The sequence below is a fragment of the Elaeis guineensis genome, chromosome 6 (assembly GCF_000442705.2).
Source record: "Elaeis guineensis isolate ETL-2024a chromosome 6, EG11, whole genome shotgun sequence".
Classification (NCBI taxonomy): domain Eukaryota; kingdom Viridiplantae; phylum Streptophyta; class Magnoliopsida; order Arecales; family Arecaceae; genus Elaeis; species Elaeis guineensis.
Window position 1 is genome coordinate 125678676 of NC_025998.2, and position 72089 is coordinate 125750764.

Below are 72089 nucleotides of genomic sequence, written 5' to 3' on the forward strand. Positions count from 1 at the left end.
AAAAGAAGACATACAAGATACCATTGAGATGCATGACCGAGACAACCATTCGAACGAAGTAGGATAGTGAAGGATCCGGAGAAACTGAGTCAGCTCCATCCCATCAAAATTTAAAATCATGCAATGTAGCGAGTGGTACCAGTAATAATAACATACTCAGGCAGCCCAAGGCCCGTTGGTTCGGTTCAAAGTTTTATAATAGCTCCTACTCCTCATTCAGCTATAGGCTACAAGATTCAAATTTCATGCAGGTACGGCCTTAAAAATTTAAGGCCTAAAAGTAGTTCGAGCTGGGTTTAAAATTAATCCAGAGTTGTCTGGAAGCCGAGCAGCTATGTAACAATTTTAAGATATATTAAGTTAATCGAAAACGTCAAACAATTTGAAGTGTAGACTCCCTTCCCTGATCAGTTTTTAATGCATTCTTTAGTTTCATCTTGCTCTGGTCTAAGAGAGATCAAAAACAAGAATTTATCTAACGCAAGAAGGGTGGGTTGTAACCATCAATTCCCTTCTAATTTTCCCCCTTATCTTTCTCTGTGTTCAGATTTGTGACGGACTGTTGGCTAGAGACAACAATCCATGCTTTAAAGCCATTTTGCTGAACTTTTGGCAGTCTCTACGTCTCAATCATTGCATGGTTTCGCTGTGTTTTGTTCAGTTGGGGAGATTTTATGGCTGTGTTGTTTAAGATCTTAGCTGCTTCATTGTAACTCTTCCAACATTGTAAATATTCTTTTTAATAAAGGGTGCTTTTTCCATTAAAAAAAAAAAAAATCTCTCGCTATTGAGCCATCAAAATTCGAGTGTAGAAATAATGATCATGGATTGGTGGCCACTATTTTTCGTCTTTTTTGATGACAACAACGGGCATCTTTCTTGATACGAGAATGAGGTAGAGGAGGGTGAGTCAGACGAAGGTTCTCGTTGGCAACTGAAGGGAATGGGTGGTGGGCAGTGGAAAAGAGAAAGAGGAAGCAATAGCGAATAAGACCCCAAACGTGACTGAAATTGGGGAAAGTTTGGTTATCCGATATATCATGGCGAACAAGAACGCATACGTGACTGAAATTAGTAAAAGTTGTTCATTAAATTGCAAAGGGATACTTCGGGTATGGGCCAATGGAATTATTTAGAAATAAAAATTCTTTTTTTTTTTTGTCTGGTCCACTCTCTGATTTGTTTATGATAAAAATAGGGATTACCTGGGCATTCAGCTCCAAAAGGGGACTGTTCTATAAAAATCCCAAAACTGTTTAAATATATTGTTTTAATGACGCGTTTGATTTGTGGGAAGAGAAATAGTGAAAGTATGGTCAACAGAAAAATAAAGAAATCTCTCTTTTTTGGCTAGATTTTAGAAAAAAGAAGTTGAAAAATGGTATTCTCATCGAAATAAAATTTCTATATTCCATAGAAAAGAAAAATCATATAGGACATGAGTTTCTTCCTTTTTCATGGACTGAAAATTGGACTATTTTTTTTAAAAAGTGTTCTTAAAACCATGAATAGAATGGGATAATGTCTTTTCTTTTATTAAGAATATAATAGATTATTTTACATAGTTTTTTTAAAAAATAGATATTTCATCAAATATAAAATATTCTGAAATGTATTATTTTCTGATGGTCAATCAAATATGAGAAAATTATTTTTTTAGATATTATATTTTTAGTAATTAATTTTTTTAAAAAAATATTCTAATAAGAAAAAATTTTCTCGTGAACCAAATGAGCCCACGTATATTGGGATGATGTTTGCCACATTGTTAACCAACTTGATCTCGATGCTTAGTTATGGTCTAGAAGTTAAGTCTTTTAATTATTTCTTTTTTTTTTTTTGATATAATTGAGTTAGTGAAAGCCTAACTCAAGTTATATTAGCTTATATGTATATATATATAAAGTTACAGTAGTGCGAAGGAGTTGGAGAATAATTTCATACAGGTGAGTGGAAGGATGGGTTTTATACTGTATCCCTGACTTTATACAGGTTTCAGCAAAGCATGTCAATCAATTTTCAGAAGAGTGTTATGGTCTGCTCATAGAGTTTGCAACTTGGTTGCCAAGTATTCTACTTATGGATTGTCTGACTGGCCTTATGGAATCAACATCTTCTCTTCGGGGGGCGTTCCGTCCATAACATATATAATCTTATAGTTTGCCGAACCACTGGATTTGTGGGGAAAGCATATACCGTACTATCCTGGAGAATGGACACTGAAGGAGCAAGTGGTTAGCAGTTTCTGAGGCAGCATCACATAGGGAACAGCTATTTTATTACTCTTTGTTAGGATTTTATCCTGGCAAGCAAAGTATATGAAGAACTTGATCCTCTCAGGGATCTTAATTTTCCAAATCACTGTGCTGATAAATGGTCCAACACCTTGATGGAATTTTTTTCGCTAAAAATCATCTCCATTCAATTGCGTCCGCGTGATTGGAAATTTGGATTGTTGATAGGTTGTGTCCAAGCTTTTGTGAATCTGGGTGCTCAATTAACGCCGGTGTGAGTGGCCAGTTCTCATTCATTTTATATGCATTATAAGCCTCTGCCACTAAAATTTCTTGGTTTTTTGAGAGAGTGTGAATTCAGGATTTGAGAGGGTGATCGAGCAACCATGAGTCGTTCCCATTCCGGATATATGAAACGCAAAAAAGCTCTTTGAGCTATTGAATATTTTTCCAAAAATGTGAAGTCCTCTGATGGCTAACCGGTTTCAGGGAAAACGTTTGGCCTCTGTAATATCCAACTTTCACCAAGATACTCCAGGGTTTAGGCGCTTCAATGAATAGCTTCCATCACCATTTGCAGATCAATACCTTATTTAGCAATCTGAGGTCAATCATTCCTAAACCACCAAACTCTTTGGGGCGAGAGGCTAGGAACTATTTCAGCAAGCTTCTCCCAGGTTTCCATTTGTCCTCACCACACTATAGAAATGCACGACGAAGCTTGTTGATTCGTCTGATAACACCCGATGGCATCAGTAAGCTGGACATCCAGAAGAATACGATTGGCGAGATTACAGCATTAATCTATGTTACATGTTGCAGCTAACTCTCCATCGTCTGTCATCGGGAATGAATACCTGCAAAATAGTATCCACGCAGACCGGATTTGTGTCCGGCGAAGATCCTCCGATACCTAAGTCAGAGAGAGAAGTTGGTAAACAGGAGTTGAATATAAGCAATAGCAGAGTTTTGACCCAGAATTGGCTTACCAACCCTATTTCTCTTACCTCTTTTTATAAATGAGATTTTCGTAGCCGTCGGACGTGGTCTCGTATTTTATGGTGCTAAATCATCGGGCCATAATCACGTAGTGAATCGTTAATTTCTACTGATCGCACCGTGATATACGGCCGGTAACCATTCATAACGGTTATGGTATATTTGAGTTGACTGGCTGACCATATTTCGGTAGAACTGGCCATATGTCGATAGAATCCATGAGTGACCGTCGGCTAGTAGTTTTGTTATGCCGATAGTCTAAGTCATCAGCTATCGATCGGTAGTAGTTGAATCATTAGTCGGGCCGGTCATAGATCAGTGCGGTTCGCTCAGTTGGTCGATGAAGAGTCGGAATTGTATATTCAGCTGATGTAGAGTCAGAATTGTATGTTCGGTCGGTCGACTGTTGTTGAGTCGAAGTCGGTAGTCAGTTGACCTGAGTCGGAGGTTGATTGACTTATCCCAATAGTTGCTCTCCACTCTCAAGTCCAAGGTGAGTCGACGTGTATATTACCACATAGTTTGTCACGTTGGATGAAGGAAGTTATTTTTTGTCACATTGAATTTTGATTTTGATGTCGTTTTCTTCGAGATACGGGTGATCAACTATTTTGTCGTGTTGGCAGGTACAATCATCTGTCACACTGATCGGATGATTCGGTATCAGTTATCAGTGTCAGACGTCGTTTCGGAAAGTCGATTCGGCATCTGATGATATGATTCAGATAAGTAGATTTGTTTCACGTGTCCGAATATTATTGGGTCATAATTGTTCACGTGGATAGAGGTGACATGGCTCAATCTGGGACAGATGCATCGAACCATCCAATCAATGATCGATCCAGATATTGCCACGTGTCATTATCTGGTAGATCTTCGATTTGACCGTCTTCATCTTGACCGTTGAGGGATCCTATATATAGGGTCACTCTCAGTCAAATTTTTACTTTTCACTATTTTTGGTGCTAGGACTCTGCCGGATTGTTGCCCCAATGCTCAAAGTTATCGTTCCCAACTTTCAGGTCAACTTCGACTTTCTTTCGAGTCCTTTTCTCTAAAATCTCTGTCGTCTTCAGAGTTGTTCTCATGGCTAAGGCTTCTCCTTCTCGAGAAGATCGGTCGGAGAATCCGACTGATGAATCTCAATCGAGTCCGAATGTGGTCCTCTTCACTTTCAAAACCGAACGTTGAATGGCTCCGGGAGCAGTTTTGTATCCTGGAGTAGTTTCAACTTTTCGCCCCTTGGGCTGATGGTCGAGTCAATAACCCACCTTTGGACCAGGTGGCCTTCTACATCGAAGATCTTCGGGCGGATCTTCGATTTTCGATTCTGAAATATTTTGGACTATTACAGACTTTGCCCGGCTCAGCTGGCATCAAACTCGGTCTGGCTGATAATTAGCTTTGCTTTGCTGTATCGGATGTTGCCGACCATGCCCCACCCTTCTCTTTTTCGGGCTTTCTTCATCCTCCGACCTCATCTGAGAAATAATATTGATAGTCTCACCACTTGAGGAGGTTCGGGCCGAGGCAAGAGAGTCCGAACAATCTGCGGCTGCACCAGTTGCTCCTTTAGTTGGGGTGTAGTCAAGCTCAAGCTTCCCCTCGCTTTCAAACATGGGGCCGCCGACCAAGGAAAAGCTCCGATGGCGTCGGTGGATGATGCAACATCGGAGGGCCATGTGGTGCACTTCGACCTCCAAGTGTCCGTCGATGAATCGGCCCTGATTAATTCTGTATTGGCCAAGCGACTGTGCCAGGTGACTCTTCTTCCGACTGATCAGGAGTGTCGGAGGAAACGGTCGGTGGTCGAAATGTTTTTGTTCTTTTATCCGACAATCATCGAGGTAAGTCTTTTTGGTAAATTTTTTTTTAACTCGACTTATCCTCTGTCTGTAGTTGATCCACGATATGTCTGACCTGGAGATCAGCTACACGAAGTTCGCCAACATCCGTAGTGCATGAAAAAATAAGGTGGCAGCCATCGATGCTAAGAAAGCGGCTGCACTTGAACAACTTAAGTCGGCGATAGAGCGGGAAGCCAAACTTCAGGAGGAGGTTTTCCGACTAACTGATGACTTGGCATCCTCGGGGGCCGAACTTAAGTCAGCTCACGGGGCTATTTCGGCTCTTGAGTCACAGGTTAAGAGCAAGAAGCATTCTATTCATTGACTTTGATGAGAGCGAGATGAATGCATCGAAGAACTCGAAGCCAAACGTGGACGTCATCGGGCCAGCCTGAAAAGGTTGGCACTGGTCGAAGAAGAATTGTCCTCTGCTCGAGCCGATGCTGATTTGGCCAAGGAAGAAGCAAAGTCAGCAAGAGAAGTGCCAGGTCGGGCAGTCGAGGATTTTTGAGGTTCGAAAGAATATAGGGAAGAGATTCTCGAAAATGGCTTCGCTTCGTACTGTGTTGGGTATGAAGACGGCCGAGATACGGTCCGAAAATTATTCCCGAGCCTCGACTTGAACAGCATCATCCCTCCAAGATCGAAAGATGAAGTTGCTGAAGAAGAAGCTGTTCCGACTCAAGAAGAAGCACCGACTGGACCCGAAATTGTTCCAGTCGATGATGCTACACCCAAGCAAAGGGACATGAACGATGACGAAGCTTAGTCGGTGTTTTTTTTTTTTTATTTTTTTTTGTAATCTGATATTTGTAGTTGGACTTCGATTTAATTTTGTAACTCCTTTTTGATAGTGAATGAAATTATTCTCCTTCTAAGTTTAGGCTCTTGTTTTACTTGTTCACCATGCTTGTAATGTAGGATAACCATCGAACATTAATCGATGAGCCGATCATTCGGTAGAACTTGTAGAATGTCCATCAGTCATATAGTCATTTTGACGTACTTAATAGAAATTAGGATAACAATTGTAGGTCGAATATCTCGTGCCCAACATTTGGTCGGGCTTGTATGTCGAATTATCCGATAATCGATGGCAAGCCGAATATCCCTCGACTGACCGTAGCCTAGTCGGTATAATTTCAATCCGATCTTGGTCGTTTTGGCATTTTTTGTTCTGCTTAGTTGGGACTAAGTCGGCATATTAGTCTTTCGATGATAGTCAGCTTCTACAATGGAGAGCTAATATTGAGAATCGAAGTATAATCAGCGATTCGGCTTTTGCAGTCAAAGTCTGTGCAGTAGATGTCGATTAAGATTGCAATCAGTATTGTCAATTTTTGCATGAGAACCGAAATACAGTAGTCACTGAAGCAGTTGATTCTTTAATTTTTATAGTAGAGGCTGAGATAAACTTCGTGTCAAAATACAGTTGATAACTTGACTTTGACAATGGAAGCCGACATATAGTCAATAATTGATAAAACTTGCCAAAAATTTATGATTCTGAAATTTTGATTGTATTTTAAATAATGTACATATCGATAATTTTATTGATAATACATCTTCAGATTATCGGTATTCTATATTCGGAGAATCACCGACCCTTCAAGAGTTTTTAGCCGATATGCGCTCGGTCTAAGAGTTTCAGATATTTTATAAGGTCCTTCTCAGTTCGGAGATAATTTTTTTTGATCCAAAAATTTTGAGACTTCTGCTTTTCTTAAGACCAAGTCTTCTGGTCGAAAGACCTTCGGCTTGACTCTTTTGTTGTAATATCGAGCTATCCTTTGTCGCTATACAGCCATCCGAACTTGAGCTTGCTGTCGGAGTTCTGGAAGGAGATATAAGTCGGCTCTCCGACATTCGGAGTTGCTCGGCTCACTATATTGCTCCACTCTTGTTGATGGCAATTCAATCTCAAACAGTATCATTGCTTTTATCCCATAAGCTAAGTTGAAGGAGGATTCCTCAGTCGGTATGCGAAGAGTCGTTCGACATGCCCATAAGATCGGATATAATTCTTCTACCCAGAGATCTTTGGCTTCATTCAATCGAATTTTTAGCCCGTGTAGGATTGTCGGTTGGTTACTTCCACCTCGTCATTTAACTGTGGATGGCCGACCGATGTGAATTTGTGCGTAATATGAAACTTCACACAAAATTTTTTAAAATTTTGGTTGTCAAATTATCGATCATTGTCGATGATGATGGTGTGTGGCAAACTGAATCTGTAAATGATGAATTTTTGAATGAAGTCTTCCATCTTGCTTTTAGTGATTTGCACTAGAGGTTCGGCTTCTATTCATTTAGTAAAGTAGTCGATGGCGACCATTATGAATTTTCTCTGACCAGATATCGGAGGAAAAGGACCAAGTGTGTCAATCCCCCATTATACGAAGGGCCATGGTGCTACAATCGACGTCAGCTGACTAGTCGGTTGATGTTGTATATTTGCATACTTTTGACATGGTTCACACATTCGGACGAGTTCAGCTGCATCTTTTTTCATGGTGGGCTAATAATATTCTTGTCGCAAAACTTTATAAGCTAGAGACTTGCCCTCCAAGTGATTTTCGCAAATCCCTTCATGCACTTCTCTAAGTGCATAGTCGGTATTTGTAGGTCCTAAACACTTCAGCAAGGAGAGAGAGAATGACCTTTTGTAAAGATAATCATTCATTACTACATATTGAGAGGCCATCCATCGAAGTCGTTTAGCCTCTGAGGAGTCCGCAGGAAGGTTCCCATCAATCAGGTATTGAACGATCGGATCCATCCAGGTTGGTTCAATAGTGAGCTGCAATACCTCCTCGACTTTATCAATACTCGACTGTTCGAGGCATTCAACAAATATCCGACCCAGCGAGTTGAAAGCGGTAGTAGTCAGTCGTGAAAGTACGTCGGTCCGAGTATTTTTGATTTTGGGAATGTGAAAGATCTCGAAATATTTCAAGCTTGCTATAAAATCTTTCACCTTCTGAAGGTACTTCATCATAATGGGATCGCGGGCCTCAAATTCACCCTTGACCTGTCCAAGCAATCAATTGTGAGTCGGTGAAAATCTTCAAACTGTAAATCTCAACCTCCTTGGCTATCTTCAAGTCAGCCAAAAGTGCTTCATATTCGGCTTGATTATTTGAGGCTTTAAAGTTGAACCGAAATGCGTACTTGGTGACTACCCCTTCAAAATTCATTAGTATGAGGCCAGCTCCACTACCTTGTGCATTAGATGCTCCATCAATGTGTAGCACCCAGATCGACTTTAAGTCGAATTTGAAAGTCGTGGCTTCTTTTATTGTGTTGTCATCTGTATCTTCTGGCTTATTATCGAATACAGTACATTCGATGATAAAATCGGCTAACACTTGCACCTTCATGGACAGTCATGGGCGATATTGAATATCGAACTCATCAAGCTTCACTTTCCATTTTGCTATCTGACCTGACGTGTCAGGTCGATATAAGATTGCCTTCAGCGGTTGATCTGTCAGAACTACAATCGAATGGGTCTGGAAGTACGGACTAAGTCGTTGTGCCGATATGATTAGGGCATAGATCATTTTCTCCGCCCTTAAGTATCGGACTTCGACATTGTGAAGTACTTTGCTGGTGTAGTAGATTGGTTGATGGATTCGATTTTCATCCTCCTGGACAAGCACCGAGCTAACTACTTCTGTTGAAGTTGCCAAGTATAGATACAATGTCTCTCCGACCCTTGATTTTATGAGCAAAAGTGGAGAAGTCAAGTATTGTTTCAAGTCTTCGAAAGATTGTTGGCATTCATCCGATCATGAAAAATTCTTCGTCTGTCGTAAAGTTTTGAAGAATGGCAAGCATCTCTCGACCGGCCTAGAAATAAATCGATTGAGTACGGTAATTCTTCCGTTGAGTTGCTATATCTCTTTCTTTAAACTCGGGTGCTTCATGTTGATAATGACTTTGATTTTTTTGGGATTAGCCTCGATTCCTCGTTGTGAAGCAAGAAATCCGAAGAATTTCTCGGAGGTAATCCCAAATGCATACTTAATCATGTTTAATTTCATCTGATGCTGTCGGAGTGTGTCGAAAGCTTCCTTCAGATTTTGAACTATTGGAGCACGATCCCGGCTCCTCCCACAGACCTTGGGTGTAGCAGAACCAGCAACGAACAGATCTGGAGACTTCTGGACTCGATCTAAGGCCCTTGACGAAATCAGCCTGGTTGCTATCTTCTTCGTTAGCCTTTCGTTTCAGATAAAGAACGCCTCAATAAACACCTCTAAAAAATTCAAGATCTGGTACCCAACCAGATCAGACCTAGACCGAGGTCTTCTAATTTGTAGATCTCAAATTGGAGCATTCTAGATAGAGAAAAAGATAGATGGAGACAGACCTTGCAGATCTATCCTGCTGCAGCCTTTCTTGTAGATCTGTTGATGAAGATCTTACCCGCACCTCAAACGACCTCAGATCAACTCCAGATCTGAGAGAGACTTTTATCAACCTCTTCTCAAGAGATTTCAGGTCCTGAACCTGATGCTTGGGTGGCTGCAAGAGAGGGAGAAGAGAGAGAGTCGGCGGCTGCAAGGGGGAAGGGGCTAGCGCCTCTTTGCTTTTCTTTCCTTTTATGGACCTGGCGGCAAGAAACCCTATGGTTTCTTGCTCCTGGGGCATGGAGAATGGCTGGAGAGAAAGGAAGAAGAGAGAGAGAGAGACTTGGGAGAAAGAGTTCTGTATTTCCTTTGGCTTGATCAAACCTATACAAGTACATGTATATATAAACATAGGGTCAAGTGACCCAAACCCAAAACTCCCTTGACCAACTCTATGGGAGATTAGATTAACCCAAGCCCATGTACACCCATGACTCGACCTAATCTCACCTATCCTAGGCCCAGACCTGGCCCATAAAGAGTTGGTCCCTTGAGGCCCACATAATCTAGATCTCAAGAACCCGAAAGGCCCACAGCCTTTCAACCTAGGGCCCAACTAGCCCTAGAGCCTCCATGAAGCCCTCATGAATGATAGACCTTGGCCTTAGCCTTGGTCCTCTGGGCCTTGGGCACACCACCTGGATCACAACAATCTCCACCTTGGTGTCCCAAGGCCTCAACCAGCTCCACTCTGTCCATCAGTCGAATCAGCTCAACACATCTCTGAAAGCTGTCCCGTGAAAGTACCTTCGTAAGTGCATCAGCTGGGTTCTCCTTGGTGTGTACCTTTACCAGCTCCACCTCGCCATCCTCCACAAGCTCCCTGATCCGATGATATCGAATGTTGATGTGCTTTGTCCTTGCATGATAGACTGAGTTCTGTGCTAGTAGAAGTGCACTCTGGCTGTCACAGTGCACTCTAATGGCCTCCTGAGTAAGGCCCATCTCCGTCAACAAATCTTTCAGCCAAAGTGCCTCCTTAGCTGCTTCTGTCAGCCCGATGTACTCCTACTCTGTAGTGAATAGGGCTGTGATAGGCTGCAGACTCGATCTCCAAGAAATAGGATCTCCATACAGGCTAAAGATGAAGCCTGTCGTAGACTTCCAGGTATCCACATCTCCACCGAAGTCTGCATCTACATAACCGCCAATCAGCCCCTGAGCCTCCCTGGACATGTCAGAGTATCCCACTGCACCTCCTCACTATCCGTAGCAGATGCCAACTCCAACTGAACCCGCCAGGTATCTGAATATCCACTTCAGAGCTCTCCAGTACTCCCTGCCAGGCTGTGCCATGAACCTGCTAACCTGACTCACTGCATGAGTGATGTCTGGCCTACAACAGACCATCGCATACATCAAGCTCCTAACTCCTGAAGCATAAGGAACCGTCTCCATCTCCTGAGCCTCCACCTCAGTCTATGGCGCCATGGTCTTCAAGAGTCTGAAGTGACCGACAAGTGGCAGCTCCGTCGGCTTTGCTCCCTTCATCCCGAATCTCTCTAAGACCTTCTGTATGTAGCCCCCCTGAGATAGATGCAGCACCCTCCGGGCTCGATCTCTGAAAATCTCCATGCCTAGGATCTTCCTTGCAGGGCCTAAATCCTTCATCTCAAACTCCCGAGATAAGGATGCATTCAGATCCTGCACAACCTTCCTACTCTTGCATGCTATAAGCATGTCATCCACATACAAGAGTAGGAACAGCCTAGAACCATCCTCAAGAGACTGAACATAAACACAGGGATCAAACTCGTACCTGAAAAGTCCAATGCTGCGCACATAGGAGTCGAACCGCTTGTACCATTGCCTCGACGACTGCTTCAGCCCGTACAGCGACTTCTGCAACAAACAAACCTTTCCCTCTGATCCTGGATCCCTGAAATCGGGTGGCTGCTCCATGTAAATCCTCTCCTCCAAATGCCCATGGAGAAATGCCGTCTTGATATCCATCTGCTCCAGCTCTAAATCCTGAGCTGCTACAATGCTCAGCAATACTCTGATAGAAGTATGTCTGACGACGGGAGAGAAGACCTCGCTGAAGTCGATGCCTTCCTTCTGGGAGTATCCCTTGGCCACTAACCTCGCCTTGAATCTGATACCTCCCTGCTCTGAAGGCCCTTCCTTGCGACTGTAGACCCATTTGCAGCCAATGGGCCTCTTCTCCTGTGGCAACTGCACCAATTGCCACGTCTGATTCTGGTGGAGAGACTGCATCTCCTCGGACATCGTCTGGACCCACCGCTCTCTGTCTTGACTCTCAATAGCCTCCTGATACGTATATGGATCTCCATTCGCTGTCACCAGGGCATATGACAGCATCTCCTCGAAGCCATATCGGTCCGGTTGCCTAATAGTCCTCTTGGGCTTGTGTAGGGCAACACCGATATCAGTCCTCGATCCAGCTCGCTCCTGCTGGACCTCTCTGCCTTGATCATCCATCCGAGTCCTCTCCACCTGTGGAGACACCTTAGGTAGGTGCTCCACCTGAATGTCATGTCCTCCAGTAGTACCTGCAAGAGGCAAAATCAAAGAGGTCAGCTGTCCTGCAGCGCCCTGCTGGACCTCCTCCTGCTCCTGCTGCTCCTCCATGCCTGCTCGCCTCCATAGGACTGACTCCTCATCAAAAGTCACATCCCGACTAATGATGACCTTCTTTTCCAAGGGATCCCACAGCCTATATCCCTTGACTCCTCGCAGATAGCCTAGAAACACCGCCTTGCGTGATCTGGCATCTAGCTTGCTCCGCTCACCAGCTCCAATATGCACATAGGCCGTGCACCCAAATACCCGTAGATGGTCCAGCCCAACTATCCTCCCAGACCATACCTCCTCTGGAAGCCTGCCATCCAACCTGGTGTGAGGTAACCAATTGATCAAGTAACCCGCTGCGTCTACTGTGTCAACCCAGAACTCCTTTGGAAGCCCTGCCTGCAGCCTCATGCATCGTGCCTTTTTCTGAAGTATTCTGTTCATCCTCTCGACCACCCCATTCTGCTGTGGAGTCCCCTTAACTGAGAAGTGTCTCCTGATCCCACACTCCTCATGGTAGTCCTGGAACTCTCTGCTGGTGTACTCCCCGCCATTGTCTGACCTCAGACACTTCACGCTCCTCTCTTGCTCCTTCTCCACCTCAGCTCTCCAGATCTTGAACTTGGTGAAAACCTCTGACTTCTCTCTCATGAAGTAAATCCAAAGTTTTCTTGAGAAATCATCAATCAGGGTCATGAAGTATCTGGCCCCATTCCTAGCTAAAACTGGGGCTGGTCCCCACACATCCGTATGTACTAACTCCAAAGGGGCTGCACTGCGGGCTGTACTAATGTTGAACTGAACTCTCCTCTGCTTTCCCATCTGGCAAGGCTCACAGATCTCTTTTGTAGCACCATCCTCCAGATCAGAGATGAGTCCTCTCCTACTCAACTCCCTCAGCCCCTTGTCACCCATGTGGCCTAGGCGGTAGTGCCACATCCTGTAAGCCCCCTGCTGGTCCTGTGCTGCAACTGCTGCATCAGACTCTCCGATCACCACAGATCTCTCCATGCGATAGAGATTATTGTCCAACCTCCTGCCTCTCATCACCACCATAGCTCCATTGGAGATGTTTAATACTCCACTTCTAGCCCTACTGCTGAAGCTGTATCCACTGCGCTCCAAGTAGCCTAGTGACATCAGATTCTTTTCTAGCTCCGGGATGTGCTTTACATTTGTCAATGTCCTCACAATCCCATCAAACATCCTCACCCTGACTGTCCCTATCCCAGCCACCTTGCAAGGATGATTGTCGCCTAGAGTCATTGATCCCTCATCTATCTTGGTGTATGTCGCAAACCAAGACCTGTATGGTGTGTAGTGATGTGAGCACGTAGAGTCTAGTGTCCACTCTTCTGTGTAATGCCTGTGACCATCTGATACTACAAATAGATCATCCTCCACCTGCTATCCAGCAACTGCACTCACTGATTCTAAGCCACTTTTTTCTCCCTTCTTGCTCTTCCATAGTGGACATTCTCGCTTGAAGTGCCCGAACTCGTTGCACTTGAAGCATTTCATCTCTTTCTTTTCCTTCCTGGACTTGGACCGCCCCCTGGACTTGCTTCTGCCTCTGCCTCTACCTGTCCTCTCCCCTACTGCCAAACCCTCCTGGGGAGTCCGATCTCTGGTCAACTTTTCTCTTTGCTCATTAGACCTCAGCACCGAGACCATGTCCTCATATTCCAGAGTCTCCTTGCCGTAGAGCAGTGTAGTCACCAAAGAATCATATGATCCTAGGAGCGAATGCAAAAGCAACAGGGACTTGTCCTCCTCATCCAGCTTCACCCCGATATTCATCAACTCCGTACACAACTGGTCGAACCTCAGAATGTGGCCAATCACATCAGATCCCTCCTGCATCCGAAGATTGTACAACATCTTCTTCAGCATCAGCTTGTTGCACATATTCTTTCCCATGTACATGGTGTGCAACTTCGACCAAAGGCCCTTCGGGGTCTTTTCTTCTAGCACCAAATACAACGCCGCATCCGTCAAACATCCTCTAATCACCGAGCATGCTTTCTTCTCCAACAATGCCCACTGTCTATCTGTCATTCTCTCAGGCTTCTCATCCAAAGCCTGATCCAGATCTGCTTGCACCAGAAAATCCTCCATCTGAATTTTTCACATGAAAAAATTTTTCTTGCCATCAAACTTCTCGAAATCGACCTTCATATTGCTGCCCATGAATGGATCCAAGCCAAACAAGCAATATAAAATCAAGAAGTGTAGAATATACCTTGATGGTACCTTGCTGAAAATTTTTAGCACTTGGGATCTTCAACTTCTCGTGCTTGGAACTGCTTCCTCACCATCGTGGCTCTGATACCAACTATTGGAGCATGATCCCGGCTCCTCCCACAGACCTTGGGTGCAGCGGAACCAGCAACGAACAGATCTGGAGACTTCTGGACTCGATCTAAGGCTCTTGACGAAATCAGCCTGGTTGTTGTCTTCTTCGTCAGCCTTTCGTTCCAGATGAAGAACGCCTCAACAAACACCTCTAAAAAATTCAAGATCTGGTACCCAACCAGATCAGGCCTGGACTAAAATTTTTCAATTCGTAGATCTCGAATCAAGGTATTTTAGATAGGAAAGAAGGTAGATGGAGACAGACCTTGCAGATCTGTCCTGCTGCAGCCTTTCTTGTAGATCTGTTGATGGAGATCTTACCCGCACCTCAAACGACCTCAGATCAACTCCAGATTTGAGAGGGACTTGTATCAACCTCTTCTCAAGAGATTTCAGATCCTGGACCTGATGCTTGGGTGGCTGCAAGAGAGGGAGAAGAGAGAGAGTCGGCGGCTGCAAGGGGGAAGGGGCTAGCGCCTCCTTGCTTTTCTTTCCTTTTATGGACCTGGCGGCAAGAAACCCTATGGTTTCTTGCTCCTGGGGCATGGAGAATGGCTGGAGAGAAAGGAAGAAGAGAGAGAGAGAGACTTGGGAGAAAGAGTTCTATATTTTTTTTAGCTTGATCAAACCTATACAAGTACATGTATATATAAACATAGGGTCAAGTGATCCAAACCCAAAACTCCCTTGACCAACTCTATGGGAGATTAGGTTAACCCAAGCTCATGTACACCCATGACTCGACCTAATCTCACCTATCCTGGGTCTAGACCTGGCCCATAAAGAGTTGGTCCCTTGAGGCCCACATAACCTAGACCTCAAGAACCCGAAAGGCCCACAGCCTTTCAACCTAGGGCCCAACTAGCCCTAGAGCCTCCATGAAGCCCTCATGAATGATGGACCTTGGCCTTAGCCTTGGTCCCTTGGGCCTTGGGCACACCACCTGAATCACAACATTCGAACATGATCTGAAGTTTGGAGACTCTTCACCAGCATGTTATCCACATATACTTCCATGTTCCGTCTGATTTGTGTCTTGAAGATTTTGTTAACAAGCCATTGATAGGTAGCACTGATATTTTTCAGACCGAAAGGTATTACTTTGTAGCAGTATATACCTTTGTCGGTCGCAAAAGTCGTGTGCTTTTCATCTTCTGTTGCCATACAGATTTAATTATATTCGACGAAGGCATCCATAAAATTCAGAAGTCGGTGGCCAGAAGTCGCATCAACCAATTGATCAATCTTTGATAATGAAAAGCTATCCTTCGGACAAGCTACATTCAGATCAATATAGTCGATGCAGATCCTTCATTTTTTATTGATTTTTTTTACCATTACCATATAGGCAAGCCAATCGGGATATGTAGTTTCTCTGATGAAACCTGCTGCGAGGAGTTTGTCGACTTCTTCATCAATAACTTTTTATCTTTCAGGAGCAAAAGGTCACTTCTTCTATCTCACTGACCTAACATTTGGGTTGATGTTAAGTCGGTGAATTATTATTTCTGAAGAAATCCCGGGCATGTCGGTGGTCGATCAAGTAAAAATATCGATATTAGCTCTGAGCAATTTTATTAGTTGTTGCCACTCTAAGTCGGATAATTGTGATCCAATTTAGACCATTTTCTCAAGATCTTCTTCTTTTAATGGGATGGAAACCAGTTGTTCAGCCGGTTCATCCCTTTCCTATTTTTTTCTTTGGTCCAATTTGTCAACAGGCAAAGAGTCTTCAGATTTATTATTTTGAGTGGAGACAAGGAAACAATGTCAGACGAGTTGTTGATCTCCATGCATCTCTCTGACTCCATATCTTTCGAGAATCGGACTAACAAATGGTATGTCAAAATCACTGCTCTCAGAGCATTAAGCTCAGGTCATCCGAGTATGGCGTTATAAGCCGAAGGTACTCGAACCATCGTGAACGTTATGAAAAAAGTGCTATATTGTGGTTCAGTCCCAGTGGTTAAGGGGAGAGAAATTTCTTCTTCTACTGTGACAGCATCTCCTGCGAAGCCGACCAGTGGCGTCGAGACTATTGTGAGTCGATCAGTCAGCAGTCACATTCGAAAGAAAGTCGAATAAAATAAAACATCAGTTAAACTTTTATTATCTATAATTATTTTTTTATATCATAGTATGTTATTATTGCCGAAACAACAACAGCATCATTATGGAGAGTCTAAATTCCTCAAACATCTTCTTCCAAAAAAGTTATTACATTGTCGAGTCGTCATCGCTTTGCCGACTCATCTTCGAAAGTTGCCCCCCTGTTCAGTCGTCCGGAGATCATGTTAATCACCTCTACAGTCGGTTGATTATTTACAGATTCTTCAGTTTGCAGTTGAGGTCGTCGATCAGCAGGAGGTTGAGTCGATAGATCTCTCCGATATTTTTTGAGGTAGCCTCGTCAAATCAGGGTTTCTATCTCATCCCTGAGCTAGATGCATTGTTCGGTATCATGATCGTGATCACGATGGAACCGACAATACTTCTTTCGACCATGGCTCCTCGGTAATTCTTTCATCGATGGGGGGTGTCATAGATATTTCGCTCCTTCGATCTCCATAAGGATCTGCGCACGAGGAGCAGAAAGAGGAGTATAGGAGTCATACCTACCGTAACCTGACCTTGGACTCCATCGTCGGAGTGAAGCTCGCTTATTGGATGGTGGCCGACTTGATTCGACCGAAGCTCCTCCCTTCTTCTATTTCTTCTTCTGACTTTTGCCTTCTATCTGGCGTCGGTCAGAAGCTCTTTCATCTGTGTGCATATATTTGTATGCATGCTCCAGAAGTTCGACATAAGTCCGAGAGAGAGTTTTATCTAAAGAATATGTGAATCGAGATCCTCTCAAACCTCTTTTCATGATCGAGATAGTCATATTGTCATTGAGATCTTTGACCTCTAGCGTGGCCGCATTAAAATAAGCCACGAAATCACAAAGTGTTTCAGTTTCTCCTTGCTTAATTGAGAAGAAACTATCAGAAGTTCGTGGCGGCCTTCGACTAGTGCTGAAGTAAGCCACGAAAGAATGTTCTAGTTATCCGAAAGAATATATGCTTCCTGACTGAAGCCTGGAGTACCAGGCTCGAACAGCTTTCTGAAGAGTTACCGGAAAGCCGATGCATAAGAAGGTATCGATCGCCTCCTAAATCGTCATGAGAGCTTTGTAGCTCTCAAGGTGGTCAATCGGGTCGGTGGATCCGTCGTATGGCTCCACCTGAGGTATTTTGAATCGAGATGAGATTGGTTGGTCCAAGATGTGCCGAGAAAGCGGCTGGGCGGTGTGGAAGTCGTAGTCGTTGGAGGATTTTCGACCTTCCACTTGAAGCTGAGCAAGTTGGCAATTGATCTCCTGAAATTTACGTTCATGATCATCGAATTACCGTTGGAAAACTCTAGGGGTAGAACCACCCAATATGTTTGAAGGAGACACGAAGGGCGTTCGCGGTCATTTCCCCTTCCTAATACTATTGAGATGGGAAGGAGAGAAAAAACGTCGGAAATGATGAGTGGCACGTCGAGAGTGCCGAGAATGTCGTTATTCATCTCGACGGAGAAGCCAAGATGGTCGCTCCGGAGAAGGAGACGGTGATCGTCGTGGATGACGGCGGCTATGCCTGGACGGCACCAATTGTGCTACCGATTGCTTCGTCGATGGCTGTTGCTGCTGGGTTTGTTGCTGTTGGAGGTTTTTGACTGCCTCTGTGAGGACATTCATCTGCTGCATGAGTGCAGCGATCTGGACGTTCGTGGTAATCACAGGATGTAAAGAACTAGGCTCTGCTACTGGAGGAGGGAGAGGAACATCTTTTCGGCGAAAAGACTGTTTCGTCGATCTGGTTGCAGTAGAATGCTGGGCCTTGGTTTTCGCCATAGTGAATATGATTGCTTTTTTTCCTTCCTGGCGTGTCAATCTATTGCGGCCAACTCTCCATCGCCTGTCGCTGGAAACGAACACCTGCAAAATAACGTCCACGCAGACCGAATTTGTGTCCTACGGAGACCCTCTGATGCCTAAGTCAGGGAGAAAAGTTGGTGAACAGGAGTTGAATGTAAGCAATAGCAGAGTTTTGGCCCAGAGTTGGCTTACCAGCCCTGTTCCTCTTACCCCCTTTTATAGATGAGGTTTTCGTAACCATCGGACGTGGTTCCATATTTTATGGAGCTAAATCATCGGACCATAATCGCGTAGTGAATCGTTAATTCTTACTGATTGCATCGTGATATGCAGCCAGTAACCGTTCATGACGGTTATGGTATATTTGAGTTGACTGACCGACCATATGTCGGTAGAACCGACTATATATCGGTAGAATCTATGAACGACCGTCGGCTAATAGTTTTATTATGCTGATGGTCCAAGTCGTCTGCTATCGATCGGTAGTAATTGAATCATTAGTTGGTCAGCCGGTCATAGGTCGGTGCGGTTCGCTCAGTTGGTCGATGAAGAGTCGGAATCGCATATTCAGCCGATGTAGAGTCGGAGTTGTATGTCCGATCGGTCGGCTGTTGTTGAGTTGAAATCGATAGTCGATTGACCTGAGTCGGGGGTTGATTGACTTATTCCAACATTATCCTTCCCGCGATAGATAGTAATTTGCCTTTCTAGATTGCAAGTTTTTTCGTGATTTTCTCAATCAATGGCATCCATTCAGTCATCTTTAGCTTGCTATGGTGTAATGGCATTCCCAAATATGTCATCGAAAATTCTGATGTTTCATTTCCTAAGATGGCAGCAATGCGATTTTGCTGTCCTTGTGATAGACCGAGGCCCGGGACGGTAGACTTTTCAAAATTGATCTTTAACCCAGAGAGTAGTTCAAAGGAATAGAGAAAGAATATTAGGGAAGTGATGTGTTTTCTTTGTGAACTACAAAAGATTAGTGCATCATCTGCGAATTGTAGGCTCTGAAATTGCCCTATGATCTCCCTTGTGCCTATGCCATCAACATTTGATGGTTTGTTGCTCTGATTTAAAACATCCGCAACTAGATTAAATAAATATGCTGATAGAGGACCACCTTGTCATAATCTCCTACAATGCCTGAACGTTTTCCCTAGGTGACCATTGACTATAATAGATGACTTGGCTGTTGAAATAATTTCTTGAATCTATCTACACCATCCACTGCTGAAGCCTCTTGCTTTAAGAAGATCAAGCAAAAAAGACCACGCTACATTGTCAAATACTTTCTCAAAGTCCAATTTAAATATAATTCCTTTATCATTAGATCTGTTAGCTGGTGAGATGATTTCATGAGCCACAACAAATATGTCTGCAATGTTTCATCTTTTGATAAATGCAGACTGATTGGATGAGATCAATTTGTCCAGTTTGGTGGCTAATCGTAGCGAGAGCACCTTTGACAGAATCTTAACTATTCTATTCATGAGGCTTATCGGTCGATAATCCTTTGTAGTGCAATTCGACCCTTTTTTTGGAATGAGTGTGATGAATGAATAATTAATCCTTTCCAAACTCGTTGCGGTCGTAGAAGCTCTGAAAGAACTTGGTTAAATCAGCTTTGAAGATATTCCAGTATCGTTTATAAAAGGCAAATGAGAATTCATCGGGGCCTGGGGATTTTTGAGAAGCCATTTGGAAAATAGCATATTTTATTTCTTCTTCCTCGAAGGGTGCATCCAGTTCATGCAAATGTACCAGTCCTTCAGGGTACAGAGTTTTCCAATCCGCGGTTATGCAGGATTGTGCTGAGTTTCTAAGAAGTTTCAGGTAGTAGCTACGAAAGCAATCATGTATTTCCTGATGGTTTGTTACTATTTTTTCATCAGACACAATTTCAGAAATAAAGATTCTTCCTCTTCCTGTTGCTGCCCCATATATGAAAGAACCTGATATTACGATCACCACTGTCAAGCCACCGGATATGTGAACGTTGCTTCCATAATATAGCTCTTCTGGTTCTAATAGATGGTGAAGCCTCTTTCTTGCCATTATGTTTCCTACTTTAGACTGATTGCAGACTATGAGCTTGGCTCTAATTGATCGGAGCTTCCGGACAATGGTTGTAGTTGCATTGTTAGAGCTTGATTCCATTTTCCACCAAGATTGGATCATTTCGTCAAACCCTGCAATGGTGATCCAAAAGTTTTCCAAACGAAATGGTTTACTGAGAAAGGGATACATTGTGCACAGATGGTGGGCCGTAAGAGAAGGAGAGGGTGATCAGAAGTGGACCGGACCGATGGTATGAGGTTGGCCAGAGGAAACTTGTTGAGCCAATCAGTAGAAATGAAACAATGACCTAATTTTGCCGATCAGTAGAGCTTTTAAAAATAGAATTTTTAAAAAATAAAAATTTTAAAAATAAAAATTTTATAAAAAAATTATTTACTATTTGATAATCATATTTATAAAATATTTTAAAATTTTAAGATATATTTGATAATTAAAATAAAAAAAAAATATTTTTGATATGATAAAATGATGATAAAAAATATAGCATGATATTATATAGTGAAGAATAATACAATATAATATTATATACTATAATGTATAAAAATATTATTATATTATATAATATTATTATCATATAATGTAACATAATATTTTAATATAATATAATATCATTATAATTATAATATCATTTATAATATAATATAATGGTTATAATCTAATCTAATAATAGATTATAATATAATATAACATATTACATTATTGTAAAATAATTATATTACATTATATTATTATCCTATAATAATATTATAACAGATTATCTTATATATTTATAAAGTAAATATTATTATATTTTAAAGCATTATTTTATTGTATAATATTATTATCATATAATGTATTCTGTAATATAATATAATATTATTCCATAATATAATAATATTATTTTTGTGATGTAATATATAATGTGAAATAATATAATGGATTATATATTATTAAATATTGTTATACAAAATTATATTTTTATAATATAATAATATTATAACAGATTATATATGTTATATGTTATAATCTATCATAATATTAATTATTATTATATTATATTATATTCATAGTATAATAATATAATATGATATAATATAATATATAATTATTAGATTTGTTAGTGGATAATTTGATCATTAAAAAAATTTATTTAAATCAAAACAGCTTTCTGATATTAGTCAGAAAGTATTTTTGGAGGAAGTTTCAAAATGGAGCTTTTTCCAAATAGACCTTTTCACCTTTCTAATAAAATCAAAATAATTTTTTAATTTTTTATCAAATATTATTGTACCATTCAAAAATACTTTTCGAAGATAAGAAAGTATTTTTTTTTTACTCCAAAAGCTTCGCCGAATAGGACCTAAGAAAGTGCATACTGATCCAATACATAGAGCTTGTAGTGAGATAATTATAATTTTGTTGATGAAGCAAAATGGAACTTTGAAGCAGTTTTCCCACTTAGCAAGTGCTGTAATAAATGTGTTGAGAATGCCCAGCTGATTGTGAGGTTCTCATGAAAAATATTAGACGTCAGAAAGTTCTGCATCCAAATTTCTGAACAAAGCCAACCACAAAAAGAGTTTGTACCAAGAATTCAGATCCTAATGGGATGTCTTGTGAGATATTGGAACAGAGTGCCATCCGATATGTTGGGATAGAACCATCGGGCCATCATCCTAATATCCCAATTGGCACATCTTAAAAAAAAAAAATTTTTGTGCACCACAGACGGTATAGAAAATCCAACGTGAAATACATTATCTCATCCGATTGATCCACATAGTCTCCACTTTTCAATGCGTATTTAATACCTGTAGATCATTTTTTCATTTAAAAATTTTGCATGATAAAAATATCTTTACTCTTCGGTTATGACACCCCTTCACAAAAATTATGACATCCCTTCAAAAAACTTATGATAGCCTTGCCTTTTGAAAAAAATTATAACACCCTTTTTAAAAATTATGACACCCTTCATAACAATTATGACGCCCCGATACTAAACAAAAAATCGAAGGCAGGTGTCATAATTTTTTTGAAGGGTGTCATAATTTTTAACAAAAGATGTTGTAACTTTTAAGCAAAGACGTCATTATTTTTTCCAAAGAGCAAGGGCGTCATAATTTTTTGAAAGAGTATCATAATTTTTTTGAAAGTTTGTCATAATCAAAGGACAGAAATATTTTCATCATACAAAATCTTTAAATGAAGAAGATGATCTATAAAAGTTAAATATATATTTGAAAGTAGTGACTATGTGGACCAATCGGATAAAGCGATGCACACTATATCAAATTTTCTACACCACACGACGCACAAAAAATTTCTGCATCTTAAAATATCCACTTATCTCACGTTCCCTTCCATCCATCAAAAAACTGGGAGAGCTCCCTTCTATAGAATTTAAAATCTTAGTTTGCGCCATGATACGGTAAGAGGTGATATAAAATAGATAAAAAAGCTATGCCATGCAGCATTATTTCAAAGTTGCACAGAAGTTTATTTTACCCAATTTTGGATTTGAATCAGGTTGATAGACTTCAATATGACATTCAGTTTTGATGTCATAAGGCTTTGCCCATACTGGGTGACAAGGGAAGAGATGGTGCGAACAAGTTGAAACACCGCAATCACCTGGCGTCTGTATTAACATCCACCACAGGTATCCATACATTTGGATTGTCACACAAACGAAAGACCTCTTCTCCTCTTCTAGCCATAGAATTCACATTTCAATTGTGTTCCTGTGTCTCCGTGTCTTCGTAATTAAAAAACTCGGACACGCTGCAATTCATAGGTGGTTGTTCCAAGATTATTATGACTATTATTTGAAACCTTATTATGAACATAACAGACACTGATGCAGTCATCACTCACCTTCTCATATCTGCTTTACCTCTATTTGGATAGCGAGACTGGTTGGCAAATACAGACCGCTGTTTAACAAACTGATGAACCCAAAGTTGGGCTAAAAAATAGAAGGGAAAGTTGTCATAGATTGGACATGCACCCAACCCAGCACAATCAAACAGGAGAATGATAGCACCCATCCACTAAATTCAAGCACCGGCTTTTATCTTCTACCACTAAATTCTCAGTCCCAACACCTAGCAATACATTTGTCATAATTTAAAACCTTTACACGATCTGTAGGGCATAAAAGTATCACACATGCAGCATATGATGTCGAGGGGACTAGTACAGGTAAACTGACAAACCTAAATTCTATTAGTTGCACAAATTAAAAGACCACTTGAAAGTTATTGCCCGCAAATAGGGAAAAAAAAAAAAAATCATATGTGAATTTACCGACAGAAGTGAGGTTTAAAGGTTCAAGCTTGTGAATGGTATCATAGTTCTGTCGAGCTTTGGCATCATAATGTCACAATCAACCCTGAAAGATGAAAACATACCTCATCCCTTTTTGGTTGTTGTTTCCAGCGACTAACAGAACAAAAGAACAGAGCAGCAAATCACACCATACAAACGAAGAGGCCTCTAAGACCTGCAATAGTCAGGGAGGCGGGAAATCAAAAAGAATATAAATAATTTGAGATAAAATAACAATCATAATTACACCATTATGCTTAAAAATATTAAGCTATCATGATACATGAGCTATTGCCTATATATGTTAATGTCATATAGTGACAATTAAAGCATTTACATCTGTTATAGGCTCTTTACCCCGCGTCCCCCACCCCTCCCCAACAAAACCAAAACCAAGAAAAAAGGGTTATAGGCAGTTCATTCATTTATATAGAACTCCTTGACATCCAGGCACAACAGTTCAACTCTTCGTCAAATGAGATTGAAGCAGGATCCTGTCAAACTATGTTGAAGGACAGACTTTTTTAAATGCAGCAACCCCTTGGTTCAATACATTACATTCCTGATAAACATAACATATAAGTAAATTAATAAGCAAATGATAAAAATGAGGAATAGTTAGACTCAAGCAGGATCCAGTCAAACTTCGTCGAATAAAAGAAAGTTTACAAATGCTGCAGCCCTATCAGTCAATGCATTATGTTCTCGATAGATATGACATATAGACCGATGCCAAGCAAATCCACGAGCAACTGATTCTGCGCAATAGCTTTAGGTAGACAAAAATGAGGGATAGCTGAGGATTATCACAACCAATCGCCTTGATCATGATTCTCTAGATTAATCCTCAAAAGGCATCTCAAACATGCCTGGGACAACAGTATAATTCTGGCGTTAGCTGATTTGGTAACAGTATCTCCAATATCTACTTCCCGCTTCAGCTTAACACTGCTCATAACCTTGCAAAGTTGAGTGCTTTTCCTTCCAAAACTAATGCCACATCTTACTTCTCAATCTGGTTATGATGAAACGTGTCATTCCTTTTTCTTTCTTCATTTTGGTGTAAAATCTCAACGCTCATTGGCATCAATTGCTTTAGTCCTGCCCGATGCTTCTATTCATTTCATCGTGAACTTCAGCTTGATGTCTAACACCTTGACATTGTTTGCATTAGGTAAATTAGAAAGGTTCACAGCCCAGCGCAAGCAACAGGAATTCCTGTTCCTAGACCATGACTTGAATTATACAAAATCCTTTGTTTTCCATTCATGTACCTCTGACCAACCACCAACATTCCTCTGATGGTTTCCCAAGTTGGAGTCATATAGTTGAAGCTGCTGTCTTACCCAAGGAGGATCATCTGGACGAAGCCACAAGCATTCACGAGTGTCCTTGTGTTTAAAATCTGGGTATCCTGAGTTTGGCTTGCATTGCCTGTTGTCCCACCATTCATATGGATTAGCAAAGAACACTTGCCACAATTGAAGAGGGTCACCATACTCCTCATGATTTGATGCACCTAACTCAAGCAGAAGAGATTAGTCAGACAACCAATAAACAATATCAGTAGATGAACAGAATGATGAGATTGCACTTTCTTAATTGAATACATCTGAAATTCAAGAACAGTATGTCCGTATAGTTCTGGAAAAGGACTAGCAAAGTACCATAAATTAAGAACCATGGACTAACCTGAGGTGGACCCCCTTGATTCTTCTTCCTCTGAACTCTTAAGCATATGAGAAGTTTCATTTTGATTGTTTTGTTTAACATAATTCAAATCATTAACATAGATCTGCACTGAAAGAATATTTAGAATAAATCAAAAAAGCACAGGAGAGGGGGAATCATAAACAATTAAAATATAGAAAATGATACAAGAAAAATGAAAAGATCAACATAAATTTTTGCTAAAGCTGATCAGCATGCAAATCAATATCCTATTCCTATCCATCTGCCTAACCAGATTTTCTCAATCTGAGAAATGACATAAACACTAGTTGAGCTTTGACAACTTACAAAAAATTGTGATACAATAAAACAAAATACCAGTAAATCAAGATGCGATGAAGAGGCAACACACACTGCTAAATAATCATATTATAATTGTTAGATATATGCCCTAGAAGCTAATCGGACTGACACATTAATTCTTTTTAGAACATAATTTCGTACTTGATCTAATTAATTAGGACAATTAATTTTCATTCATGTAATGTATGTATCCATGAATCGTCCAAAAAATTAATAAAATGATGATACATATTCTCGAGAGTTGAGAATTTCAGATGTGTTATTGATGGTTGATTCCTAAATTGCCCTTGATCGATCAATCATCACAAGGACGGTGATTGATCCGATTAGATTGGTACACGAATCGCTTCCCTTTGGATAGATGAGTCTCGAGTCTACAATATGAGGACACTGAAGCGAGAGTGTAGGTCTTTATTAGAAAATAAAGATACCAAACGTGATCAACACGAGAAGTCACTTGAATATCTACTCACTCATCAATGACTCTCTCAATGCTGTAGCAGTGTGACTAGTTCTTTGACCTGCGATGCCTCAGCTATTCACAATGGAATTACTGTAATTTAACTGTACATACACTTGGTTTCTAGCCATTCGGATCCTTGCAGTACAAATTAGCTACAGTAGATTCGTTATAGTAAGGTACGTACCTAGATAGGATCTATCGATCTTAGTAGAAAAAGAGAAGTCCTATATGATTCATAAGACTGAGTTCAGAAGATTTTGGTCAGGACAAAATGAATGATGGAAAAGTATTTCCATAATTTTTACATAAAAACTCAAGTCAAATAAAACTTACATATGACAGATGATGAGGTTTGACAAATTTTTCATAACCTCCATTTTGTCGGAACTTACGATAGAACTGTATCACACGATAACTATACCTAGAGATTCATTCCTCTGTTCTACTGGATTGCCACCACATACTGCTAGGTGTCACTAGTAGATTGTGGGACCAAAGAGAATTATTTTGATGGTTAATAATTCTCAATTGATGAGTTGAAATTGTTCCAATCCATTGAAAGAAGTTTCAATGATATTTTGATGCAGATCAAATATATCTCACTATCAGACAGAATAGAATCCACAGGGTCACACACAAAAGAGATCCTGACTGATCGAATTATTGAATTATGATTTTGAATCGCAAAAGAATTTAATTATTAATATGATTGATGATTAGACTAGTTTGTAAAAGTTACATGGAGGACTTGCTAAGAGTAAATTAAAAGAGGACTAATTTGCAATTGTTGCTAGATTATTTGATTTAATCAAATAATGTGGTTGAGTCCTAATCAAATTAAATTAGGATTTAATTTAATTAGACTTGGTTTGAGTTTGAATTGGATTGAATTTCATAATTCCAAAACGGTTTTGGACTCAATTAAGTTTTGACTTATTTGGAAATCCAAATCAATTTGGATTCAAACCCAAACCTTGTTGGACTTGGACCAAGTGTTTGACTTGGTCCAAGCAAGCCTCACGCCCTAAAATAATTCACGCCAACAGAGGATTATCATGATTTTTCTTTTGGTTTGTGCTTGGAGAAAGGAGGCGCACAAGGAGGGGCGGCAACTCTAACCCTAAAGGAGTCTAAGCATTGGGATTTAAGAGGGGCGTGTCTCCTCATGTGTGATTTGATTTTAATATGGAAGTGGAGCGCAAAAAAAAATGGATGGCACCTCACGAGATGAGGCGTATCTCCAAGAGTCCAAGTTCTCATAGACTCTCTCCAAAAACCCTAACTAACCCTAATGAGATTAGGCTTAGGCGTTGGTTTAAAAGGAGAAAAATAGGAGGGGCGCCTCCATATGAGATTAGAAGAGAGGTTAATGTGAAACTAAGATGGGCGTGTAAGAAGAAAGGATAGGAGGGAGGATGCGCTTGGTGATAGGCGTGAAGAGTTCACACAGACATAAGGTGAAGAGTTCCATACGTTCAAGTGTTGAACGCCCTCTTCCTCTTCTCCACAGATGTCTAAGAGTTGGACAAAAAAAAAAATTTGATCTCTCGATTCCTTCTCTCCCAGATTCAATCTAAGAGTTGGACGAAAAAAAAAAAGAGATTTGATCTCTTGTCTCCTCTAGATCTTCTTTCCTCTTGAGAAGAGAAAAGGAAAAAGAAATCAGATTAGATCTGATTTTTTGCTCCTATAGATCTCTTTGGTTCCTTTACGAAAAGAATCAAAAAGGAGAAAATATTCAATAATCCAAAGAGCGATCACTACAAAGGAGCTAGCACCTCGATGAGATCGGGATCTCCTGATCAAATCAGCCTCAAATGGATATCCGCAGAGGCCAGATACTTGTGCGGCTTCAACGGACCTTGAAGACATCCATGGATCATCGGATCGTAACTTCAACGAAACTTGAAGACATCCACGGATCATTGGATCGCAGTGAAGATCTACTCACGCAAAGGTAAAAATCAAATTTTTATTTTGCATAGATCTTAATCTTGTACATATGATGATGTCTGATTTTATATTGAGATATGATCTCTATACTAAATTAGATTAGATCTAATTAAAGATTAATTTTAACATCATTCTAATATAAGGTTGCACTAACATAACAGTAAAACGTTATGTTGTATGGTTATCCTAGAATGATGTTGCAAATAGTTTTTGAAATTTCTCTTCCGCTATGTTTAATTTTTAAAATTTCTGTATGCAACCGAAAACCCATGTGATGGATTTCCTAATAGTGGTATCAGAGCCATCTCATTATTGCAAGATTAAGATCTAAATTTCAGATCTGAAAATTATTTTCAAAACTGAAATTAGGAATGCTTGAGAAAAGGAGATGGATTTCAAGATCTGAAAATTCTATTTCATGATCTAAAATATGAATGGTTGAAATTCATGCGATGAATATCATGATCTAAAAATCTATTTTCAGATCTGAAATTCAGATTGTTTGATGTTCATGCATTGTTTTCAAGATCTGAAAATCTATTTTCAAGATCTGAAAATCTGACTTCTTATGTTCATGCATCTAAAATTCTGTATCTAATTTTCATGTGATCTGAATTTTATTAGATCTGAAGTTTATCTTTATTATATGTTCATGCATGAGATGATGTTCATAAATAGAGATTCATCTTGATGTGATCTATGATGATATGGATTCTTTCAAATTAATGTAATTTAATTGAACATAAGATTATGCTTTATAACTCAATCTTGGATCATCCTGAAATAAGATTGTCCTGGCATAGCCCGTTATGCTGTAAAATTGTCTTAGGGTGAAAAGAGATTGATACGTAAACATCATAAAAAATTTAACATGAACATAAGGACTATATAATAGTTATGCGAGTGTTTTTCATGGATACATATAGCGATCTCTATGAATCACTGCAAACCCTTGGAGTAAGGTTGTATTATGAATACACATCTAATTGGTTTGCAATTTTGCAATCTGTGGCGGCGAAAACTAATGGGCTAAAATAATTTAGAATTGATTGATCGATTGATGTCTAAGGCAAGCGATAAAATGATGGTTATTTAATTAGGACATTGCTTATACACCGGGAGCCTCCCACCAATCTTGAACTTATCTGACCAATTTGGTCGATTAAGTTTTTTTTGGGTACTGAGTGTTGAGTTCACTACACATTTTGCATTTGCACCATGGTTCATGTCTTGGTGAACCAAATGAGGATCGTTCAATTAGATCATTAATAACTGTAGATTTACATAAGATATAAATTAAAATAGTTAAAGGAAGAGATCTAAATTAAATCTTCTCGCACATATTAAGTCGAGCAGTCTTCCACTATTGTAGATGTACAAACGTCCTACTGGCGTTGACTATTTTCGGCTGGATACAGTGGTTCAGTTATATCGAGAAGGTGCAACCACTCTATTAGCATGAGATGCTGCAGGGTAAAGATGAGGTTAGACCTAATATCTGTCAGATGAGGGATCCAATGACAGCTTTGCCCTTGCATTGAACGATGGATCTGATTTAACTAAGAAATGAGGTTAATATCTGTCAGATGAGGTCTACATGACTTAAGGACCGGTTACCGCTGTAACATGCTTGAGAAGCATTGGACAAGAGTTGTCCACTCATTGATTAACACATCCCAATAACTGTTAGGTGAGACTGTGTCAATCGATGAGACCGCAGTACCCACTTGAAATCTTAATCGCGAAAGACTTTCATTTCTCTATCCGAGTATAAGAAACTCGAAGAAATAGTGGGAGGCATTTGTTTTAAAAAATCATAGAACAAATTTTTAAGATCAAGTGCGAATATCTAACTAGAATCCTTATTCTCTGAAAAAATAAGATATCAGCTTCCAATCCTCTAGCTCATCAACCAATTGATTAACCGAACAAGTTACAAAGACTGGCTTAGGAACCAAAAAAAAGAATTTTAGATTCCAAAAAGTTAAGTTAATTTCATACCAAGATATCCCGATGTTACCAAACCATCCGACAATTGACCAAAGAGCAATCAGTTCATAATTATTGTTTAACAATGATCAAAGATTTGGATAAGCTTGAGAAGTTTGACCATGCAGAAAAAATTGAGAATAGATTTGATCCTACAATTTCTTACTAGTTCATATGGACAGTTTATAGTAAACTACTATATGAATTAGATCGATTGCATCTTGATTAAATTGTTAAACATGTTGGTGACAACCAACAGGACTTTGAAGAGTTCAAGGGGCAGAATTCTCGCTGTGGAGTGGACTTTACTTCCAAGAGGTCGACTTAGAAGTTCGTGAAGAAACATAAATCTGAGAGCTAGCCAAAGGAAGCTTCTAAGAAGACGGCTAACTCTATGATGTTGACAGCCATTAAAAAGGAACTGTCCTGTATACCTGAAGAGCCTAAAGAAAAAAAATGGGACATGCCTTCAGAAGGCATATTCGATCTGCTCAATATTGGTATCTGAGTAGATAGTGAGTGCCGTAAGATCTGAAAGATCCAAAGATGAGATGAACACGAAGTATATGTGGTACCTCAAATTTGATCATGTTGGAGAGGACAGAATAAACAAATTGGAATGGTATGAGCTTTTAGGCTCATTGACTCTCGAGTTGTTTTCAATTTGTAAATTCTGCCTTCAAGAAAAGATAGCCAAACTACCCTTCGTAGGACATGAGGAGAGAACCACTGAGATATTTATCCTGGCACATACTGATGTGTGGTCCAATTTGATATGCAAGCTATGGGTGGTTATCTTTACTTCATTATTTTTATCGATGACTTTTCATGATATGGTACATATATGAGACACAAATCAGAAGTCTTCAAAAGTTCAAAAAATTCATATATGAGATAAGTAAACTAGAAAATCTTTAAGATTCTTCGATAAGATCGAAGAGATGTATACCTTAGTGGAAGTTTCTAAATCCATTTCAAAAAAACCGATATAGTCTCACAATGGAATCTTCCTGATGTACCTCAACGCAACAAGGTGTCGGAAAGAAAAAAAGGGACCCTATTTGATATGATCTAATCCATAATGAACATCACTATTTTTTTTTTATTTCTTTGAGGATAAGCTTTACTACTAAATAGTTTCCTCTAAGGTTGCGTTTGGTAGCTGGCAATCTATCCACATTGCCAGCAATTTAAACTGAGCCCACCGGATAACTATGTTTGGTATTTACTTTTAATGGTAATCTATCTTGTATTAGTGATCTGGATTACCTCTCATCAAGCAATCCAGATTGCCTGAGAAATAAATGGCTATCCAGATTATCGATGATGTGGTAATCGAATAATAATTATTTCAGACAAAATTGCCCCTGCCCTTTTCTCTTCCATGAGAGCAAAACCCACGCGCCCCCTTCCCTTCTCTCCTCCCACGCGCCCGCTTCCCTTCTCTCCTCCCACGCCGTCGGTAAGCTGCCCTCACACCTCCGGGAAGATCGCCGCCCCACATCACCTCCGGGGAGATCGCCGTCGTTCTAGCCATCGCCGGTGACTGGTAAGAAATTCTTTTTCGTATAAAACCTCCCCCCTTCCCCTCCGCCGCCATCCTCAGCACCCTCTCCCACCCCTCTCGGCCCCCCCATCCTCCCAGGTGCCCCCCCCGACCATCTCCCCCACCGGTAACATTTTTTTTTTCTATACAAAACTTGCCCCCCCAACCCCTCCATCACCGTTCTCTTAGGGGCCCCCCTTCCCTCCGCCACCATCCTCTCAGGACCCCCCTCCCCTCCGCCGTAACATGCCCCTCAGCGCCACCCGACCCCCCTCAACACGCTTCCATTCCTGTCTCCTCTCCCTTCATCTTATCCAACCTCCTCTATTCCCTCATTAATTTTAAATTTTATATTAGTTTAACATATAATTTGCTGAAATATTTACTAAAATTTATTAAAATATATTACTGAAAAATATGTTATTTTTTTTATCATAATACTCTGATTTAGATAGATCGGCTGTCAGAAGAGTTGCTTCCAAAATTAGCATCTATCATTGCAATGTACATCAACCTTCATAGAGCCATTGTTTCGTTAACTGGTATATTGCATACATATTGTGTTAATTTATTGATTAGGAGAAGTAACAAGAAAAAAAAGATTGATCTTGGTGAGTATGATAGACACAAGATTAGGAAAATTAGTTTAAGAAAGATTGTATTTGATTCTGAGCTGGCATGTAAAGAAAATACACACATGGATAGAAAAAGTTTCCATGTATTATGTGATATGTTACAAAATACTGGAAGATTGTCGAGTACTAAAAATATGTGTTGAGAAGATGGTTGCTATATTTTTACATATATGTGCTCACCATGCTAAGAATAGAGTCATTAAAAGATAGTTTGTAAGGAGTGGTGAGACAATTAGTAGACAATTCACAGCTGTGCTGAAGTCAATTCTTCTTTGAAATGAAATATTGCTCAAAAAATCAGAGCCCATTCCTAATAACTCAACTGACTACAGATGAAAATGGTTCTAGGTAATTTTTCTAATTATGCGGATAAACATTATATTACTTTTAAATTATTTAAGAAATATTTTATATTAACATAATAATAATAATATTTTTTTATTATAGAATTGTCTAGGTGCCTTAGATGGGGATATACATTAGATGCACTGTCGTTGACATTAACAAGCCTAGGTATAGAACAAAAAAAGGTGAAATAGCTATGAATATTTTGGGAGTTTGTAATCAGGATATGCAATTCATCTATATTTTACCTGGTTGGGAAGGATCAGCTGCAGATGATAGAGTACTAAGAGATGCGTTATCAAGAAGAAGAGATTTAAAAGTACCACAAAGTAATAGTTCTGATTATTTCAAACTTGTTTTTATTTATATATTAAATTTATTTTCTAACAAGATTTTTACTTATGTTAGGTTTTTATTACTTGTGTGATGCTGGATATACAAATGGAGAAGGATTTTTAACTCCATATAGGGGTCAACGATATCATTTGAATGATTGGAGACAAAATCATCAACCGACAACACCATAAGAATATTTTAACTATAGGCATTCATCTGCTAGAAATGTCATCGAGAGATGCTTCAGTTTTCTTAAAATGAGGTAGGCGATTCTTAGAGAGAAGTCATTTTATCCAGTAAAAACATAAGCAAGAATCGTTAGTACGTGTGCTCTTCTTCATAACCATATTAGAAGAGAAATGTCAATTGATCCAATAGAACATGAGATGCCTGATGTCCTCCTAACAGAAGAAAATAGCAATGAAGGAGAAATGGTTGATCACGTTGTGAGTACAAATGCTTGAAATCAATTTAGGGATGACTTGATGCAAAAAATGTGGGACCAATCCAGAGCTTGAAGAAATTTTCAATACTATTGCAAATTTTGCTATATATTACTATTTTATGTATTCGAATCTTTCTTTAAAATGAACCTCGTTGCAAATTTAATATGGATGCTTATTACTGTTATCTTCGGATTATTTATCTTTATTCAACTTATTATTGTTGTTATTTAAACTTGCAATATGAACATATATTGTCTTTTGTATTAAATAATGTCTTTTAGATATGAATGCTTCTTCAAGTCAAAAGAGAAATCAGGGGAAGAAGCATCAGTGGAATGCGGAACAAGATACTATACTAATTGGATGTCTGCTCGATTTGAAGAATGATCTTTTGTGGAGGGGAGGTGGCAATTTCAAGATCGGGTTCTTACCTCAATTGGAGAAGATGATGGCAAACAAGAAACCTAATTGTAGCATCAAGGCTCATCCACACATTCATTCAAGGTTCAAATTGTTGAAACAACAATATGGTGCTATTTATGATATATTGAACACATCAGGATTTGGACGGGATAATACAAAAAAATGTATTACTTGTGATCAAGATGTATGGGACAACTGGGTCAAGGTAAATGCACCACATATTAATTAATTTTTCATTCTTATTTAATTTTTGATGCTTTAGGTATAGTTTGCTCAATTTATATTGGTTCATTGTGATAGAGTCATCCTCAAGCATCTGGTCTTCGGAACAAACCATTTTTACACTTGGAGGAATTCTTGATCATATTTGGAAAAGATTGTGCAACAGGTCAGAGGGCTAAGGATTCTGCAGATGCAGCTAATGAAATCTTTACAGAAGCAATGAATAATGAAGAGGTCCAGTTTGTAGATCCTACTGGATTTGAGATTAACAACTCCATTCCCCAAACTCCTACTGGACATATTCAACAGAGTGCTTCTTCATCAAGATCAAAAAAAAGGAAGGTTTCTAATGAGGAAGAAGTTGCTCTTACAGGCACTTTGATTGAAACTGTAAACAATCTTGGTGTAATGTGTCAAAGTTCAAGTAAAGGTATTGATAAATTGGCAGATTGTTTCCAGTTCCTTGCAAATGATCAAGAGATGAAGAAGAAGATTTTTGAGGCAATAGCTAAGATTGAAGATTTGGAGCTGCATGAGTCGTTGATAGTTAAAGCTGGATTGATAATTGCTCGTGATAGTGCAAGTACTTACTTTTTTTCATTACCTCAGTGGTTGAGAAAATATCATGTATTATATGTTCTTGGTTTGAATCCTAGTTAGTATATTTATGTTGCTAGTTGTGGTTGTTTGGTTGGTTTATCTGTGATACTTTGGTATGAACATTTGGTTAGCTAGCGGATAGTTTTATTAGTAGTTTTGGATTTGAACATACCAACTTTTATATTGTGTAGTTGTTCTAATAAACTACAAATACTTTTTGCTGAGATAATTGGGAGTATTTTGAAATTTCAAAAGATGATATTTATATTATGTTACTGTTCAGATTGTTGTTAGATTGTTTATATTATGTTAGTATTCAGTTTGTTATTGGATTGTTGTTGGATTGTACGCAATGCTGATACGGGCAGCATGTAAAATTTGGCAAGGAATACTACCTGCTTTCAATCATGGTTGCCTTTCTAGATATGAAATCTTAAAAGAAAAAAAATTTTTTGATCACAGATATTAATTGTCAAATAGTTACAAAATCTAAAGTAAGTTATTGACAAAGTCATTACAAATAATGAGCACTACAGCATAAAGTCAAATATTCAATCACTATAAAACATTAAAATCACAAAATTTTGGAAATTTGATGTTACATTACTGGTAATCTGATTGTCATACCAAACACAGTAATCAATATTACTGCAATATTACCTGTGTATACCAAACACAATAATTAAAATTACTGGCAATTTAATCAGTGGCAATCTATCTTGCAGGCAATCCACATTACCTTTCAGGATTGCCTGGCGATGTACCAAACGCAACCTAAGTTTATTCCTATCATGCCGTATGAGATGCGGCATGATGAGGATATCCGGCCCATGTCAAGCAACAGCAGACGTACAAATTAGAGATTAGATCTATGAGAGCTCGTTTCTAAGGTATTCTAAAGAGTTTAGGGGATAGTACTTTTACTTCCCAAAGGATTATAATGTGATTGTGATCTGACATGCTATATTTTTGAAAAAATAGTTTATCCAATATGAAAACAGTGGGAGAATAATTAAGCTCAAAGAGAAAATCTCTGAAAAGCAATGAACCATAGAACCTATAAAACCTATTCATATCGAGCCAGTACATGTACCTCCACTTCGAAGGTCGAGTAAAATCTCTCATCCTACTGAAAGATACTTAGATATTCTAATAGAAGATGTAGAGAAAATATTCCTCATAGGAGAGAAAACATGGAGATCCCGAAAACTACTATGAGACGATATCAGACATCGATTCTGAAAATTGGTTAAATGTAATGAAGTCAAATATTGACTCAATGCATTCTGATCAATTTTGGACCTTAGTAGATCCACCAACAGGTATAGTACCTATTGGATTCAAATAAATCTACAACAGAAGAAAGAGATGTAAAGATAGAGACCTTTAAAGCATGCATCTCGAAATTGAAATATTCGATGCGATCAAATAGATTGATCTCAGCAAAAACGAGGAAACATAAGTTTATAAAAGGATCAGTAGGAGCGTTGTTACATTCCTCGTATTGTATGTGGATGACATCCTCCTGATTAGAAATTATATTCCTATGCTGATCTTGGTGAAAAATTTTAGTTGTCTAAAGAAATTCTCAATAAGAGACCTTTGAAAAACATCTTATATAGATCTATAAGATAGATCTAAGAGGATACTAAGCCTTTCATAGAAGATGCACATAGAGGAAGTACTGAAGGGGTTCAGCATGAAAACTTCAAAAGGAGTTTCTACCCTTTAGGCATGAGATTGATATCTCTGAAAGATGTGTCCCAACATATTTGTGGAGATACAGTACATGAGCTGGATCCCTTATGCTTCAACTATAGAAAATCTCATGTATGCCATGCTATATACACAGACTGATATATCTATTGCTGTAAGTGTCATGAGCAAATATTAGTTAAATCCAGATTGAGAGTACTGGATAGCTGTGAAAATATTTCTAAGTACTTGAGAAGCACTTAGGATATGTTCACGATCTTTAGAGAAGAAAAATTGAGGATACTAGGATTTATAGATTCAGACTTTATGTTTGATGTTGATGATAGAGAGTCTACATCATGATGCATTCTCTTATGCAATAATGATTCAATAAATTGAAAGAGTTTCAAACAACTGATCATTGTAAATTCTAGAAGCCACATATATATCATTGTTTATGATGTAATTAGAGAAGCCTTCTGGTTAAAAAGAATTTATTGCAGAACTGGATGTAATATCATCAAATGACACAACACTGTATTGCGACAATATAGGCACCATAGCTCTAGCTAAGGAGCCTAGGTCTCACCAGAATTTCTAACACATAAGAGCGATAATTTTAATTATTCACGACTATTTCGAGAATCACAGAGTACACCCCACGAAAATGTGGCAGGATCACTATCTAAATTGTCTGACCAGTAGAAGACCGAAGCACATCTTGAAAAGATAAGGCTTAAATCTATGACATATTGGCTTTAGTGTAAGTGAGAGATTGTTAGTTATATATCCTAGAAGCCAATTGGACTGACACATTAATTTTTTCTAAAACATAATTTTGTACTTGATCTAATTAATTAGGATAGTTAATTTCAATTCATGTAGTGTATGTGTCCATGAATCATCCAGAAAATTAATAAGATGATGACGTATTCTCAAGAGTTGAAAATTTGAAACATGTGTCATTGATGGTTGATTCCTAAATTGCAATCGATCGATGGATCATCACGGAGACGGTAAATGATCCGATTAGATTGATGCACGGATCGCTTTCCTTTGGATAGACGAGTCTCAAATCTATAATATGATGACACTAAAGCGAGAATGCAGATACTTGTTAGAGAATAAAGATATCGAACATGACCAACACGAGAAGTCACTTGGATGTCTACTCATTCGTCAGTGACTCTCTCGATGCTGTAGTGGTGTGACTAGTTTTTTGATTTACGGTGCCTCGACTATTTACAATGGGATTACTGTAGTTTGACTGCATACACACTTGGTCTCTAGCCATTCGAATCCTTGCGATACAGATTGGCTGCAGTAGATTTATTAGAGTAGGATGTGCACCTAGATGGGATTCATCGATGTTGATAAAAAAAGAGAAGTCCTATGTGATTTATGAGACTGAGTTGAAAAGACGTTGGCCAAGATAGAGTGAATGATGAAAAAATATTTCTATAGTTTTTATATAAGAACTCAAGTCGAATAAATCTTACATATGACAGGTGATGAAGTCTAACGAATTTTTCATAACCTTCGTCTTATCGGAACTCACGATAGAAGAACTGAATCACACGATAACTACACCTAGAGGTTCATTCTTTTTGTTCTGCTATATTGCCACTACATACTGCTAGGTATCACTAATGAATTGTGAGACCAAAGATAATTATTTTGATGGTCAATAATTCTCAATTAGTGAGTTAGAATTGTTTTAATCCATTGAAAAAACTTTCAATGATATTTTGATGCAGATCAAAATATATCTCATTACCAAATATAATAGAATATACAAGATCACACACAAAAGAGGTCCTCATTGATCAGATTGTTGAATTGCGATTTCAAATCGCAAAAAGATTCAATTATCAATACAATTGATGATTGGACTAATTTGTAAAAATTACATGAAGGACTTACTAAGAGTTAGTAAGTTAAAGAAGAACTAATTTATAATTGTTGCTAGATTATTTGATTTGATCAAATAATGGGGGTGAGTCCTAATCAAATTAAATTAGGATTTAATTTGATTAGACTGGGTCTAAGTTTGAATTAGATTGGATTTCATAAATCCAAAATGGTTTTGGACTCAATTAAGTTTTGACTTATTTGTAAATCCAAATCAGTTTGGATTCAAACCCAAACCTTGTTGGACTTGGACCAAGTGTTTGACTTGGTCCAAGCAAGCCTCATGCCCTAAAATAATTCACGCCAAGAGAGGATTATCATGATTTTTCTTTTGGTTTGTGCGTGGAGAAAGGAGGCACACAAGGATGGGCGGCAACTCTATCTCCTAGAGTCCTAATCCTCTGGGACTCTATCCTAACTAATCCTAAAGGAGTCTAGGTGTTGGGAATTAAAAGGGGTGCACCTCCTCATGTGTGATCTAATTTTAACGTAGAAGTGGAGTGCAACAAAAAAAAAAAGGATGGCACCTCATGAGATGAGGCATATCTCCAAGAGTCCAAGTTCTCATGAACTCTCTCCAAAAACCCTAACTAACCCTAATGAGATTACGCTTAGGCGTTGGTTTAAAAGGAGAAAAAAAGGCCACCTCCATACGAGATTAGAAGAGAGGTTAATGTGAAACTAAGATGGGCATGTAAGAAAGAAAGGATAGGAGGGAGGATGCGCTTGGTGATAGGCATGAAGAGTTCACACATGCATGGGGTGGGGGTGCAAAAGGGTTTGACGCCTCATCTCTCTCTCCCTCTCTCTCTTCCGCACGTTCAAGTGTTGGATGCCCTCTTCCTCTTCCTTTTCTCCACAAATGTCCAAGAGTTGGACAAAAGAAAGGAGATTTGATCTCTTGATTCCTTCTCCAGATTCAATCCAAGAGTTTGACGAAAAAGAAAGAAAAGAGATTTGATCTCATCTCCTTCTCTAGATCTTCTTCTTTTCTCCTGAGAAGAAAAAGAAAAAAAAATAGATTAGATCTGATTTCTTGCTCCTACAAATCTCTTTGATTTCTTTGAGAAGAGAATCAAAAGAAAGAAAAGATTCGACAATCCAAAGAGCGATCTCTATAAAGAAGCTAATATCCCGATAAAATCGGGATCTCCTGATCAGATCAGCCTCGAGTGGATATCTGTAGAGGCCAGACACTTGTGCGGCTTCAACAAACCTTGATGACATCCATGGATCATCGGATCATGGCTTCAACATATCCTTGGGTCATCAAATCGCAGTGAAGATCTCCCTACGTAAAGGTAAAAATCAATTTTTTATTTTGCATTGATCTTAATCTTGTACATATGATGATGTCTGATTTTATATTGAGATATGATTTCTATGCATTCTAAATTAAATTAGATCTAATTAAAAATTAATTTTAACATCGTTCTGACATAAAATTGTCCTAGTATAACAGTGAAACATTATGTTGTATAGTTATTCTAAAATAATGTTGAAAATAATTTTTGAAATTTCTCTTCCACTGCATTTTATTTTTGAAATTTTTGCATACAATCGAAAACCTATGTGATGGATTTCCTAACAATAATATTTAGAAACTCCGAGAGTTTGCATTTATTATAGCCTAAGAACTAAAGACAAGAGTTAAGTTGAATTATCCACATTTACTGACTATTAGAGCAAGAAATTTGCTTAAAGTAATAGGAATTTCTGAATGCAATTACCTCCTGATTGAAAATGTACTCAATCAGACAACTACAATAAGATATGAAGGAAAAGTTAAAGTATATGAACCTTGAAAACGGTTTCCCGAATTCCACTTGTATTGACCTTTTCATAAGAACCTAATGGACCATGAACATAAATAAAATCATTTGGTTTCAAATGTCTGAGTGATATTTCTGCTAACTTGTTCCACATCGCCAGCAATATCCTGCACCAATGTTGCCCATGGTAAGCAACAAAGCGATCAACAGAAAGTTTATCCAAAAGCAATCAACAGGAACAGAGAAAAGGAAAGGTTCAGAAGCCTAGAAGCACCTCATATGAAGGGGTTGATGTTATGACAATTGCAAAATTAAAATCAATAATACATTTTTCATTTTTTTGAAAAAACCAGAAAAGGTCAAACAAAATGATAATTATAACCAGGATAATGAATTATGCTATCACACAAGGTCAAGCAAGCAAAAATTGCACCTTAATATGCAGAAGAAATACCAAGGCAACTCAAAGAATAGATCAGAGCCTCCAGCTTTTTAAAAATAACAATAAACAACAACAACTTCTTAGAGGATGCCTCAGATAGTGATCCAAAAGAATCATTTTTGGAAAAGTTGATGGCAGGCCATGTCCCATTTCTGTTGGATCCTGTTAATGTATCAAACGATGACACACTAAATTTTTTAAAACTTTGCTTGATCATCTCCCAAGAGTACTTAAACATTACAAACAGTTGAACATTCTGAGCTAAGGTGTGCCAAGAAAAGGGCATGGCATAATAACTAGAGGACCCGTTGCCAATGACAATCAGGAGTGTGAGAGAGTGGCTGAAGGTGTAGGAAAGGAATACTTTAGAAACACTTTTAGTAATGAAGTGTTCCAGAAGTGTGTGCTGGTTCAAGATCCCAGGAAGATTCTGAAGAGGGTGTTTGACCCAGATAGAAGATTCCAGCTAATTGGATATACTAATTCAAGCACATAGAACCAAGAAGCATCCTTACATAACCATCGGCTCTTCCAACCACACCTTACTCATGGGACCTGTTAGGTATAAAATACCCCCAGCCGAAGTTCATAAGAGGCCAACTCTCCCGAGATCCCTCCGACTTAGTACGGCATTTTTTCCGGATTTCTCCGACAGCCGAATTTCCGAGCTGGTGCGATGCTTTTCTAAACTCCCCCAACTGTCTGAGCTATGATAACGCCCTTTCGAACTTCTCCAACGACGAACTTCTTCAGTTGTCCACCGGACTGCTTCAAATGCTCTCCGGGCTTCACTATCTACCGACCTTCTACAATGATCGACCGTTCTCCGGACCTCTTCCAGATCTCTTCTAGCCATGATAGATTCTAATCCGAATTTCCCAGACTTCGTCCACGGCCGAACTTCCCCAAGGACAGATTTCTACAGCAACCCGACTCCACCCATATTTCTACGGCGGTCGACCGCCTTTCTGATTTCATCCGAGCTCCTATGGGAGCCGGACCTCTGCCCCGAATTCTTATTGCAGGTAGACTTCATCCGAGCCCCTACTACAAACGGTCTACTCCGAACTCCCACCACAAATGGTCTACTCCGAGCTTCTATTACAAGCGACCTACTCCGAATTTCTACTACGAACGGTCTACTCCGAACTCCTACAGCGGGCTGTCTACCCCAAACGTCTACTGTAAGCAAATTCCATTCGAGCCTCTACTATGAACAAAATTTTTTCGAACTTCCGTTACAGGTAGACCTCAGCCGAGCTACTCCGTGGCGAGGGGATTCCGGACGAACTTCTACAACGGGACACTACTCCGATTTTCCACGACGACTGGTCCTCGCCCGAGCTCCTACAACAAACGGCCCCCTTTCGACCACTCGCGAGAACCGGATCCCGTCCGAACTCCTCCAGTGGATAGATTCCGGACGAGCTTCTACGACGGACGAGCTCCAGCAGCTGGGTCCCTGCGATGGCCGATCGCCCTCGATGTCTGCCGAGCCTCCCCAGCACTATCCGAAGTCCATCGCCGACCGACCTCCTACCGAGCTCCCCGTAAAACCGGGCTTCCCCAGCAGACGATCTTCGGATGAGTCTCCACATCAGATAAATCCCAGACGGACTCCCCTAGCGATCGGACTTCTATGGACTCCGCCAACAGAAAATCTCCATCCGAGCTCCTGTGGCAGGCGACCCCCGCCTGAAACGTCGGCGACCTCGGGACATCCGAGCCTCTCCCAAAACGACGATGTGAAGAGCCCTTCTGCTCCATCAGGCATCCCAGCCGAGCTTCAACCGACGGATCCAAACTCTCTGACAAGCCACGACAAGAGCCGCCACCCTGCTCCACTCTCTGCAACGGATTCCACGCAGCTCCACCACTCTCTAGCAAGTCACGACAACGGACACCACTTCACTCTCCGCAGCGAGCTCCACGTGGCCCTGGACGACCTCTGACGCCACTACTCTCCGTAACAAACTCCGCACGTCTCTGAACGGTCCACTACCAGACGGTTACAAACGTCGCTATCAATCTGTTACGCCCTCCGCCTATAAAAAGGGGCCCCAGATACGTTATTCTCTAAGCTCTAATCTCTATCTCAAAACTCTGCTAAAATTCTCATTCGAGCACTCCATTCTTGTTGAGGCAGAGAACTGACTTGAGCGTCGGAGGGTCTTGCCGGAGCACCCCCAACTCCAGTTTAGACTTTCTTTGCAGGTCCCGACGGCGGCCGTGGTCATCCCAGCTCCAGCTTCTCCGACGCCGGCAGATTTTTGCACCAACAGAATTGACGCTAGAGGAAGGGCCTGTCTTCGCAGTACCCTTGTTCTTAAAGGAGTGCTCAACGGGACTGATTCCGGTCATCTTCTCCGACATCCTCTTCTCCTTTCTCTACTAAATCTTCGCCCAATGCCTCCCTGCAGAGCATCCACCAGGCGATCCACGGCCTCTGCGGCCAGATCTCAGGCTCCGGCCTCACCTCCAGTCTCCCAGGCTCCTCCGACGATGGCGGTCGGCGCGGAGCAATTCGACCTGCTGGTTCAGCAGGTCAGAGGCCTCGCCGAAGCAGTGCAGACCATGCAACAGCAACAACAGCCGCAGACGTCGGTGCGATTGGAGAGAACGTCGCCGGAATTCCAAAATCCGACGGTTGGACGGGCCACTTGGGCCAGTCGCCCCATCTTTCCCGGAAAGACAAATCCGAGGGTGGAGAGCCCTCAGTCCGATCACGATTCTACTCCTGGAAGATCTCTACCTCCATTCTACCCGAAGACCCTCGAGACCCGCAGTCGAGAGGACTTCCTGGATCGAAGGCTCCAGGAGATGAACCGGCGGATCGAGGAACTCCGCCACGCTCCCCCGCTTATGGTAAAGACATTTGTAATGACCCTCCCTTCTCTCAAATGAACATGCAGGAACCGATCCCGCCAAACTTCAAGCTCCCTCAATTCGAAAGCTACGACGGGACCTCAGACCCAGTCGACCACCTGGAAGCCTTCCGGACAATGATGCTGCTCCATAGCGCGTCGGACGCCATCCTGTGCCGAGCTTTTTCATCCACCCTGAAGGGAGCAGCAAGGAACTGGTACTCGGCATTGAAGCCGTGTACTATTTTTTTCTTTGATCAGATGAGCCACCAGTTTGCGGCTCATTTTGTTAGCAGCCGACGTCCCCGGAGGGGTTCGGAGTCCCTCATCAACATCAAGCAGAGGGAGGGGGAGTCCATCCGGGCTTACGTCAACCGTTTCAACGTCGCCACGTTGGAATCCGGAACTTGGACCAATCGGTCGCAATGGCTGCTTTGAAAGGCGGCCTTCAAAAGAACGACCTTCTATTCTCCCTGGAAAAGAAGTATCCTAAGAATTTTGCCGATTTGTTGGCTCGGGCCGAAGGATATGCCCGAGCAGAAGAAGCCTTCAAGATGAAGGACGAGGAGACCGCGAGAGAGCGGCAAGCGGGGGACTCGAGCAAGCCCGCAATCAAAAAAGGACCGAGTGAAGCTCGGCCACATTCTCGAACTCCTCCCGGACATAGGCACGTCCGGACTCCCTCCCGAACTCGTAAACAGAGAAGCCCGGACCGTTGAGTTCGGCGAGGCTCTCCTCCCAAAAGATTCCACAGCTATGCCCCTCTCAACGCATCGAAAATTCAAGTACTGATGGAGGTTAGGGAGCAGCTCCCAAGGCCGGAGAGGATGCGCTCGCACTCCGGAAAGCGCAACCCGAACAAATTCTGCCTCTATCATCGTGACCACAGCCACGATACGGAGGAATGTATTCAGCTCCGAGACGAGATCGAGGAGCTCATCAGACGAGATCGGCTCGACAGGTTCATTCGACCCCGACCTGAAGGAAGAGAAGATCGGCCTAGGACACTGCCACAGCCAGAATCGCCAAGGAGGGAGGAGCAGCCAGAAGATCGGCCTTCAATTGGGATTATCAACTCCGTCTCAGGGGGACCCCCGACGGGGAGCAGACCTTCCGCGGCTATAGGGTTTAAAAAATCTACGAATGTATTACCAACAACTTTGCCCTGAATGAAAATTCTTTTCATATTCGCGTATTTTTTTTTTCTTTTGGTATGAGCTTATAACGACAGAAAATAACTCCCCCATACAAACGAAATTAAGTGCGTTAGGAACAGGAGGAGAACCTCGTCCTAACATGAGCAAAGTCGAAGGCCCAATTTCTTAAAGATCGGATGGGGAAAGAGGCCCTTACAACGGTCCTTATGTGCCCCCACAGCCTTGTTAGGAACAGGAGGAGAACCTCGTCCTAACATGAGCAAAGTCAAAAACCCGATTTCTTAAAGACCGGATGGGGGGAGAGGCCCTTACAACGGCCCTTATGTGCCCCCACAGCCTTGTTAGGAACAGGAGGAGAACCTCGTCCTAACATGAGCAAAGTCGAAGGCCCGATTTTTTAAAGACCGGATGGGAGGAGAGGCCCTTACAACGGCCCTTATGTGCCCCCACGGCCTTGTTAGGAACAGGAGGAGAACCTCGTCCTAACATGAGCAAAGTCGAAGGTCCAATTTCTTAAAGACCGGATTGGGGGAGAGGCCCTTACAACGGCCCTTATGTACCCCCACAGCCCTGTTAGGAACAGGAGGAGAACCTCGTCCTAACATGAGCAAAGTCGAAGGCCCGGTTTCTTAAAGACCGGATGGAGGGAGAGGCCCTTACAACGGCCCTTATGTGCCCCCGCAGCCTTGTTAGGAACAGGAGGAGAACCTCGTCCTAATACGAGCTGAAGCCGGCTGTCGGGAACAAGATGAGGACCTCGTCCCGACGCAAGCAAAGACTCGATTGATCGACAAAGAGGAAAGCTTCCCCAATGACTCCTCTACACTCACGATCCCGTCAAGAGCAGAGGGAAGACCCTCACTCAAACACAGAAGAAAGGGGGAAGCGAAAAGAAAAAAGCGACGAACTACACCAGCGATAGGTAAGAAACGAACTACATCAAAAGCACAAGGGACCTTGTCTCGACGGAAGAGAAAACCCCTGTCGAAAATCTCTGGTCCCTAAAGGCAAATCGACACGACAATGGCCAAGAACCTTCAAACTGCGTCGGCATCGAACAAGACGGAAGACAAAAAAAGTTCAGCAAACGACGACTCAAAGCAAGAACCGACGAGGGATTACGAACTCCATCGGCGCAGAACAAGACATAAGACAAATGGAGTTTGGTAAACAACCATTTAATACCAGAATAGACAAGGTAACAGATAATTTCATTTCCATTTCATTGGTGAAGTACTCATTACAAAGCCTTAAAGGCCAAAAAAACAAAAAGATAAGGAAGAAGAAAAGGAAAAGAGGCTCTAAGGAAGCTCAGTTTCTTCCGATTTCGAGCTCTCGGTTCCAGCCCCCGCTATGGATTGTCTCAAATTTTCGACTTCCTCTTCTAGCTCCATCTTTTTCAGCAGCATATCCTAGAACATCCGGTGGAATCGCCGGCGCTCGTCCTCCGACTCTCGAAGCCTCCTCAAGACCTCGGACTCCGCCTCGGCGGTCCTTGACTGCCTGCTGCTCGTGGACTAGCTGAACTTTCAGCCACCGTACTTCGACTTCCTCCCGCCCAAGGGCTACAGACAGTTCCGCCATAGTCCCCCTCAAGGAGCAAAACTCATCAGAACCTTGTGCAGGGACAAGCTGGACTCTCTCGGACAACCGCCTTTGAAGGCGGGCAACTTCGTCAGTCGCCGTCTGGAGCCTCCTTCGGTAGTCCTCTACTTGTCTGCTCCAGCCGACCCGGTGGGTGTCGTAAGTCGCCTTGGCATCCCGCAGCTGTTTTTGAAGGTCGGAGAACCTCTTTGACCAATCTTGATCGCGGTCAATCCGGACTGTGAGCCGGGACAAGCTTCCTTCCAGTCGGTCGATCTTCTCCCGTGCGACCGCCAGCTCGACTTTAAGGGAGCTGATCTTGGAAGCCTGAGTCCACGATCGATCGCTGGCACGTTTTCGGAGTTCCTCAAGCTCCATGATGAAGTCGGCTTTCCTTTTGGTGTATTCCATGAGATTTTTCCTGTGGAGGTCCCGAAATCGAGTAGCCTCCGCGGTGACCTCTAAATGGCTCTCCTTCAGTCGGCGGAGTTTGTCTTCCAGTTTTTTGGATTTCCTTGTCAACTGACGAACTTCCTTTTGAAGGTCTCGTATCATCGACTTCAAGGGAATACCCTCCGGCAGGAGAAGAGCTTCGGTAGGACACTGTCGTTAGAGGACAAGAGCGCCACGACTCAAATTAATGCCAGAAGATAAAAAGAAGGAAAAGGATACAAAAAAAAAAGAGGGGAGGGATCCTCCGTAAAGATAAATCCGGCTTCATTGATCAAATAAACTTCAAATACAAGAGAATGAAGGAACAATCACCACAAAGGAAAAATACAAAACTAGAGGTTCCGGACCTCTGGGGTAGAAGTAGAGGGGGTCGGCGTCCCCGGAAGATCGTCAGCGGCGGCCACAGCAGTCGACGAGGTCCCGGCTGGAAGAGGATCGGCGGCGACGTCAGATGGTCCGGCTTCATCATCGAATGCCTCGTTCAGGAAGCTGAGATCCAATTCGGAAAACCTCCCAGCCACCTTCTCTTGGCAGAGCTCGAATCCCTTGATGAAGGCGTCCCGGCCGAACTGGACCTTCAGATCTTCCATCTCGGAGGAGCCTTTGAACTCCACTGCTCGAGCCCTTGCCTCCGAGACCAGGGATGGAATCCGCGCTTTCAGCTCGAAAACCTGCTCCTTCAATTCGAAAGCCTGCTCCTTCCACTCGAAAACCTGCGCCCTCAATGCAGAGACCTCGGCCTCAACCTTCCCTCTCTCCTCCTCCAAGATAGTCCTCAGATCGGACGAGGTTTGTCCCTCCTTTTCCAGCGCCTCCTGAAGGCTCAGGACCTCGGCGATCTTCTCCTCAAGACGGGCGGCCCCGGCTAGGCGACCTTCTTCTGCCCAAGCTGCCTCCCTCTTGGCGATCTTCGCCGCCTCGACGTTGGCGACGAGCTGATGCCCAATCTGCAAAAAAGGTCGGGGAGTCAATATGAGAGCTCAAGACTAAGTTGAAGAAGCAGGAGGGAGGAAAAAGGCGAGTTAGCCTACTTCGAGAAACGATCCCAGAGAGTCCCAGACCCGCAGCTCGGGATCAGCGAGGACGATCCTCTCGACGACCTCGAGCAGGATACACCCTTCGACCAGCCTCTTTATCAAGTCCCTGTTGTTGAAGGGATTCTCCCCCAGGTCTTCCTCGGAGCCGCCGACCCCCTCGACGGCAGCCCTGCGACTGCGACTCCCCGGGCTAGGGTCTTCTTTCTCTTCCTCCCTTTGGTCCCAGGCGCCCCCTCAGGACGAACCTCCGAAACGGGACCCTCGGCCGGGGGGCTCTGTGAAAGGGTTCGGGGGACTTCAGGTTCGGTGTCGGAGGGGACTTCGACGGCGACGGGCGTCGGAGCAGGCACGGCCGAGCTTGTCCCCTCTGTCCTGGCTTTCTTCACTGACCCCAAAGTTGAGGCGTCCTTTCTCTTGTGGGTCTTGAGACCCTGAGCTAACCCCCGAGCCACGCTTGCATCCATGTTTGCGATAAAAGAAGATCAACATGGCTTCGAGATGGAACAAGAAGAAGGGGAAGTACCTAAAAAAAAAAAAAAGAAAAAAAAAGAGAAAAGAAGAAAAAAGAAACAAAAAGAGGAGAGATACCGGCAGGGTTAAGGGGACTCAGGCCAACGTTGAACAAAAGTTGCTCCCTCAGAAGTTCGAGGAGGAGGGGAGCTTGATAGGCCTCGAGTTTTTTTGAGGCCTCGAGGTCGTCCCTTTCCAGGCTAGAGGCCCGGCGGGCAGAATCCCTCAGAGAACCCCAAGGGAGTAACCCTAGCTCTAAGGTTGGGCATCGGACGTAGAAGAACCTCTCCTTCCAGTTATGGACAGAAGAGGAGGCGCCTTTCAGCAACCCCTTTCTATCGAACTGGAAGGAGAAGTACCACCAATCCATTGCCGAGGGATGGCGCTTGAAGGTGTAGAAGTTCCTAAACAAAGGAAGAGTCGGTCGAACTTCGGCTAAACTACAAAAGGAAAGAAACCCTATAAAAAACCTAAAGGAATTCGGCATGACGGAAACTAGAGAAATATTCAGAAAACGAAAGAGAGCAACAACGAAGGACGGCAGCGGGAGCCGAAGTCCAGCACGGAAGGCCTCCTGGTACAGACAGAAGCGGCCGGAAGGAGGGGCGCTAGCCCGGCCAGATGGTCGGGGAAGCTCCAGCTCGTACTCCGGAGAAACTCCATACTGAATCCTTATCAGTGAGAGTTCATCCGGAGTCAAGGAACCGGGGATGGTGTCCGGTGCAAAGGCCGGACAAGGTTCGGTCCTAGCTACGGGTTTGTCTACGGTATCGGTACTATGGAGAACTGAGGCTGACGAACTCCTAGAACTGAGAGATATCAGAGGACATTTTGGATCAGACGGAAGCCACAAAAATCCCGAAAAATTGAGAAAAATAGCAGACAGGCCCCCGAGAAAGCTAAATAAACAGAATACGAAGAAGGATAGGAAAACAACAGAAAGTTCCGGAACTAACCTAGATCAACCCCAGGAGCACAGGAAAACGACGAGAACGATGGAGGTCGACTCGACGAACGCCTAAGGCCGGAAAGGATGCTAGAGGAAACTGGAGCTCTCAGAGAAGAAGAGGGGAACCAAGGGATTCTCTCAAGCAAAGTGAAACCTATGAAGGAGGAGAACTTGTTTAAATAGACCCCGGGATCCGGCGCACTTATGATTTCGGATCCCCGTTGGTCGGTCTGTATTCGCCGCGTGTCCCACCCACCTTGACAGGCTGTTGGAAATGGCAGGCGGCTAGCAAAATCATTATTACGCCGTACCTAGAGCCACGTCATGGCGGGAATTCCAAAAAGAAGAAATCTTTTCCGAAAAGACTCCGGTACCAGCATGTCGAACGTCAAATATCTGGCAACTGTCAAGCACAGAAATCGAGAGAGCAACTTCGGCTGTAAAAATTTCTCTGTACTTCATTCGAAACTCGAACTCGAAAGTAGGGGGACTGGTGTTGGATATAAAATATCCCCAGCCGAAGTTCATAAGAGGCCAACTCTTCCGAGATCCCTCCGACTTAGTGCAGCATCTTTTCCGGATTTCTCCGGCAGCCGAATTTCCGACCTGGTGCGACGCTTTTCTAAACTCCCCCAACTGTCTGAGCTATGATAATGCCCTTCCGGACTTCTCCAACGACGAACTTCTTCAGTCGTCCATCGGACTGCTTCAAATGCTCTCCGGACTTCACTATCTACCGACCTTCTACAATGATCGACCGTTCTCCGGACCTCTTTCAGATCTCTTCCAGCCATGATAGATTCTAATCCGAATTTTCCAGACTTCGTCCACGGCCGAACTTTCCCAAGGACAGATTTCTACAGCAACCCGACTCCACCCATATTTCTACAGCGGTCGACCGCCTTTCTGATTTCATCCGAGCTCCTACGGAAGCCGGACCTCTGCCCCGAATTTCTATTGCAGATAGACTTCATCCGAGCCCCTACTACAAACGGTCTACTCCGAACTCCCACCACAAATGGTCTACTTCGAGCTTCTATTACAAGCAACCTACTCCAAATTTCTACTACGAACAGTCTACTCCGAACTCCTACAGTGGGCTGTCTACCCCAAACGTCTACTGTAAATAAATTTCATTCGAGCCTCTACTATGAACAAAATTTTTGCGAACTTCCGTTACAAGTAGACCTCAGCTAAGCTACTCCATGGCGAGGGGATTCCAGATGAACTTCTACAACGGGACACTACTCCGATTTTCCACGATGACTGGTCCTCGCCCGAGCTCCTACAATAAACGGCCCCCTTTCGACCACTCGCGAGAACCGGATCCCGTCCGAACTCCTCCAGCGAATAGATTCCGGACGAGCTTCTACGACGGACGAGCTCCAGCAGCTGGATACCTGCGATGGCCGATCGCCCCCGATGTCTGCCGAGCCTCCCCAGCGCTATCTGAAGTCCATCGCCGACCGACCTCCTACCGAGCTCCCCGTAAAACAGGACTTCCCCAGCGGACGATCTTCGGATGAGCCTCCACATCAGATAAATTCCAGACGGACTCCCCTAGCGATCGGACTTCTCTGGACTCCGCCAACAGAAAATCTCCATCCGAGCTCCTGTGGCAGGCGACCTCCGCCTGAAACGTCGGCGACCTCGGGACATCCGAGCCTCTCCCAAAACGACGATGTGAAGAGCCCTTCTGCTCCATCAGACATCCCAGTCGAGCTTCAACCGACGAATCCGAACTTTCTGACAAGCCACGACAAGAGCCGCCACCCTACTCCACTCTCTGCAACGGATTCCACGCAGCTCCACCACTCTCTGGCAAGTCACGACAATGGACACCACTTCACTCTCCGCAGCGAGCTCCACGTGACCCTGAACGACCTCTAACGTCACTACTCTCCGTAACAAACTCCGCACGTCTCTGAACGGCCCACTACCAGGTGGTTACAAACGTCGCTATCAATCTGTTACGCTCTCCGCCTATAAAAAGGGGACCCCAGATACGTTATTCTCTAAGTTTTAATCTCTATCTCAAAACTCTGCTAAAATTTTCATTCGAGCACTCCATTCTTATTGAGGCAGAGAACTGACTTGAGCGTCGGAGGGTCTTGTCGGAGCACCCCTAACTCCGGTTTAGACTTTCTTTACAGGTCCCGACGGCGGCCGCGGTCATCCTAGTTCCAGCTTCTCCGACGCCGGCGGATTCTTGCACCAACAAGACCCAAAAAATTTTATCATGTCAAAGGTGATATGACCCGTAACAATAGGTTCCTTTTTATCAGCTAAAACCCAATCGAAGGGATTTTACCCAAAAATTGTGTGTTCGAGGTGGTTTCTTTCAAAACATATCAGAAAAGGTTCACAACAAGTACACATCTAATATTAGTTTCCAATTTTATAGTCCCAAAACCAGAACCTTTTTAACAAAACAGAGCATCATATTAATATCAAGCTTGTTTTTCAATCAGGATTCTACCTCTGGAGCAATAATTAGTAAATGTTCTTGGAAAGCAAAGATAAATGGAAAGAATACGGACAAATGATCTTAAAACGAGATTTTTTTAAAAAAAACAAAAGAAAAATGGAAAGAACATGGACGAATTGTTTTGAAATGAGAAAATAATTTCGCAGTCAATCGAAAACTAATAAAAACCCTAAACGATTTACAGACGATCGAAAACTAAACGGGAAAAAAAGGGGAAAGGAATAAGGGAATGAATCTCACTGGAACGAAGAGGAATCCGGGTCTCGGGAAGGTCTCTTGACCTCGAGAAAGGTATAGGCGCCGCGATCGCTCCTGGCAAATCGCTTCACGGGCCTGAGCACCGTCCCGATGAAGCTGCACGAATTCGAGCGCACGCTCAACGGCATCACGGTCGGCGGCGGGCGAAGCATCGACCGCCGATAGGCGGGGCTCTCGCCGGCGCCGTCGTGGGAGAAGAAGCTCAGGGTTTCGACGACCGGCATCTGGGAGGAAGCGGAGGAGAAGGAGCAAAGAGATCTCCGGAGCGAGGAGGAGAGGGAGGAGAGAAGACGAGCCGGCGATCCCATGGCGGAAGGAAAACTAGGGTTTCGACCTATATGACGCCCAATTGAATCGGATCGTGCAGCCGTTGGCGGCAACCCTTGCTGCACGAGGTTATTACCAGGGTGGTCCCTCTTTCTCATTGTTTATTACTTGATGGTGACGGCCACGTGCATGGCACGTGTGCGCATGGTGGCTGTGATCGTGCAAGGAATAGCGACGGTTTAGATCTCTAGTTGATAAATGTACTTTCAATTTTTGCTGATGCACCTCTTTTCTTTTTTTTTTTAAACTCTTGATCCTGTGCTAAATAATGAGGTGTGTTTCTACTATTTATAAATTTATGACGTACCTTACCGTCTAAATAGCAGTGTCTCGGAGGTTGCTCTAGCTTTGGATCAAGGATATGGAGGTTTAGAGTGGTCCACGTAACAGTAAGTAGAACCTAGCTTTTTTTAGGAAGCCTCTTTTTTTTTTTTTTTCTAATGTAGTGTTAGGGAGTGCTAGGGATTGCCGGGCCTCAATCCCTATATTAGATTTTACAGTATCTAATATTTTCTCATGATAAAAAGAGTTTAATTTCTTTGCAATCCAGATAGATACAATAAAGTACATTATACAGCTACATATTGTGATGGCTCTCATGAATTACATATGTGATGCATGAGAAAGGTAAAGAATCTAATATATATATATATATTATAAAGCAAGAACTGAGAGAAAACTTTTAAATATTTAATATTATCCATGTAAATTTTTTTTTATATCATGTGTCTTCCTATCTTACAATCCTTCAAGCATTAAATTTAAGCTTTAGATTAATAAAAAACTACATTGAATCTTATTTATATAAATTAAATTATGTTATTAATATATAATATTACATAGATTGTTGAGAATATGAAATGATACTAAGAATTTGAATGAATATTATTTTATTATTTATAAATAATTTTTTTTCAACATGATCAGATTTAGAATCCGCGCACAACGTATGGGCTCAAAACTAGATAATTTATATGATACCAGTAAATCTGATAAAAGAGCCCTTTTTCTGATATTAGACGAAACCTCTTTAATATAGCAATGCGATGATTGAAAATATATAGATTTTTTTTTCAAGAAAAGAATTATAGGAATTTGCTAGGAAGGTTGATTTTATACTATGCTTAATTGAGGTGTTTGATTGGATTTGAGAACCACAATTATGCTTTCTTAAGATGGGAAAAAAAAAATTAATAATATGCTGAAACTCACCTAGTCTATAGGCATCCTTCCTGCAATCTACGTCCCCTAATTATTATCAGAAAAAAAAAAAAAGAAAAAGATACATTCTCTAATCTAAGTACATATTGAAATATACACTCTTTTTCCTATGATTTTGCTAGCATCCGATTCAAATTGAATGGATCGAATTTATCTACCGGCAACCGGTTATACATGGTTTCAAAATGAAAAATGCATGGTTGGTGTGGTAATATTATTGAAGCCAAGGGGAGTTCTGAAGTCCCATTCATCTCAACCCCAATCTCTTCTATTCTTGGTATCTAGGAGGCCTGGATAACGTTAAGAAGTGATCAAAGAAAACCTTTTCTTGTGACCAATAAAGGCCTGCTATTGGCTCATAGCCAATATGTTGGAAGTGTGGTTCCTAGAAACTACAAGTATTATAGAAAGGATAATTTCAAAAATATAATAATGAGATAAATTGTAAAAAAATCAAAGGAAAAAGGATGATGTGCCTAGATTGAGATATGCAAAGATACTGTCCTAAAAATGAAATTTGACTCATGTGTTATAGCGAGATCTCCTCCCAGGTACAACGAACCAATCTAACACGATTCTTCTATCTCAAGGACGACCATGTGAGAGACTTAATCCAATCACCTCCTCTCTCAAACTCGGAATATTAACACAGGATCTAAGAAATTTGATGTACCACACTCAAAATCCAAGACTTGTGGCCTTTTTACAAGCCCAGTCCAAGTAATAGTTATAGGGCATATTATAGATTGAAATTAAACTTGATATGTAACACTCACATTACAAATTGAAATCAATTTTTACTTTTATATACAAATTGAAATCGGATGGAAAATTTGGAAAAACATGCCAACCATTGATGGTTTGTTCATGAAGTCATGGCCTTTCGCACATTTATTAGAGTATATATATACTCGAGAAATTTAAAGAAATTTTTTAAAAGTTTTGAATTTTCTCGAAAGAGATAACTAAGTTACCATTTAAAAGTTTAAAAATTTTTCAAAAGAAGAAATAAATATTTCCAGCGCAAACTTTATGCCATGGTTGCTAAAGTGCGAAATCTTCTATGGTGCACCACAAGGTGCGATGCATTATGCTCGCCATCCATCGCAAGATAGACAGCTAGCAAATAATACGTGCATGGGCATATATTTTGCATATGCGTGGCACATATTGTTTGTTGGCCATCCATTGTAGAATAGACAACTAGCATAATGCATCATAGAGGATCTAGCTCTTGATGGTGACGCGGTGCATGTAGAGGATCTAGCTCTTGATTGCCACCACTATCATTGGATTTCTCGATAGAAGATGCCAATGGAAGTTTGAAACTTGGCAACAATCTTCATTTGTAAATTACTATGAAACCGTTTGGTTCAAGAATCTTTTTTCACATAAATATTATTTTTAGAAAGTTACTTTCTGAGAATATAATTTTCGTACGTTATGTTGACGATGAGAAAGTGACTTATGTGTCATTGAATATGTCTTTTCATGAAAAAATTATATAAAATATCTATTATACCCTTAATAGATATAAGATCATACTTTTTTGAATCCAAGCTTTATATAAATATTAATAATATATATCTATTAGTATAAATATAAATTAATATTTTTAATATAATAAATTTATTAATACAGAGTTAATATAATACTATATTAATATAGTAATATAAATATTATATTATATTAGTATAAATATTATATTAATATTTATAAAGATAATACTAAAAAAAATTGAAAAAAAGATAATCAATTTTCATCCCATAGGAAGTCTCAAAATCTATCTTTCACTTGGATTTTTATTTCCAACGTAATATAAGAAGTGTATTCCCATCGAATGAGCTTTTTTTTATTTTTTATTTTTTTTAGTTCCAACCAAATAAGAGGATTTTTTTCTCCTCTAATTGAGATCCAAAACATATAGCTTTCAGTGGGAGTGAAAGTAATATGAATATTATCCGTCCGGATTCATTTTTATACACGAATCAATTCAAATATGGATGAAAATTTAAAGATCTAACTAATATCCCTATTCATATCCATATCCATCAAAGAAATATGGATATGGATATAGATAGATAATTATCCGCTCTGTATCCAAATATCCAAATCAACATATAATCATGTATAATTTTATATAGTACTTATTAATTTTTTTAAAAAAAATATAATTATATAAATATATTATTAGTTTGATTTATCATCTATTTATAGTGTTTTTGATTATGTACTCATAAAGTTTAATTATTTAAGTTATATCTATAATTATATCCATATTTTCAGTATTCGAATTGTATCCGTATTCATTTAAAATAAATATGAATATAAATTTTTATATCCTAATTATATCTATATTCGTATTTATATATGGGTATGGATATATTAATATTCAATTCATATCCAACTCAATTTTAGCCCCAGGGGCAACGACAAGAAAACCGTTTTTTGAGGGAAGGGTAGGATACAAAGACGATGCCCTTATAGCGGAGCTCTAGCGTTTGACCCCATTTCGGAAACAGAGATCGAGAGGACTCGGAGGAGGATGATGTTTTCCAAGGAACAAGAGGAGATGATGTCTTTGCTTCAGGAGAAGGGCTTCAGACGAGAAACTAGAAGTTGGTGGCGTCTTTGGAGGGAAAGAATGGAGTAGTTCGGTTGCAAGACTGCAATGATGCATATCTTAATCATTGCATACCTCCACATATCCACCGTAAAGTGCCCACGAGCAAAGCTACCAAGAGTCCATTGGGGGGAGAGAGAGAGAGAGAGAGTTGACGTGAAGAAGCTCTGTCTCAAACCATCACCATCGAAAGCCTCACGGGCGTTGGCTCCTACTCAGCACACACAGATGGTGGGACGGCCCCTGTCAGCACCATTAATGTCAAGTATCCAACAGTCTCAACTTGGCTTGGATCAGGTATGATCCTGCCCCTGCTCACGTCCTGGCTCTTCAACACACCGTCTCCCTTCCTCCCCATTATAATCCCAACTCCATCCTAACAATCACCAATGTCACCATTCATACTGCCATCACCAGCCGCATTAATTAAAACTCATTTGCTATGGCTACATGGAGATGAAAAAAGATGGCGACTTCAAGATGGTCAATCCGAGTGCTCGATAGGGAGGTGCATTGACCGAAAGGAAATAGGAGAAATGAAACAAACTTCTCGAATGGCTCACTCTGTTAGTTGGACATGTGGTGGGCCTACCGCGCAGGTTTCTTGAGTAGATCCATCATTTCTTTTTGGTCGCGTTTGGTGACCCAAATATAGAATCATCGTGAAAGATCATCGATGACCTGAATCTTAAGATGATATGATCCTCCATAAACGAAGATCAATATATTTGATATAATATGATCCAATGATTAAAGATCCCTAAGTATATCTACGAACAACTGGTTTGGTATTCTATTAGAATCCAAAGTCACTAACCATATAATACCAAAACTATCCATCATATATTTCAAAAAAATCTATTTATTAATAATATAAAATATATTATAATAAAATATTAATATATTTATTAATATATTAATTATTAACATATCTTATAAAAATATATTTACTAGTCCTACAAATTATAAATCCTATAAAAATATATTAATTGTTATTATAAAATTAATATTTTATTTATAATTATACTATATTATTTATTAATATAAATATTATTTTCATTTTAAAAATAAGATAAATAAAAGTAATATATTACATAATTTTGTTATATAAATATAAAGTACAATAAGATATTTTTACTCTAATTTAAAATTAATATTTAATCATAATATTACAATAACAAGATTAATAATATATTATAATATAATATATATCACAAATATAATATATAATATTAATATAATATAATATCAAATATATAAATATTGATATAGTATATTAATAGTATATAGATATATCAATTTCTTCTACTAGATTGAGAGATATTTTTATCATCAAATTTTAGCTCTAGATCACTACATGGGGTGATCTTGGATTACCAACCTTAAAAATATATATCTTATCACTGGATGGGGCAGTGATTTGAGAATAGAGATAATTTGAGATTACTATCACGTAGGATCATCATGGTATAACCAAATATGATTATCTCATCATCTCCACCTATATCATCCTTGACTTGTATTGATCACCCATACCAAATAGCTCCTTTCAGTTATATCAATGCGGATGCAATTAGATTTGAGAATAAAAAGAAGTAACCTAATTAGCTTTCTTTTTCTAGTAATGAAAAATGTTGGTTGCTATGTATTCAAGAGGATCAATATGACTAATATTTGATAGTTTATCATTTGTAAGAATATTGTTTTATATAATCTATATACTGTCTTCTTGCAAATGTAATTAAAATGTCTTACTACTTACTCCATTATTATATTTTAAGTTGGACAATAGATTACATGATGATATACATTAAAATTGGTGGCTAGACAATTTCCCTTCATGTAATCATGTATATGTCTAGATATTCCCCTTTCCCAAAACACTGAAGTATTACACATAGGTTGATTGAGTGGTCCTATTGTGCTCCTAATGGTACACATTCTATTTTCTGCTTTGTATCTAGAGGAAAATTGGCTAGAAGATGCCACACTTTGCAAGGAAACTGCTTTTGGGCGCACACCTCAAGATGCAAAGAATTATTGAATATTTAATGTTTTTTAGATAATTCCAAATATAAGCATTTTATTTCATAAGTAAGCTAGTTTTTCCTATTTGTTATAGATTTTCAATTAAATGCAAATGGTGGTGAAAGCCACGAGAATATTTTTCAATTCTTCAAACCTTTTTGCAATATTGTTCCTTAGGCCACTCTTATTTTTTTAGAAAAAAGATTTGGCCTATAAGTAAACTTATCAATTTAGACCATTAAGTCCTCTAAAGAGGCTTTAAGTTGCATCAGCATATAACAGATGTTCTTGCTTTGTATCTTCTAATTATATCTCATGTTTAAAGATAGTGGACTAGGATATATCAACCTATAATATTATAGAAAAAAAAATAAAATTATGCATAGCACCAGGATAACATGTCGAATTCATAAAACAAAATTGGGAATGCAGAGAACAAATACTAGAATAGTGCTTAGATATGACAGTGTTCAAGCATATTTTCTTATAGTTTTATAGATCACCATATTAGGTATAATTATTCTTGCTTGATAAATAGTAAAGCACCAAGGAAGTCTTTTGTTCATAAGTTCAAATTAAAATAATATATAAAGAAGTGGGTGGATAACACAGTTTAAATGACGCAATGAAATAACCAGAACAGACTAAATGAGGCAGCTAGCAACAAGAATATGGCATGTCAGATGGCATCATATGAACTCTGACATGATCTATTGCACGAAGAAGAGAAGGATGCAGGGCAATAATTCTGTAGATGAAGACAAAAGGAAAAAAAAAAGCACTAGAAATAAAAATGAAGCATGCATACCTAAATTTTTCATGAAACAATGCAAACCACAGTAATTCTTGAGAATTAAAAAACTAACATAATCAGTAATGACTTCAAAAAATCCAGATCTAGAGTTATATTATCTTTTGCATTGTTAGCTTGCTCAATCAAGCTAAATTATTTTTATGTTCTGTGCGCATCTAGAATCGACACCGACGATAAAGGAAGCTAGGGGTTAACAAAACTAGAGCCCACTGAGTTCAACAGAAGGCCTAGACCTGGATAGGAAGTTATAAAATCATTTCTTCGCCTAGCTTATAGGACATCAAGGTGCCCTATTTATGAGATTTATGTTGATAGGATTTGCTCTTCTTCGTTGCCACATTTTTTTTTTGCAGTATGAGCAAATGATTTAACTAATTCTTCTCAAAAAACAAATGGCTTAACTAATGCATCCGTGGCTTGGCAGTGTTAACCATCATTGTTTTACAAGAAGCTAAGTCTACAATCAAGAATTCTAAGCCTAACTCATGACCACAGGATATGCCTTTATGGTATAAATTGTTTGGATGACTAATATATTGATGCTAGTCACAAATGTATGTTCTCATTGACTTAGGTTTTACAAATAGATGTAAATTCTGCTTTACTGAACTCTGACATTGTTAATTAAGAGAAGACCCTTTACGGGCAATCATGGCATAAGTTTGATAAATGATTCACAATTAAAGGAAAGGTGATTTTATGTGATGATACTTATTCAAATCAACAATTTAAACATGTCTAGTACAGAGTAAAAGATATTAAGGAATGCAATAACATGCCTTTATATATTAGCGCTGGTAGCAAAACTAGAATACTCACAAGCACCTTCAATATATTATTTTTGGCATGATGAAACTCAGCATGATGTGGGATAACATCTGCCCATTATATAGAAATTGATGCACTCTTGAAATAACTCTTTCTTGGTTGACACTTGCATGCGTTAAAAAACGAAAGTAATGCAATGCACTACCTACATCAGGAAAAACAAAAAAATGCTATGTCCCAATAAAAACCAATTACCACTTTCTGAATTATTATTCTATAATATATATATATATATATATATATATATGTGTGTGTGTGTGTGTGTGTGTGTGTGTGTTACATTAGGAAAAAAAGAGTTATAACAAATAAGAGACACTAAACTGGTAGCATTTCAATTATTAAACTCAAAAAAACTTTTGAATAATTTAACAATCGACCAAACTAAGCTGATGGGACAAGGCTTCACAATTAAAAATAACCTTCTCTGATACCTATCCTTCTTTCTTGGCTTCAAAGCACCAATGTCCCAGACGAAACAAATATGAATAGAACCCAAGCTGGCATTAATTCCTTTTTGGCATGTTATATATCGATGCTTGGTCAGTATCCATCGAGCTTACTAACAAAAAAAAAAAAGAAAAAGGGGAAAAAACACCCATGAGCTAAAGCCTCCAAAGCCTTTGAATTAATGTGATCCAAGTCATCCCCCAACCTCCCCATTCTGGAACTGCCCCTCAATTTATGTTCACTACTGACCTTCCCTTCCACCATTTCCATCGGGATGGCCATTGCACGTGGGCCAAAACCTCGTTTTCCCTTCCAAAGATTAAAAAGTAAAGCCATCCACATGAGCTGCAACCCCCTCCTCACCCTAAACTAATGCTTCACGGCTCCGGATGCACCCAATCCAAGCAAATGGGAATTATAGGCTTATATTTTATACATGACATCATCCTACTTCGCATAGATTTCCATTACTCAGTCTGAAGAGTAGAATACAACTGAGTCTCGCAGTGAGAACATCATAGATTTCCACAATCAAAGTAGCAAAACTTATATTAAGAACCTTCCAAGCTGTCAGAGAGATGGGGAAAGGGCGAGCGAGGGCGGAAGGGGGAGTGGGGAGGGAGGGAGACCCTCTGCTAGCTGATACCTGACAATGTTTGGAAGCATATATTTCCGGTCCCGAGCTCATCTCCTTGTTTGTTTAAAGGGCGAGGACGGTGGCAGCAGTGAGTGTTGACTTTGTTGCACCGCTAGTGGGGGAGACCATGTGAAGGGAAGAGAAGGAACAAATTTCACGTATCAGAGAGCCCCATACAGCTTTCAATAACCTCTAATCAAAGTTAAGTACAAATCAGTTGCAAACTCCAAAGTCATGATTTCTATCTCTTGTAAACGTTCGTACACTTTCCTTATGGGAGATCTCAACTCTCTTTACTTACGGAAACGAAATAATAAACAACTATGCATTAACTAGTATTAAAAAGGAAGGTGCATCAAAAGCAAGGAAAGAAAAATGATGTGAGTTCCGCTTTGAAGGCCCAAAAGGAGAAAGAGAGAGAGAGAGAGATAGAGAAAGAGAAAAGGCGTTTATTATACCTAAGCTTTCTCTGTACACAAACTAATTCCGTAGGTCAGGAAGACCAGCCACAACACATATATATAAAAAAAAAAAAAGGGAAACAAAAGGTGATCACCAAGGACGCAGTTGCATTATGATATCCCTAAAACGAGTTAATGCACTTGACAAGGAAAAAGACTCCATGAATACCAAAAAATATAAGCCCAAAGGAAGCAAAAATGTTATGAAAAAGGCAATAAAAGTGATGATATGTTTTTCCCAATGAGCAAAAGAACCAAGGGAGTATTTATTTCTTTCTGCTGTGGCTGCTACCCGTGACTGCTGATGCTGCACCATTCCTTTCTCTATTTTTTTTCCCCTTGTAAACGATGCTGCACCATTCTTTACCATTTGCTGCTGCTGCTTTGCTGCCCCTATCTTTTTATTTTTATTTTTCCTCCACCTCTCTATTTATCTCTACCAACTTTGCCGGCCAGTTCTACCTGTCTTTGCTTCGCTTGTAGAAACGCCCTGTGACCAGATCCACCCGTTTAAAAATTTCCAGCGTCAGCTTATGAACTCAATAGTGTTACACCTAATAAAGCCAAGACTCAGTACCACAAGAGCTGAAAGAGTAGGGAATGATGGCCTTTCCGTCCTATTGCAGTCTTTGAATCCATAGATAGAAAATGAATACATCTAGATTCCCTACTTCAACACAACACTCTACTGCATCAAATATCGCCACTCATGCTTTGCCCAAATAGAATTTAGAACCCATTCTACTCCTGAACTTTGTCCCCTTTTTAAACTCGATAAAATAGTTGAATCAAGAATAGAAAATAAAGGAGATATTATAAAGTGATAGAGAGTTAGTTTATACCTTTGAGGAATGAGAGTTCTCTATCATTTTCTTCAAGAATTGCCTAAACTATATCTGAGATTATAACCACTCTTTCTTCAAGACGATGGACCCATCCCGCTGCTCCCCTCATCGCTCCCAGTTCTGTGGTGCTGGAAGTACCGCGCCTGTTCCTCCTGCTCCTGCTGCTGCTGCCATGGCTGCTGGGCATACTGCTGCGGTTGCTGGAATAGAAATGGAGTCTCGATTGGCTGTGGCGGCACCAGCGCCAGCCCCGATGGCTCCCCCGGATGCACTGCCACTGTCGCACCGCCGCCCATCAGATCAAAACCTCGGCCGTCAGTGTACCCCGCGCCGAATCTCGCCAGCTCTTGCTGCTGCTGCTCGTAGCTCCTCAGCATCTCTTGCTCTCGAACTGCCGCCGCTGCCGCCGCCATCTGCTGCGCCTCCATCAGCTGTTGCTCGTGCATCAAGATCTGTGCATGTTGCGTAGGTACACTTGGCCCAGCCCCAGCGGCCAAACCCAACTCCATTCCCATCCCCATCCCCATCCCCATCCCCATCCCCATCCCCATTCCCGGCATCCCGAACGGCTGCGCATTTGATGAGGAAGCCCCCTGGAACTGATACTGGGGATGGTGGTGGGACCCGCCGACGAGAGCGGCAGGGTGGTGGGGGCCGGGTTGGGGGAGGAATGGGCCGAGCGCGGCGGGGCCGATGTACGCCGAGAGCTCCTTTTTCGCGGCGTACAAGTCGTGCTGGACCTGCTTCAGCCGGTGCTGGAGTATGGAGATGTAGCCGACGCAACCGTAGACAGGGTCCTGGAGGCGCGCCTCGGCCTCGTAAGCGAGCGAGTTGACGGCGTCTTCTCGCTGCGACGGGGGGAGCTCGTTGAGGAGCTTGGCGACGTTGCTGGCCCCGAAGACCCGGTGCATGTTGGCGAACTTCTGGGGTTGGTCCGGCGGGAAGTAGGGCGCGAACACGCATCCCTGCGCGCACTTGCGCCGCTGGAGCTTGCACGCGGCGCACGGCGAGTTGGACGACGACATGGCCTCCCCCCTCCCTCCTCTACCTCCAAAGTTTCCTAAATAGGGAAAAATAAAGAACCAAAACTACTCCATCAACAAACCTTAGGAAAGAAAAATAAAGAAAGAAAAATAGGCTTCCAGAAGAATAATTGCACAAAAAGTAATAAGAAAGCCGGCGGGATCGCTGGGGAGATGGATATATGGCTAGGGTTAGGTTTAGGGTGTCCTTTTATCATGGCCAGCGCCGGCTTTTGCCAGAAGGCCGGGGGATCCGATTAGTTACCTGGAAAAAAGCCGGGGGTCTTCTCTTCGACACCAAGAAACCTCTCTCTCTCTCTCTCTCTCTCTCTCTCTCTCTCTCTCTCTCTTTTCTCCTCTTTGCCACGTCCTTCTCGGCTCCGACTGGAAGAGAAATGCGAACTTAGAATCTTAGATCAAAGACTATAGGATTAGATCCAGACTGTACAGCTACCAGTCTGAAAGAAAGAAAGAAAAGAGAAGCGAAAAAGGGCGAGCGGAAATCGTTCTTGAAGACCTCGTCGGAGGAGATCTCTCGAACGATTTCGCCCGGCGGCGTCCTCCGAGAAGACCGGCGACGATGAAAGAAAGAAAGAAAGATAAAGAAAGAAAGAAAGACCGAGCGAAGCGATCTGTTGATGGTTTTGATACACCAAGATTTTCCTAACAAAACAATTTATTTTCCGTTTTTTCATGGATTAAATTAGAAGAAATAAAGAAGAGAGAAGAAAGAAAAGAAAAAAGAAAAAGAAAAATAAAAAGAAAGGAAGAAGAGATAATAAGAAAAACAAAGATGGTGGAGGAAGCAAGCGATGATTAGACCTTGGCCGCTCCGAGATCGAGCCCGCTTTGATCGGATGGATTTCCGGGAGAGGCGTTGTTTCAGATCCCAACAGAAGCGGATAGAAGAAGATTTGAGCAACCAATAAAAAAAAGTATACCCAAAATCTTTTGAAATAAAACCGAGGATGGGAGAAGAGAAGAATGGAGATGGAATGCGGGGGTGAAGGGCGTGAGGGGTTTTATTTATTATTTTTTTCTCTTCTCCATGGCGTCGACGTCGTCTTATTATATATGCTCGGTATTTGGTAAAAATTAATTAAGGAGATTATGTATAATAATGATGATATTATAAACTACATAAGGAAAGGCGGGGTGGGAGAAACGGGATTCGTGATCCGATGCGCGACCGGGGGAAGAGCGCAATATGCTGGCCGTCCAGATGGGCCCTCGGGATGCTTGCCGTCCGATCGGGTGTGCCCCTTCTCTTAAACTGAGTTTTGGCAGCTTCTGGGTCCTTCCTCAGGGGACCATTAAGTTTAATGCTTGGGGATCACAACGTTTGAAAGAAGGCGGCTCTCGTGGAATGGATTATGTTCTTGGTGTTATTTGGTAATGCCTGCTTGATAATTTTTTTCTTTTTCTGCATTGAAGAGTGAAGAGAGAGAGAGAGAGAGAGAGAGAGAGTAATTTTCTATACAATTGTCAAGGTGAAGGAGAGTTCTACCAAATGATCCTCTTCACGATAAAGACTCCTTCTGCATGGAAGAGAGAATATTTGGACTTATCAACACATGCAAATTTCTACTGTATATATTATAATTTTGTATGACAAGAAAAAAAAATTGATGAATGCATCTAAGTTTCTATTGTTATTGATCTGTTTGTATGTAATATATATTTCTCGTTTGCTTATTGAATTTTTAATGAATTGTTCGGTCACTATTTTTTATTCAAGTGAAGCTTAATACTTAAATATCGCGTGGTTTGAAAGAACCGGCTCTAATGGAACTAGTTAAGTTTCTTGGTATATTTTGGTTCTTTCATGTCTATTTATGTTGGAGGAGGATGTATAATGGTTAAATTTTAGGACTTCCATGCTGTTGTGATTATGGAAATCTTGAAGTGCAGATGTTCTTTAATTGGTCCCTGTGCATCAACATGTCACTGTGCATGGAAAAGTAATTGGCGCACATGCATGTGTAGACTTTTAATCTATATGCTGTAATTTTGCATGGAGTGATCAAACCTATGGCTGCATGAAGTGCATTGGGGAGAGAAGAGAGAGAGAGAAAATATTTTTCTATACTTGCCAAGGTTAAAGAGGGTTCTACCAAATGGTCCTCTTTATGATAAGGGATAGTTCTGCATGAAAGGAAGAGTTAGAGTAATCAACGCATATAAATATGTATTGTCTATACTATAATTTTGCATGACAAGAAAAAAAATAATTGATGGATGCATCTAAGTTTCTATTATTATTGCTAGTATTATGTATGAGTAGTAGTGTTAGGCCTGTTTGTATGTACTATTTTTTGTTCGCTTATTAAATTTTTTATAAAATATTTGATCACTATTATTTATTCAAGTGAAGCTTAATGCTTAAGACATCATAAGCTTAAAAGCTGGCTGTAATGGAACTAGTTAAGTTTTTTGGTATATTTTGGTCCTTGCATGTTTATTCATGTTGGAGGAGCACGTACATTGGTTAAATTTTGGAGTTTCCATGTCGTTGTGATTATGGAAATTTTGAAGTGCAAATGTTCTCCAATTGATCCCTATTTATCAACATGTCATCGTGCATGGAAAAGTAACCAGCGGACGTGCATGCGTAGATTTTTAGTCTATATGCTGTAATTTTGCATAGAGTGGTCAAACCTATGGTTGCATCATGAAATGCATTGGGGGGGGGGGGAGGGGGGGGGGCGCGTGTGGGGGCAGAGAGAGAGAGAGAGAGAGTAATTTCTATACTGGCCAAGGTTAAGGAGAGTTCTACCAAATGGTCCTCTTTATGGGCGGGGCTATACTGGCCAAGGTTAAGGAGAGTTCTACCAAATGGTCCTCTTTATGATAAGAACTCATTCCGCATGAATGGAAGAGTTAGACGTATCTACACATGTAAATTTTTATTGTCTATATTATAATTTTGCATGACAAAAAAAAAAATTTGATGGATGCATCTAAGTTTCTATTGTTATTGCAGCTATCCCGTAAGAGGAATGGTGCTAGACCTGTTTGTATATAATATTTTTTATTCACTTATTGAGTTTCTTATGGATCGTTCAATCATTATTATTTATTCAAGTGAAGCTTAATACTTGGACATCATGAGGTTTAAAAGAACCGGCTCTAATGGAACTAGTTAAGTTTCTTGGTAATATTTTGGTTCTTGCATGTTTATTCATGTTGGAGCAAGCATACTGGCTAAATTTTAGGGATTCCAAGTTGTTGTGATTATGAAAATTTTGAAGTGCTGGTGTTCTCTAATTGATCCCAATGCATCACGCCATGGTGCATGGAAAAGTAATTGGCGCACATGCATGTGTTGATTTTTAGTCTATATATACTGTAATTTTGCATAGAGTGGTCAAACCTATGGCTGCATGAAGCCCTCTATCACCTACACGTGGCATGAGTGTACCCCACTGTCATTAGTGCATGCTCCTATGTATTGTCCGTGGCTTGAAATATGAGTGGAGGCTGTAACTCATGGCATATGTTGGTGACAGGAACATGGACATGAGAGAGAATATAGATTGTGATAGGAACACAGACATGAGAGAGAACATTGATCATGATGTGAACATAGACATCATGAGAGAGAGGATTTTGATAAGGATCATTTCAGGGCTCTTGTGTCATCATAATTCTGGATCATTTTTGGTCATTGTCATTGCATAGTTATACCAATTTATCCCTGGACATTGACATACTGTCCTGCATAAGAGGAGATCATTTTAAGAACTTGACACGAAGACAAGAATGCAAAAGGAATGAGGACGCAAATATTTGAATCTACAAGGGAAGACCCAAGATTATATATTCTGCAACAGGCAGAGTGTGATTAATACAACAAAATCAGTTTGGCCCTTCAGCTGATAAAGTGGTTACATTAGCATAGATCCGAGTTCCTAAATCAGTTTGTTTCACATCATAAATCCCAACCTGCCATTTTAGTTGATTTACTCTTACACATGAATTTACCTCCAACAAAATGATCTTGAGAGATATAAAAGACTATATTCGGAAGTAAGGCTCTTAGACTTTTTCTTATATATAAGTCTAGAAGGACTGATGATTACTTAGATTCTAAATAGTGACAGATCGCGGTAAGAATTTCAAATTGTATTTATCAAGTTGTTACAGGATTTGATATGTATATTAGAACTAATATATTTCTAAACTGTGCAGACGAATTACACAGAATACGTTGTTACACGGTATGGCGATAATCCATCCACTCAGCCCCTCCTTGATCTTGAGGGATGACTCAAAGTCATCGAAGGGGTAAGCAGGAATCAGGTCATAGGATTCGGCCACAGCTTCGATCCTCCAGCGGCTCGATACTTTTCGGTATACTCACAGACCTCGACATCCCAGACTTGGAGCAATGCGCACGTGGAGGAGGTCATGCAGAGGCTCTGAGCTAGTGACCTTAAAGTTTCCAAGATGCTGTCCACGATACAGTCATAGAGATTCTTTGGGACCCATAGCTGTACAATCAGCTGGGCTCGTTGTCTCAACCATCACTTTAGGTAATTCTATTAATAAACTCTTTTAGTTGTTTTAAGTTTTCATATTTAGAAGCTTCACATATTTAGACTTGAGTTGGAGAAGAAGATCGAGAAGCTAAAAATTCAATCTAACCATCCAATTGATGGATCGGGGTGTCTATAACTCTGTATCATCTAATGAAACGTGTAGGAACAATCTATTCAAAAATCGAAGGAGTATATCGAAAGATACACCTTCATATCGAAAGATACGTCTCCATATCGAAATTTATTAATAATATTTTATTTTTTTTCATTTCAAGATGCTAGATCATCCAACTCTCATCTACCAGTTGCTGGAGAGGAGAAAGAAGATGAAGAGGACGACGATGAGGAGAATCAGATCTGATTTTCTTTTATTTTGATGTATTGTATTTTTTTGATATTGCTTGTAAAATTATATAATTTATATTTTTAATATAATATAATTAATTTTTTATTTGTGATTATCATATTATCTTTAAATTTTAATTATAACAAGTGTTAGAAGTTATAATTGATTGTGATTAATTAAAATAAATTTAAAAATTATGATTATGATTTTTTTAAAAAAATAAAATTAACTATTACTGACGGCATTAGCGGACGCCATTAATAGTTATTAGCGACAGCATTAGCAACAAAATTACCGTCGCTAGATTTTTTAAAATTTTTTTTAAAATTTAATTTAAAAATAAAAAAAATAAGTAGCGATGAAATTTAGCCGTCACAAATACCGCCATTAATAGCTGCTATTAGTGACGGCTAAAAAATCCATCGTTGATAGTGATAATTAGCGACTAGAGTTATTCCGACCATCAATTAGTGACAGAGCATCGTCGCTAATAATCAGATTTTTTATAATATATATATATATATATAATAAAATATTTATATAATTCTCGTATGGCGATAATCAAGAGAGTCGGAAAGTAAAATGCCACAAAAAGGTGTTAAAGCCATCCCCACCTCAATCTATAAAATATTTGTTGAATGCTTCGCAACAAATCCTGCACTACCATTCCTAGCGCTTATCATAGAAACAACCATGAAACCCCTCAATAAATAGAAGGAGACGGGGGACCTTTAGCCCACCAATCTTAACTCAGGAGCCTTGGCAGCCACACCAATCTCCACTCAGTTCAGCCCCAGCAACCTCAATCCGACCTTGGGAATCTACAGTACCAACATTGTTGCTAAGGGATCACACGTACCATTCTTTTTCTATGACATCCAACGTTTTCTATTATAAGTAGTTCAAATTGAAGGTTCTAATGTTAGAAATTTACGATGTGCTATCTATGGTTCACTAAATAAATTTTAACCAATTAAATAATAAATTAGTTATAAAGAAGAATTGAGAGCAATATGAAATTGTTGATTGACACGGAGAGAATATCGAGAACACATACATATATATGATGATGGCGATGATGATGATAGAAGGGAGGTCCACCCAATATGAAGAGATCATAGAATACTTTGTGATAGCAATTTTAGAAAGATGTTTGTCAACCCACATGTTAATTTGAATGGGCAATGATTAATGATGATGATGGTAAGGAGGTCCACCCAGTGTGAAGAGATTATCGGATATTTTGTGATAGCAATTTTTGAAAGATGTTTGCTAACCCAAATGTTAATTTGGATGTGCTATGATTAATGAGAATAAAATGCTTCATCTCTCTTTAAGCATTTTTAAGTGGAAAAAGAGCTTCTTGGTATTTCAATTCGATCAACTAATCTTAGTGTTTGGTAGCCCTTTCGGTATTTCTGAAATAGGAATATGAATTTTTCTAGAATAGCTATTCACCACGCCTATTCTAGATTTTTATTTGGTTGAAAATCTGCGGAGCCTATTGGGAATAAAATGTTATTTTCTAACCTAATATAAGCTGCAATTATTTTTCATTAAAAATTTAGAATAAACTATTCCATGGTCCAATATGGAATAGCTTATTTAAGGTAGATGGGAATAAGATGCAATTAATGCACAATCAATGTTTGTTGATCGAAATAACTAAATCTATGGGATCCATCGGGAATATATCTAGTGCTTGGAGATTCTTATTCCATCAAGAATAAGCTCTTATTCTATCAGAAATAAAGAATCAAATGCTATCAAATCGATTATATATCTTGAACTGGACAATGGATTCTATGTATACTCGCTACCACCACCTCGCGTATTTAATTAGAACGAAATAACAGTGTGTTCCGATTCCAGGCATACTCCTATCAAGAGATCACAAAAGAGGTCCCCTTCCTTTCCAACATCTGGATTCCAAGCCCCCGGAAGTTTGGATGGTACTACTACCAATTAGTACCAAGTAGCTGCGTGGGAGTCCTCCTCAAAACAGGCATGCAAAAGGGACCGAAAAGTGGAGCTGATCGAAGCAAAATAAAGGTGGAGCAGACCCAAGAATAGAGGTTTTCTTTTCTTTTCTATCTTTTCTAATTTTTTTTATTTGTTTAATGAAACAGGGAGATTCCCACCCAAAAGAGTTTATTAATATACTAAGAAGGTTCCCTCTACGGTAAATCACCTGAGGACGCAGTCACGCCATGCACCGTCCCACCACGTTGGGATAGGTCCCCATAATTCTCATAAATAAAGAGCACAAAATTTTTATATATAATATTTTCAGAATACTATATTTCCATCCTACATAGATCTTATACTGTATTCAAAAAATATAGATTTTATGTATGACTGGGTATTATTTATTTTAAAATGGACAGCCGTGCACATTCATACACATACATTAAAAAAATTAAAATATAAAAAATATATAAAATTCAAAAATATTTGAATAATTTGAATAACCATTCATTTTATAATGGATATCATCTGATCATGTGCAGTATTTTATAATATTTTTTAAATATTTAAAAAAAATTATTTTATTTAATAAATGATAATAAAAAATATTTTTATTTTTATTTAATAAAATTTTTTTTAAAATAAGCTATAGTGCACATAAACAAAAAGGAAATTAAAAGAGGGGTCATAGTGGATGTTTTTTTCGATGAAAATGGAGACTAGAGGTGGGAAGGCCCCTGGTCACCATTTTTATTGCAAAGAATTAACTGTGCAGTAAGAAAAAAAAAAAAAAAAAAGATAAGATAAAATTACACAGTAAGAAGACAGAAATAGAGAAGATTGGAAACCCAAGATTGTATCAAACAGTGGATGTGGCATGGGATAATAATCAAATAGTATATTTTTAATTAGTTAATAGTGGAGTCCATTACCTAAAACAATTACTGAAATATTTAAGATTTCACACTAGTATTGCACAAGATAGGCCTAACTTTGATTGTATTGATTTTTCATAATTTACATGCAATAAGACTTTTTTGGGTAAAGCAATATGACTTCGGTTCAGTACGTGGACACGTTATCATTGCTCTTCTCTCTAGTTGAAATAATTCGAGATCACCACATTTGAGTAAGACCTTTTGGCATTGTCACCTTTGGAAATTTGCCCAGACCCACACTATATATATATATGGCCTCTAGCTTGCATTGATTGAGAATGAGTGGCCAATGATCAAGTGCATCGGAGTAAAAGCGTAGTATCTTCGAGAACTATAATTATCTAGATCTAGATTGAAGAGTATATTTTAAGGGATGTGACAACCACAGTTTCAAGCATTGAGAATATCTTCAACCTTCATTCATGACTCCTTCCAACGTTGGGGTGGCAATATGAATACTATATAAGGATTAATCCATATATGACATACTATGATTTGAGTTTCAAAACAAGTCCATGACTGCAATGATGTGGAAAAAATACTCTGGATGCATATTTTAATTCATTTCCTTGAATTATTGTATGTTAAGTCTAGGCAAATTTCAGGCAAGCATTTTAGCAATTTATCTTAGGTAATTGGTTGGCATTATTCCAATGTTTGAGGCTTTGAGGTTAGCAATTTTAATTTATAGCTCTTTATTTTTCATTAGTTGTGTGGATAAGAACTAGTAATTAGCACTAGGTCAATGTAGGCCAAGCTTTGCAAGATATTTCCACCATTTCAATGAAAAAGATGTCTCCTCATTACACTCATTTTATGGTCTTTAAGCGGTGAGGGAAACAATATGAAAAATAAAAGGCTTGATTTTTCTAATTTCTTTAGGAGTATATCACGATGTGCATAAGTTTTTTTTTTTTTGCCATCATTAGGATTCAAAGCTACCATCGTCATCACTGCATTACCAAAAAAGAGAAAGACCACCATGAAGTAATTGTCAATCACTTATATAGGTGTAGTAATCTTTTATCATATATCAAATCCAAGACCAAAGATTACTTAATGATAAATATAGCTTCAACCTTGTTCGGCTATACCAACCCCACCCTCAAGGGTCTAACTCCACTTTTGAATCAGACCCTGCTCCTAACTCAAGTAGAAAGGGTGTCACCATCCAAGCTGTACTTAGTGAAAATTTTAACTTATATGAATTAAAATATTATGATGATTCTATTTGACAAATATTCTCCTCTACAT

At 40.2% G+C, this 72089-nt stretch overlaps 2 protein-coding genes across 7 annotated transcripts; both read right to left on the bottom strand.

Moving 5' to 3' along the window:
• Nucleotides 1-22772: 22772 nt before the first annotated feature.
• LOC105059998 (protein OSB1, mitochondrial) lies at nt 22773-52189 on the bottom strand. 5 transcript variants are annotated; one of them, XR_012142195.1, is made up of 7 exons: nt 51772-52189; nt 40076-40214; nt 25370-25472; nt 25024-25196; nt 23761-23852; nt 23225-23454; nt 22776-23131 (listed from the first exon to the last, which is right to left on the bottom strand). XR_012142195.1 is itself a non-coding variant. In XM_073259765.1 (6 exons), exons 1-6 carry the CDS (start codon nt 52095-52097, stop codon nt 23442-23444), a joined length of 918 nt encoding a protein of 305 aa, XP_073115866.1. In that variant the 5' UTR covers nt 52098-52189; the 3' UTR covers nt 22773-23441. The 5 variants fall into 5 exon arrangements, 3 of the variants coding, with proteins under 3 accessions (XP_073115866.1, XP_073115867.1, XP_073115865.1); XR_012142194.1 differs by having other exon boundaries at nt 22777-23131; nt 24952-25196; XM_073259765.1 differs by having other exon boundaries at nt 22773-23454; nt 24952-25196.
• A 7839-nt stretch (nt 52190-60028) lies between these two features.
• Nucleotides 60029-64443, bottom strand: LOC105059997 (uncharacterized). Of its 2 annotated transcripts, XR_012141932.1 has the most exons (3): nt 63308-64443; nt 62018-63080; nt 60029-61665 (listed from the first exon to the last, which is right to left on the bottom strand). XR_012141932.1 is itself a non-coding variant. In XM_010943537.4 (2 exons), the coding sequence occupies exon 2, from the start codon at nt 63043-63045 to the stop codon at nt 62095-62097; it is 951 nt and encodes a 316-aa protein (XP_010941839.1). In that variant the 5' UTR covers nt 63046-63080; nt 63308-64443; the 3' UTR covers nt 60029-62094. The 2 variants fall into 2 exon arrangements, 1 of the variants encoding a protein (XP_010941839.1); XM_010943537.4 differs by having other exon boundaries at nt 60029-63080.
• Nucleotides 64444-72089: the final 7646 nt, after the last annotated feature.

Bases quoted from the DNA above. Each gene is read 5' to 3' on its own strand.
- LOC105059997 (XM_010943537.4), bottom strand. From the start codon at position 63,045: ATGTCGTCGTCCAACTCGCCGTGCGCCGCGTGCAAGCTCCAGCGGCGC.
- LOC105059998 (XM_073259764.1), bottom strand. From the start codon at position 52,097: ATGGGATCGCCGGCTCGTCTTCTCTCCTCCCTCTCCTCCTCGCTCCGG. The intron at 40,215-51,771 runs GTGAGATTCATT...ACATTGGTGCAG, and splicing joins CCGGATTCCTCTTCGTTCCA to GATATTGCTGGCGATGTGGA. The intron at 25,197-25,369 runs GTTAGTCCATGG...TGCTTGAGTTAG, and splicing joins ATCAAGGGGGTCCACCTCAG to GTGCATCAAATCATGAGGAG.